At 40.8% G+C, this 72,089-nt stretch overlaps 2 protein-coding genes across 7 annotated transcripts; one reads left to right on the forward strand and one right to left on the reverse strand.

Annotated features, from left to right (window-relative positions):
* Nucleotides 1-2,754: 2,754 nt before the first annotated feature.
* Nucleotides 2,755-15,114, reverse strand: hs3st3b1a (heparan sulfate (glucosamine) 3-O-sulfotransferase 3B1a). Of its 2 annotated transcripts, XM_085454370.1 has the most exons (3): nt 14,318-15,114; nt 4,213-4,574; nt 2,755-3,635 (listed from the first exon to the last, which is right to left on the reverse strand). In XM_085454370.1, the coding sequence occupies exons 1-3, from the start codon at nt 14,809-14,811 to the stop codon at nt 3,589-3,591; spliced, it is 903 nt and encodes a 300-aa protein (XP_085310496.1). In that variant the 5' UTR covers nt 14,812-15,114; the 3' UTR covers nt 2,755-3,588. The 2 variants fall into 2 exon arrangements, with proteins under 2 accessions (XP_085310496.1, XP_085310495.1); XM_085454369.1 differs by having other exon boundaries at nt 2,755-4,574.
* A 15,419-nt stretch (nt 15,115-30,533) lies between these two features.
* On the forward strand, nt 30,534-56,478 carry arhgap44a (Rho GTPase activating protein 44a). Of its 5 annotated transcripts, XM_085454373.1 has the most exons (23): nt 30,534-30,844; nt 40,746-40,785; nt 41,461-41,580; nt 41,660-41,736; nt 41,891-42,002; nt 42,136-42,212; nt 42,320-42,434; nt 42,617-42,685; nt 43,292-43,373; nt 43,632-43,759; nt 43,901-44,012; nt 44,451-44,532; nt 44,706-44,786; nt 45,273-45,386; nt 45,481-45,572; nt 46,407-46,590; nt 47,435-47,452; nt 47,561-47,749; nt 48,889-49,401; nt 50,980-51,125; nt 51,235-51,636; nt 52,286-52,337; nt 53,361-53,425. In XM_085454373.1, the coding sequence occupies exons 1-22, from the start codon at nt 30,792-30,794 to the stop codon at nt 52,291-52,293; spliced, it is 2,814 nt and encodes a 937-aa protein (XP_085310499.1). In that variant the 5' UTR covers nt 30,534-30,791; the 3' UTR covers nt 52,294-52,337; nt 53,361-53,425. The 5 variants fall into 5 exon arrangements, with proteins under 5 accessions (XP_085310499.1, XP_085310497.1, XP_085310500.1 ...); XM_085454371.1 differs by lacking the exon at nt 52,286-52,337 and having other exon boundaries at nt 53,361-56,478; XM_085454374.1 differs by lacking the exon at nt 52,286-52,337 and having other exon boundaries at nt 51,235-51,309; nt 53,361-56,478.
* Nucleotides 56,479-72,089: the final 15,611 nt, after the last annotated feature.

The following is a 72,089-nucleotide window of genomic DNA, read 5'->3' on the forward strand; positions in this document are numbered from 1 at the left end:
CACATCTGTTTCAGCTACTGATGAAGCTAAATATAAGTCAAAGATCGAGAACACTGTCAACATGAACAGCACTGAAAAAGTGTTAGTGAGCTGATTACAGCCACAGCTGTAAGGTTAAAGGACAGGGTTTTAAGTTGTTTGATGTAACTGTTTACTGTTTGAAAATAAATTTCTTAAGAAAAATATCATTTTTACTAACACTAACTATGCTGTTCACTTTCACAGATGTTAAACAAATGAGTTTAAGCTAAAGCAGCTAATAATGGGCTTTTTTTATGTTGCAGTAAACTAATTTGGATGTGAATAGCTCTGCTGCATTTGAACAAATAAGTAATCTGCATTATTATTTTCAGAATAACATGCTGAGAGATGTTTAGCTTTGCCGGATGTTATGAAAAACTGTGTTCACAAGTCTAGATCCTGCCACCGAGGAGATCGCGAGCAGTAGCAACACATCAGAATCTGACAGCAGTGAATGCAGTAATTAGACTTGACCCGACAACTCCGAGGTGTGAGTGTGAGGCACAAATCAGTACTTTAGAGGAGCATCTGCTTCATCGTCAAATATAAACGATCCGTTGAATTTATGTAAATCAAGTTGGTCCAACTCAAAGCTAAAAAAGCCCTTTTGGAAAAGGGATTAGAGCTGGATTAGCTATGTCAGCACATACATGCCAACTCCAAGTCCACTGTCTGAGATTAATGCTTGCCCTTCCTATCGGATTAGGATTAGGGTTTGGACAACGTATAATAAATGATTAAGGGCAAGAGAGGAAGGCAACTGTTTTATTAAGCTCTAAAACAAAGTTCAGATTGTTGCTCTAGAAATTGTTGTGATTTGGGAGCTTGTTTTTTTGTCTTTCACTTTCTCCCAGTTATAAATCATGTCTTAAGATAAAAAAACAACTACAAACAAAATTATGTGATCATATGCTAAACTTTGTGAAAATAATATTCAGAACAAAAATTAAAACATAAAGGGGCAGAGTAAGTTTTTTATAATGACCTTATATCCTGTTTGTAAATGCTGCTTGATGGTGCAAGGATATTTCATCAGATAGTGAAGATGTCAGCAATCCAAATAGTAACTATTCAGTACAACGTGAAACTAAAATGATTACTGCAACATTTACTGATTTATGAATACTTTTCAGTTTCCACTCACCCTGTTTGAACCTTTTGTTAGCAAAAAAAAGAAAAAAAGAGCAAAATAGAGAGAACACGTCCTGTTAAAATAGAAGATATGATATTAGACTTTAATACTTGGCTAACAGTTATTACTGTCACTTCTCTTTAAACCACCCGGGACTTTTCTGTGCTCAGCTTGCATGTTTTATCATGATCCCTGTATGGATTGTCTCCAGGTGCTCCAGCTCTGTAGATTGAGGCATCCACCAAGTACCTGAATTATTTTTAGTTCAAAGTCAGCCTGGTTTCTCTGTACATGCCTTTTTCTCTCAGTTCCTTCTGTCAGATGTTGTTTCTAAGGCCACTTAAATGCACAATTTAGAATCTCGCAGGTGCAGAACTGAAAGACTCAGCCAACAAGTCAGATGTTGACTGAATTAATCATCTGCAATGATTTCTGCATGTGTATGTTAAACATGTTAATCGACTCCTGCATGATTAACATCTTGGCACAATACGAAGACGTCTCATTGACATCCTAATGAGGGTACAGTTCATCCTACCGCCTCCACCCAAATTACAAATGTCTGTTCATATGTCCTCTAAACCAAACCTTCTGGTGTTGTGTAACACTTTTATTTCCATTCGCTTTTGTTCAGCTTCTCTGATTCTATTCCCCAGTGGAAGCTGCCAAGTTGATATTTGAAGTCACTTAATTCTCATGGATGCCAGGTGTCTATTTTCCTTCATCCTAACCTTCAAACAACATCAGCCTTCCTTACAACAGCCTGTAGGGATGTATGCTAACAGCAATTCCCCAGCTGGGAGCCTAGCAATTACAGAACCCCTCATCTATTCCTTTAATTGCAAAGGGAGCTGCTTCCTGGGTGATCAGACTCCTAGCCTGCCACCAGGGAGACTGGCTTCATCACTGCTGGCAGCCTCAGGTAAATGAGGGTGTTTTGCTGGAGAGTTAAATAAAGGTTGTTTGTTAATAGAGGGAGGTGATTCATACCTCTCTTGAACCATAACCTTAGCTCAGCGATTAGTTGTTCTGCTTGATGGATGGGTCACATTGTTTGAGACTAGTTCAAGGACAACACACAATGCCTCAACAGGATATCTAAGTACGATAAAGCATATTAACAGAAGGCTCTAAATATTTTCTGGAATAAAAAGAAATGTGAAAAACAGACTGAATGCTATGCAATCGACAGCAGTATCATCTTTATGAACACTACAACGTGCATGAGGGGGATCGCTCATATATATAAATGGACTCCTGAAGGCTCATCCAGGAACAAAAAAAACAATCCGGTGCATTTCCTAATAAGTCACTTCTGGCCTGATGAGAAACCTGACACTTAATGTGTTTGTGGGGGTCATGGCAACGAAATCCTCTTAGTGGTGGCAGTGGGAAGCCAAGACAGCTAACGTGCTAATTAGCCTGTTAGCGCAACAATGTGTAGAATGGTGATTAGACACAAGATTACACTTTTGCCTGCATAAACCTGAAGCATTGATAACCCACGCTGCTACCCAACAAATAAAACACATTTATAGCACTATCCTATTTTTTTTTCTAACCATACCGAAAATCCAAGGATGCCAGAGACTGCATTGTTTGACTTTGATAAAACACACTTTCTTTATTTCTTTATTAAAGATGACAAGACTGCACCTTTTAATCAACATCTCATTTAAACCCAACTAATTTCAATGTTTTTAAAGCAAAGCATACAGTGAAATAGTGCCTCTACAACAACAACGTTGTAGCAAATCATTTTAGAATGACCCTGGATGATGTCGGAACTGCTGAATTGTAGAGGCTGAATAAAACTCAACCACAAATGAAACTTAGATGAGGAATTCTAAAAGGCTATATTGGTTTAGTTTCTTCTGAAAGTAAAGAAAATAAGTCCTCCTTTTCACTCCAGCAGCTGATGTACTGTGGGAAAGGGCATAATTAACACATCCACTATCAGATGCAGTAAGAAGCTGCACAGAGTGATCAATGAGAGCAATTTCAGTACAGATCAATAAATGTGAATGGCTCATATGACTTTTCATATAAATCATTTTCTATAGGCGTTATGAAATCTGGGAGGCAGCTCTTTGGAAAATGGATAAAAACATACAAAACAGATTTGACACGACTCTATTGGAACCCGATCAACATTCTTCTGTAGAGACAAAATAAATAGTGGTTAAGTCAGAATATTGCAGTGGAAATTTATATTCTCATATTAACTTGAATTTGGCTCAAAGGTTGACCATAAACTTGCTACCATTAATGGATCAATGTTTTATTGAGACGCTTGAGAGATCAAGACAATGCCATCACTCAGGTATAATTGACATGATGAGGAGCTATTACTTTATTGATCTACCTGGCAAGTTGCGCTGGATCAGCTGAGGCCTGTATCGACCTGACTAAGTGGGTCCACAGACCTCTGAGGGTCAGGCAAATGTTAAGGGGATATTACCAGTTTTGTTGTCAGCTGGGTCTGAATTGGGTAAAAAGAAAGAAAAAGAAAGAAAAAGAAAACATAGTGACCCTGATTGTAATACCTGTAAAACTGTGTGCTTTTAGGTCAAAAAAAAGAGAGATTTTGTAGCTCGCGACAAATAAAAACATGAATAAACCTAGTTAGGCAGCTTAGTGAGTTAATATCATAACAATAAATTATCATAAAATAGACTTCTGATCTTTTTACACACCACCAAATACTGTACATAGACTGTAAAACAATAACTCCAGAGTGATATAATTATAACAAAAAGAAATTCCAGATAACCAGCGTGAGCCTGTCATCATTTTTTTTTCTTAGTCCCAACCAAAGTCATGACCAGTCATCTGGTAAAACTTGAAATTAAAGGGTTTATAAAAGTCTCTTAGCCTCTGAACCACCTCTGGGTCAATATTAGGATGGGTCCTGCCTTTGGTTTTACCCAAGCAATGTGGCCTACTGTTCCCCTCAGGTCTCTTAAGGCAGGGGAAGCCTTTTGCTGGGTTAAAGTGGAAATGCTTCTCTGTGACCACCCTCCTCAGCCCAAGAAAGTCCTGGACACGAGCCATCTCACCTGCAGGGTCGGTAATGAGACGCTCTCCGCTAACGAACAGCAGCTGCTCCATGGGAAAGTACTGGAGCCAGCGCTCAAGGTGCTTGGCGTACATGCCAATTTGTACAGCGCTCCATGTGGTGTCAATCAGACCTGCCGAGGTGTTCTTCAGGGTCAGGCTCTCAAAAGAAGGGATGTCTGGCTTCTTGGAGCGGGTCTGAGTGTAGTCTGAGATGGCTCGCGTGACAGGATCCCGGACAACTACAATTAGCTTTGTGTCTTTAGACATGGCGTAGATTCGAGCAGGGACCTCCTTAGTAACGTAGTAGCTGGGGGTCTTTTCCATGGTCAGCTGGCCTTCTGATGACTTAGGCATTAATTCCCTGTAAAGAACAAACACAAAGAATTACATTTGCACTGCAGATGACATATTTTGCAAAAACCTACTCTACCATTTCCGCTGTATACTCTGTTTTCCTTTGTAGAGTTAACAGCTTACAAAAGTGCCAATCAAGGACGATGAGATTAGCGATGACATAATATCACTTCATGGCAGCTTTATAAACACTGTCAAAGAGAAGCTAGTCAGTCATCACCAAGAAGACAGTAGTAGAAATCTTGAGCTGCATTAACAAAGCCTGTGACAGTGCATGACGTGACAAGGGCTGGCAGGTAAAGCAGAAGTCCTATCAATCTTCAGTAACTGTGTGGGGGAAAAAAATACACAGTTCCACATTCCGAGTACAAGCTGTAAAGGAAGACATCCACCCTCGTGTCCCTCTTGTACCTGCATTAAACATCTAATGACCTAAATCATCTCACAATCATCACACTGAAATATTCCTCAGACTCATTACGTTATACTTAAAGATGCTGGTTTAGCTATGAATAGGCAGCTTTATGCACTTTAATGTCATGCACCTTTCTCCTAATATCAGTATTTTTGTGAGAAATGTGACAATTTGATGAAGCTTTGCATTCCTTTGGAAATATGCTTGGAACCTGTCTGTTCCCATTACTGCATATTCTTCTTAACCCTGGATGGCTCGGGTTGATCATAATATAGCCTGTTAACTGCAGCCCTCACTGGATAATGGCTCAAGTGAGCCAAGGGGGATTAGGACTAAGCCAAACACGCAGCAGCATTAGAGGCTGGTTGGCTGCCTGTTGGCGAACTGGGTGGTTGGCTTGTCTCTAGAGAGAGGGGGAGAGAGATATGTGGCTATTATGATGAGAATCACTGGTGAGCATTTTAAATCCATGAAAAAACAAACAGTTACACAAAGTTTGGATACAACACCACATATTCCTATACAGCTGAGTGCAAGTAGGGAATGCAATTTTCATGCTGGGATCGAGTCATGGAGTTGCTGATTCGACTCTTTTCCTCATCTGGTCCTCATCCATCATCAAAAACATGTAAATAAAAACAGAATGCAATGATTTAGAAATTATAGCATTCCAGTTTTACTTTACACAGCATCTCATTTTTTTTTCTTTTTTTAGAAATTGCATTGCATGTTGAACTAACGTTTTGGTGCCCCGCAGCTCTTAATCAGAGTCTGAGATCTCACGCTGATGTGACAAATGACTTGAATCAAGAGCAGTGTGCACATATCTCTTCTTCTGACAAAGAAATGTTAAGCCATGGTATATTGCCTTGCGTTAACAAGCATCCCTTTCAATCAAACCTCATGTGGGTTTGCATTAGTCACAATGTAAATCTTCAGTTGCTACACTGCATGGTAATATTCTTAGGTTTTGATAGTGAACGGCTGATCTAAATCAAACAACAGGAAAGCAGGGAGTCATGTCATGTCATTAAAACAATTACCACAATTTCCAACCATCTGTTGGTTTAACAACAGCTTTCTTCGTGCAATTCTGCATCAGCAAACCAACAGAATATGGCAAGATTTTGCTCTTCACAGCACTGCGAGAAGAGAAGACTTTAGCTACAAACATCACCCAAACGCTACAGTGGGGCAAAAAAGTATTTAGTCAGCCACCGATTGTGCAAGTTCCCCCACTTAAAATGATGACAGAGGTCAGTAATTTGCACCAGAGGTACACTTCAACTGTGAGAGACAGAATGTGAAAAAAAATCCATGAATTCACATGGTAGGATTTGTAAAGAATTTATTCGTAAATTAGGGTGGAAAATAAGTATTTGGTCACCTCAAACAAGGAAAATCTCTGGCTCTCACAGACCTGTAACGTCTTCTGTAAGAAGCTTTTCTGTCCCCCACTCGTTACCTGTATGAATGGCACCTGTTTGAACTCATCATCTGTATAAAAGACACCTGTCCACAGCCTCAAACAGTCAGACTCCAAACTCCGCCATGGCCAAGACCAAAGAGCTTTCGAAGGACACCAGGAAAAGTATTGTAGACCTGCACCAGACTGGGAAGAGTGAATCTACAATAGGCAAGCAGCTTGGTGTGAAAAAATCAACTGTGGGAGCAATCATCAGAAAATGGAAGACATACAAGACCACTGATAATCTCCCTCGATCTGGGGCTCCACGCAAGATCTCATCCCGTGGGGTCAAAATGATCATGAGAACGGTGAGCAAAGATCCCAGAACCACACGGGGGGACCTGGTGAATGACCTGCAGAGAGCTGGGACCAAAGTAACAAAGGTCACCATCAGTAACACACTACAACGGCAGGGAATCAAATCCCGCAGTGCCAGACGTGTTCCGCTGCTGAAGCCAGTGCATGTCCAGGCCCGTCTGAAGTTTGCCAGAGAGCACATGGATGATACAGCAGAGGATTGGGAGAATGTCATGTGGTCAGATGAAACCAAAGTAGAACTTTTTGGTATAAACTCAACTCGTCGTGTTTGGAGGAAGAAGAATACTGAGTTGCATCCCAAGAACACCATACCTACTGTGAAGCATGGGGGTGGAAACATCATGCTATGGGGCTGTTTTTCTGCCAAGGGGACAGGACGACTGATCCGTGTTAAGGACAGAATGAATGGGGCCATGTATCGTGAGATTTTGAGCCAAAACCTCCTTCCATCAGTGAGAACTTTGAAGATGAAACGAGGCTGGGTCTTCCAACATGACAATGATCCAAAACACACCGCCCGGGCAACAAAGGAGTGGCTCCGTAAGAAGCATTTGAAAGTCCTGGAGTGGCCTAGCCAGTCTCCAGACCTCAACCCCATAGAAAATCTGTGGCGGGAGTTGAAAGTCCGTGTTGCTCGGCGACAGCCCCAAAACATCACTGCTCTCGAGAAGATCTGCATGGAGGAATGGGCCAAAATACCAGCTACTGTGTGTGCAAACCTGGTAAAGACCTATAGTAAATGTTTGACCTCTGTTATTGCCAACAAAGGTTATGTTACAAAGTATTGAGTTGTATTTTTATTATTGACCAAATACTTATTTTCCACCCTGATTTACGAATAAATTCTTTACAAATCCTACCATGTGGATTCATGGATTTTTTTTTCACATTCTGTCTCTCACAGTTGAAGTGTACCTCTGGTGCAAATTACTGACCTCTGTCATCATTTTAGGTGGGGGAACTTGCACAATCGGTGGCTGACTAAATACTTTTTTGCCCCACTGTATTAGTGCAATTTATACAGAAGAGGGGTTCTCTTCCTTATACAGTTTCTTCGCCTAATGTCACCTGCTCTTTCTTTTGTCTATAGAAGCTGTGGGTCTTACATATTTATAGTGTTTTTCCTCTCCCTGAGAACCTTAGCTACAGTTGAAGGTGATGGAAAACAACAGAGGAGAGAGATACAAAAAAACTATACTGGAGCCCACTGCAATTATCTTCTCCATCTCTTGAATAAACACAAGTGCAGTGCCGTAGGCCCTTTGTCGAGGCCCGAATAGGCACAAAACCTCACTACCTATCAAACTTTCCACTTAGTCAATGAGAAAAACAACCTGCGTGATGAGGGCATGCATTATTCATCTTAGCACCGATAGAGAACAGGAGAACATCTCCAACTGAACGAGGTCTGAGAGCGAGTTGCCTTAGGGGGGGGCAGATGTAGCAAGCTTTTGCAATTTGTTCTGCTTAATAAACAATGTTGCCTGGAACCAATAGGTTTCAGTGCATCTATCAGTCAGCTATGCAAATGCATTGTCGTTTAGCATTGAGGCACACTGAGCCATAAGGTGCTGACTTTGACCCCTTCATGAATTTTTCATGGTTTTATTTGGCTATACAAAGCTAATAGCCAAATATATAACCATGGTGGCACGGTGTTTAGTTAGAATCCTGGGTTTGATTCCACCAACTGGCTAAGTTTGCACCTGTGGCTGTGTGGGTTTTCTCCAGGTATTCTAGCTTCCTCCCACAGTCCAAAGACAGGAAGTTAGTGGGATTAACTGGTTATTCTAAATTGAATGTGTCTCTACTCTGAGTTGGCTTTTCCAAAGTGTGCCTTGCTTCCTGGCCTATGCAACAGGCATAGTTTCCAGCTTACCTATGACCCTGGTTGTATGTGTGAAACAAAATGGATTGTGTTTTCTGAGTCATGAAGCAAAAAATAAAAAACGCTTATAATTGTCATGTTACAAACTAAATTGCATTTCAGACAAACCTCACTCAGAGCAATAGCAATGGGGAGATAAGGAGAGAGGAAGAGAGTAAATACAAGGATTAGATGGAATCAGGTGCATTGTCGGAGGATGGAGACTGCATGCCCCCACCCCTCTGTTCTGACGCCAAAGTTGTCGGCAGGCATTTTTAGATGCAGCGTCTGCATTTTCTTGCCTCAATAGCACAACCTACAGACAGACATTAATCTGGGAGTGGTGGGTTGTGTAATGGGCCTCTGTTTTGTCTGCCGGGCAGTCAGGTGTGTCCATTTAACTGGCTGCCGGGGAGACAGGGCTTGTTTCTGGTGCCTTGTTTACATTCATTGCTATCAGGAAGCAGGTTCAAAGGTAGGAATTTACAACATCACTGCATGTAGCTTGGTGCTCAGCTGCTGGGTGATGTCCTCAGTAATGAGTTCAGTAAGGAGCAAGTAAGGTGCAAAAAAACTCCAGGAGGAGGCTTTTTTTTGTATTCTGCATTATTCTGCTTGACTGACTCTAATTGGCATCTATATTTCAGCTTTCTTAGATCCTAGTGACAAGGGACAGTGCTTGAAAAAAAACCCTCAACGTTATCTAATGGCATGATGAGTTCTAATCTTACCCTGCAGTTCCAAGAGCAGTTGAGCTTCTGTGGGAAACATCCCTCTCCTCGAAGACAGGATGAGAGGTGTGGTATGCAGCCACTCGGAATAATCAGACTAGTGTACTAACACGCAAGGATTTCTCTAGCCATTGTGCGCCTTCCTTTTAAGTATCAAAAACATCGTCATTACACTTTAAATTTCCTTCTTATGGAGCCACAAATAACAGCTTTTGCATGTCCTTCATTATTACTGTCAGTATATGCAGAACTCAAGGCCACCTGGTTGCCTGGTGGAACCAGGCCTGTTTTAAAGAGAGGAGGAGGAGAAACAGGAGGAACAGCCATTCTGGTTTCTCTCACACAACTGCCAGCCTTCCTTTAACATCTAAGAATTCAGGCAATCCATTCTTTACAGAGCTTTTAATCTAAGTCTTGGTGCTCAAAAATGCAATCCAATAACATTCAGCTAATCGCTTAGCGTGCACTGTTTTTTTGTAATTATGACAACAGCTATAAAAACCTTTGTTGCTATCAGTGCATAGTAAGCCTGTATGAGTTACTCGCTACTTTCTTTACACACAGTAGATGAAAAGAGACAACAGTGTGAGCCATCAAATTTAAGGGGGGTTCACAGGAATGTGTTTGTGTCTGAATCTATGGATCAAAGTTCAGGGGTGAACAGTCCTGCAACAGCAGCCAAGCTGAAGTGAACTAGTAGTCACTCAAATGCAAAAAGCACTGACAAACACTTGCATAGTTGTGGATGTAAAAACTGTGACACAGATATAACAGGGCCAGGAAAAACGAACTAATATGATCAAGCTTTAGTGTGCTGACTGAATAAGCACAAAGTTGTCGAGAGCTTAATAGCATTAATATATCGGAGCCTCGTCAGCTTAGCTTTGTATTGTTTTGAGCAGTAATGGAATAGAAATAGTGTACATTAAAAAGCTTAAATTGTGTTTTAGAGTTATTATAAAATAGAAAAGAAATCCAACATCTATGTTTCTGGCATATGTGATGTTTGGAACAATTAGACTATTCCTCACAGATGCAAGGTGGTTTGAGAGGATCAGAAAACGAAAACAAGACTTCAAAGAAGAAAAACAAAGATGGCTGAGGCAGACTGGTTGTTTCTAAAGTTGCCCTGACTTTCTGTCAGGGAGTCTCTGCAGCAGAGTGAAAGACAGCTTCAGGAAACAACACATTTTCCCTGAAGAAACTACAAAAGAGAGAGATGAGGAAGTCAACAACTCATGGGGATATAATGGAGTGAACTTGTTTTGTTTCAGTGTTTCCAAAGTGCTGTAATAAGTGCTGTGGTTTGACAAATTGCCTCAAGCAAAAGCCCAGGGGGTTGTTGCAGCAAATTAAGCCTCCAATCTCTGGAATAGGGAGAGGATGCGCACATTACTAGTATCGACGATTTATAGGATTTATTCTAGGAATTGCTAGCAAACAAAAAGGTCTTTGTAGGAAATGAAGTTCTTAAAGTGCAAGGTTTCATGGTTTGCTGGGAAAAAAACCCCCCAAAACTTCTTTTCTTGTGAGTGTGCTGACACATTAGTTTAAGCCGGGTGATACCTTCATCGAGAGCTGTCTCACTTACACCAGTTCTCATGTGTCCTTGCAGCTAAAAGTGTTGAGTGCGCAAAAAGATACCAGTGGATTTAAATAAACCCGCTCCTGGGAAATGCAACTTTTCGCACAGAAAATCTGAAAGTCAACTTTCGGGCTAAAAAAGCTTAAGCGTAGTGTTTGAGTCTTTTCTTGGGCGGGTTCCAGTGAATGCTCTTCCTGATGAACTCCTGCTGGGCTTCGTCAAAGGGCACTTTCACCCTTTTGAGCACATTTGCATACAAAGTGAAGGCAGAGAAAACATGTTTCACACTAATTGTCTGCTCTTTTATTGTCAGGGTTAATGCAATCCTCAGGGGTTCTCCAACATCCCTTTTCATGGAGCTCCATCACGCAAAAGTAAGAAAGGACTCACTTTAAATTTACTGCCCTCTATCTGCCGCTGGGCTGCAGTAAGCTCCCCCGGGGCTCCAAGGAGGATTAGGCCCTGTTCTCCGACACCCTCCATGAGTTAGTAAGAAAGCTCTTCATTGTTCTATATTTGGAACCTCAAGAGGAAAAACATGATTACAGCAATTAAGTCACATCTACTGCACAGAGCCCAAAAGACCTTGATCAGAGCGTTGAACAGAAGATAACCTGTCCAAAAAGATATAGAGGAGGAAGTTAGAATTGTGCTAAAAAAGCCATTCCCACGGCTTTTGGAAGTTGCCTCCTGCGCTTTGTTCGAGTAAGCATGTGGTATTGTATGTCTGCTTCGCTTTTTTTGCCTTAGAGTGAAAACATGCTATATTGTGGTTGGCCTCCTGCTGGGCGAGGGCCCCTCCTCTATGTGGGACTCCAGAGGGATGGACACAACAGACCTCCAACAGAATGGAACACACCAATCACAGCAGATAAATGGTGCGGGCACAACTCAATGCCACCCCAGGAGCTGATAAGCCCACCCAGCAGAACGCACCTCTCCCCAAGCCACTGCTCACCATTAGTCGGGGGGCAATGAAGTGAAAGATATGGGCCAACAAGTCAGTGGATGCCTCTTTCTGGCTTGGTTAGTGTGGACACAGGATTGTCTGATGACTTTTTTTTTCAGCAAAAGCTCAAATGTATTACAGAGTATACTTTTAAAGATCATCCAGCAACAATGCACTCTTCCTTAAAGGCAGCCGGAGGTTTTCTGAGCACCACTAAATGATCATTAAGGGCTGACTAGATGTCACAGGGCTGTGCTGCAAGGGGGTCAATTTGTGGCACAGCGATCTCACTGTGACAACTCAAGCCGAGTTGTTTTAATTAGCTGGATCACCTCTCTGAAAAAAGAAGAAGTCTTCATTACGCATTAAACATTCTCAAGATCAAACTGCTTCTCACAGCCACTAACTGTGTGTTTAGTGTGCATGTGTCACTGTGAACAAGAAGTAAGTATGCCTCACTTATCTGTAAAAGGTTTTTTTCTTGGACTTTTACTTAATGAACATTAAATTCTATCCATCTTTAATGATGGTATTTCCTTTTCTTTAAGCCATCATTCATTCCAGACATGTGTTACTTGTAGATTAAAACAGCATGAAGACTAATAAGTGTTCAAGCGCAGGACGGTTTCATGTTATTTTTGAGTCTACAGTGATGGACAAAAGAATTTCTCCGTAGACTGATCATCCAAAAATGCCCTAAACCTGTCCGGAAATTCTCAAAGGAGCTTAGGCAAGAAGTCCTTTGAACAATGCTTCGCTTCCCCTATTGTAGCTCTATGAAGCCAGCTTTGAAACAGTGTCTACATCCTTTGACATTGCCTGTTAATCCCTGGGCTCAGTCAAATGGACACCTGAAGCAGCAGTATCTCCTATTATCTCTTGTTAACAATGTGGCTGCTCTGATGTAAAGCACTCAGTTCCAATCTACAGTATTTTCTTTTTCCACTAAGAGTAGTGCATTGTTATTGTGCAGCTGAGGTGATAGTAAAGAGCTTGCATACAAGGACGACAGTTGCCATGACAGAGAATACAGTAAAAATGTTGCCTTATTCAGTGTTTAAGCAACCAAAGATCTGTGATGAGAGCCTCTGATCGACTGAGCTTCTGAAACAAATTACTCCAAATGAATCAACAGAAAGTTGAATCTCACTTCAGGAAGTTAGATGACAGTTTTATGTAACTTGCTGACTCCTAGCTATAAACCAAAGGCTATTACTCTGAACCGCATCCAGAATTCAGGTCAAGTCTAAATGGAAGCTCTGCATTATCATTTTCTCCCTGGTGCCTGCTCTCCTTTTTGGAAAGCCAGCGAAAGTCAAGATCCAAGGATAGATGTAGAAAAATTCCGGGAACTGTCAGTCAGGGTCAAGCAAACACGCACAAAATAACTGTCCTTTGTGTAAATCGACACAACTTGGAAAAGCGGCCAAACAAAACTGCGCAAATGATAACAATTTCCCTTTATTAAAATGTGAATTCGTACTGTGTCACTTATTCAAGTGCTTAGAGTGCATTAAAGGTTTGACTTCACTGACAGTTGTTAAAACTGTAAAAGTTTGTCATTTATATGCTAAAAGCCTGAACCTGCTCTTCATGCTGGTAGATATAGAGATTATACAGTGCTGCAGATATCTCTATGACAGGAGGAAACAAATAACATCTCACCAGCAGTATTTATTTTGTGGATAAACCCCATGGTTGAGCTTCAGTTAGAGGCAATGAACCTGCATGGTGTTTCCTCCTTTCCACAATGGATATTTTACATTATATATTCCTCCTTCATGATTGGTAATCAGCATGACAAACTGTGAATCTGTTTAACTAGAGCCCATAATACATGACACACTCTACACTACATAATCTCAGTATGAGTGTTTGTATTTATTTATTTATTTAATTCATTATTGTTAATATTCATAAAATAGAAATCGAGTGTTACATGGTTTTCGCTGTGACAAATACACCGCGTAAAATTATTTTTCTTTTTTTTAATGCAATCTCTTGGTTTCTTCTTCTTATCAACTTTCACACATAGCTCGATCATCAGAGCTGATGTTATGAGGCTACCTGTCAAAATGATTTACAGGCGTAACTTTTGGTTAAGTGAGGCTAGACTTTCAGGACATGAAAGGCTTTAGTAGAAATGTAAATATAACTGTGTCTTTAATAAGCCAGGGGAGAAGGTGGTTGTTGGGTTTTATGAAGATTGAAAATATGACGATCAATCACAGCAATGTAAACCTCAATTATTGCGATACATTTGCAGACAACTGGAGATTTATGTCCACATAAGTAGCCCACGTTTCAATGAGCAAACAGCTTTTTGGAAAATGAGGCATGGCGTGTTTTTGTAGCGCTCGTGTGCGTGACTCGTGGGTTTTTAATACTGCACTGTGAGGATGAGTGAGCTAGTCTACCTGTACCACTCCAGTCCTTTATCGTAGTTGCGGTCGAAGAAGTGCGGCTCCGCTCCCACCGCTCGGATGTCCGGATGCAGGCGCAGAAACTCCAGCAGCGCCCGGGTGCCTCCTTTCTTCACTCCGATGATGATTGCCTGGGGCAACTTTTTACTTTCCGACTCATTGAGGGAACCTGACATGGCATTATCATCCAACGCTTTCGCCTCGCCTCTAATTTCATCCCACTCGTCTCCTCTGCTGTCCAACTCGTTCTCGTTATTTAGTAAGTCCCTGGACGCTCCTAAAGAGGACCCCTGGTTGTCAACTTCTGCGTGGTTTTCGCGTCTGTTCACCGATCCGTACGTCAGGTTTGGAACAGTGGAGCAGTAGCCAACACAGCAATATATCATATACACCCAAAGGGACAGCATTATGCAAAATACAAAGAGTTTGTTTTTCACGTGGGATGATGGCACAACATGTAGACTGTGTATAATCGGACTATATTCCATAGGACCGCCGTGACAAAGTTGTATTCCAGTTACTTTGCATTTTGACAAAGCTGCCTCACTCCTCTGCCATAGTTCTGCTCCTGGACAACCGCTGCGCAATTTCCCAAAACATAAATTAGCGTTTAACCAACATGGGAAGTAAAACTGAACTGCATATGCTCATCTAGTTCCACTTTAATACCTGTAAAAATACTTTAATTTAAAATAAAAACAAAAAAAACTGAGCGGCAAAAAGCAATTCGAACAGATCACCAGTTGAGCGATATGCGCGTCAGGAACCAGCTTGCCTCCCATCACTGCCTCTGAGCGTCTGAGCGATCACTCTGAGGCACCAAGTTATTTTCAGGCGAGAGCGTCAAGCAGAGAAATTATCACTTCCGATAAGCTTTTCAAAGTAAGCGTTGTCAAGTGGTAAAAGAAATCTACATACGGTCTACACTCGCATATTCACATTTTATCCATGATTTGTCTTTATTTAATACATTTTTCCTTATATAGATTTTTTGCATACGCTACTTTAATACAACTGCAATCTATAGACAGTGGATCAGATTATAACTTTAAATCTATGGCAGGATATTATCCATAGACAAATAATAATAATGATGATGATAATAAGTAGAAGAAGAAGAAGAAAAACCTATGTACTCACATTACAGCACACACTGATCATAATTTAGGCTGAAATTTACATTCATGTGATAATATGTGCCACCCTTTGGTACTTACTGTGATTTGTTCATTTTTATTACTAGAACAACATCGATTCAGGTTGTGCTTAAAAAATATTACACACAATAATATTATTTTTTTTAAAACACACATTTCAAATTTTGGAAGATTTTTGACATTTTCTTTTTCTTTTCCTGTTTTTTCCCCTCCGTGCACATTAGAAGTCGGCCAGAAACCTCTTTTCTCTACCATATCACTTGACTTTTATTTTGAAAGTTCAGGGATTTTTCTTTCAGCCTTGGTCTACTTTGATGCAGGTGAAGCGCTGAATGTAGACTAAGCAAAAAAACAAACAAACAAAAAAAAAAAACTCACCAAAACACACACGAACTTCAGCCTGGAGCGGAACTTTAATAAAATCAAAATATGCCTTTTTAAAAATAAATAAATACATAAATAAAAATAATTAGTTATGAAAGAATGAAGTTGAAGTATTTATGATTATAATAACAGAGGAGGTCTCTCTTTGGTGTAAGGCACAATTTAATTTACAGGTGGCTTACTATAGCACAGGGAACCACCAAGGAAAGCAGTAGGTAATTTTTATTTTAACTAAATAGAAATAGATCAAAAATGTGTTTATTTATTTATTTAAAAACAAAGGAATACTAATTACGCTATTATCTCATTTGCACATTTGACCCGTGTGATTTTTAAATACCTACTGATCAAATGGAAGCACGTTACTACATACGTGTTTCTGTCAAGGGAGATCAAGCCATCACAGATTTTATAACTTTATAACTTACTGACACAAACATACATCCAACTAACACATGTGTCAAAGATCAGCTGTTTGTTGACAGCCTCCCACATTTCTGTGCTATAACCGGTTCACGTGAGTCACCTTTAATTGCCTCATAATGATTCCGAACGGCCTTGCTAACGCCACAAAAATGTGAACGTGTAGTTCCACACAAACAAACGGTATCACGAACCATAAAAGTTAATCATTTACCCCTTAAGGCTGTGGGGGTGGGGCCACGGCAATCACGACAACGATGAAGATGCGTGATTGTGAATTTGGAAGCACAAAAGTTTGTTTCAGTGTGTTTGTGTTAGCACCTCCTTCTGGTGCAGGGTCAAAGGCCTCCAGTCCCACTGCACCCCTGAGCTAGCAGAGGATTAGCAAGATTACCCCAGAGCTGCCATGTCAGTCAGAGTTTTGCCAGAGACCACCCTGCCCCCTTCATCTAAGCCCCTTATCTCATCTCTCAGACACTGCTATATATGATATGCGTGTGGTGTGCGGCTAAGTGTGTGTGTGTTTTCTAATCCTAATAGTTGCACTTCCACAGGACACAGGCACAAGATAACCTGTTTGGGAAACTGTGTGCACCAAGGGGTTTGGTTGGAGCTATGCACTTGTGGTTTGCCCTTTCCACTTTGTGTACAGATCATGTTTATCTTTGCTCTGTGTACTTGTACCTCTGAGTGGAAGTTGAACTGTTGAGTTCAAGTATCGAAGCATCAGCAGTAAAGTTAAAGTCCAAAAAGCTTGTTCATTTGACGTGCAAATGAGTAATGCCGTTTTCATGTGGATGTGTCACTGAGACATTTTCCACATTCAGAGCTCACAAAATGGGAAAACTATCTAAGTAAGTATCACAATGAACAAACTACTACACTGCTGTTTTGAAAGAGATACAATGTGTTTATCTAACTTGGCTGAAGCCAAGGTTCTACTGACAAATTCAGTCTGTTTTTGCCAAGTGTAAACACACTGGAACACTCATATGGAGGAGCGTCAGATAAACAGAATAAAAAGGGGAAATATTAGTTTTCTTATGTAATGTTCCCTGTCACAAATTGGCTCAAGGAGAGTGAGAAGCAGGAGTTCACAGATGAAATGTACTTATAAAAAAGTGGAATTTATTAAAACTTTACCAAAACTTCAAAACATCAAATGTCAGTGGATGTGTGTCGTATGTGCTGTTGGAGGTACAAACACACAAGAAGGCCGATGCCAGGTGGATGGCAGAGAGAGGCCAGGGGCACGTTCAAACCTGAACACGATGCACAGTGTTTTGTTTTGTTCCATTTTTTGGGGATGAATGAAATGCTTCCTTGAAAGGATGTGTGGAGTCACCGGTGGGCTTGGAAGCATGTGCGCTCTCATTTGGTGGGTGTGCAAGAAGAGTTGTCCTATCACACAGCAATGCCTACATAAATCACACCACTCTGGTTAAACAAAATAATAATAATGTTTTGAATGCAAACCAGGTGAATCAAAGGGTTGACTTTAATAGGCTGGGAGACCCAGGTGTGCTACTTTAGCTCATGAACCTTTTATATTAGCCTCCAATCTATAAGCTAGGATCATAGGGGCACTGCAGTCCATACCAGATCGAGTATTGTTATTTATGCAGGTGACAAAAGTTTGAATTAGTCCAAAAATTAACAGAAATTTCAGAAGTCATAGAATTTCGCCTTGTGTAATGCAGCCGCTTAAAGTTCACACACAGTAGAAGAATCAGACTTGAGCCACATTTCAAGCCACTGGGAAAAATACTTAGCAACTAATAATGAAAACGCCCACAGATTTAGTATATATCCTGTTTAGTATTTTATTTGATATTAATGTGATCTTAAGAGAGGATCTCTTATGTCCTCTTTTACAAACTCTAGCCACTTTGTTTTATGATGTTTATGTATAAATGAATGTAGGCTGTACGTGTATTTATAAGTGTGAAGGACCCGTGGGAGAAAAGCCAAGACTGAAGCTTGTGCCAAAGAGCCAAAGAAAAAAGGAAAGAAAGATCAGCATTAATATATAATGTATCAAGGCACTAGCTGCTCAAGAACACTCATATGTTTTAATATGATCAATACTACAGCATCTGTATAGATGTGTAGTCAGCTCGCTGGTAATTTGACTGAAAGAGCTATAAAGATAAACTATTATCACATTGATCATTTATTTGCTTGTGATTGAGAAACACTGTAGAGCAGTTATCAAAGAGGGCATAAGCCCTATTGTTAGCTTTTTCTAAGGCCTCCTTTTTGTCTCCGTGCTGGGGGATTGACAAACTTCAAAGTGGTGCACAGTTTTGGGAGGATGAAACCTAGAGTTAGAACAAAAGACACCTGAGGGAGGATACACACAGATGCACACAAATACACACACGCACACGAGCACAGAAGGTGCCCAAGCACGTTTTTTTGTTGTTGTTTTTTTCAGATTTCTATAAAAGTGTGTGTTAATTTGTTCCATCTGTCATCCTTTACAATAAACAATATCCAGCAGACACACACACACGCACTCTGCACTCTGTGTCACTTCACAAGGGCCGATGAAAAGCAAAGTGGACACACTAAAGGGAGCGCTTGACTTGCTCTACACATCCTGGACTGTGTTAACAGACTTCTATTCTGCAGCCTAAACAGATGACATAAACAGCACCCAGCTCATACATGAAAACCAGACAGTCAAATAAAGACCTGTGTCTCAGCACACACTCCTACTCCAATCATGGGATTCAGTGTGTGTGTTAACCACTAAAATGTGTACTCTTGTTATAAACAAATACAACCTTATCTTCCTTTTGTGTATTTGGGTTGCCAGTCTGCAATTATAATGCAATTAAGAAATGCAGAAAGTTCAAATATAGAACCGTTTAACATCGTGACTGTTCGCATTAGTGAAGAGTGCTGTTACTTTACTGCCAGGTAAAAAAAGAACCCTAAAGCTGAGTCTTATTAAACATCTGCCTGCACAATAGAACTTCAATGGCACTGCTTTATCCTGTGCTCGCTTATCACCTTGTCCTGTCAACGTCTTTTCAGAAACCTCTTTTCACCATCCTCGCAGTTGTGTGAAGAAAGAGGGAAGCAGGTGGAAATGTAAACCATCTGTGCTCTTGCGTGCGTGTTCACTTGTGCATCCTGTGTGCCGTCTATGGTCATATCTAATGTGTACATATAGACAAATACAAACATAAACATAAACACATGGCATAGCACAAGAGTCTCAGCAACCTGCAGATGTCAGAGATCTGAGCCAATTAGAGGGTAAAGTCGACTGATGGATGATCTCATCCGGCACTCTGTCCTAGAAAATGCAAATAACAGCGGGGATGACCGAGATCCTACACACGCAAAGCCTTCAATCTAATGACAGGGTTATTAGGTAAGCTGAGAGGCCGATCAAGACACTTCTCTGACTCCATTAGTCTTCCTTCAAGGTCTTTGACTCTAGCTAAGGCCATTTAAAATGTCTATAAATTCTCTGGAGCCGTGCTAAAGACCATCTTATCTTCTCTTAAGGAAAAGCCACCGTAGCCTGAGCGGATTTCCTCACTTGATCCTGTAGAAAAAGTCTTATCCCATACTGATGTCCTCCTGGACATGGAAACAAAACCTTGTGACAGGTTGGAAAGCTCAGGCAGGCTTAGATGTTCTGGCCTTGCCAAGTCCTGCACAAGCTAAAATTCCCATTATAATTTTAGCTTTTTTAATATTGGTCAGTGTGGCTATAATAACAGCAAAAAGATGCAGATGCATTTATGCTTTTTGCAATTTTTGGAGAGTATATACAGAGTTAGCGGTGTATCTGGATGCAGTCGCTGTCTAATTTCTCCTCTTAGACAAATAAAAAACTAAAACATACATGGTGTATTTGTTCTGACCTCCCTTTCACTCTATAAGGATGCTTCTTGTATTTTGCTGCACATAGACCACAGCCTTTTGTTTCACTGCTTTCTCCCAGTGGCACAAAAGGTAGATTATTCAGTGTAAGAAACAAGTAATCAACAATGAACTCACAAAGAAAAGGGTACTGAGAATATTTGAGTTCCTCTGGCAGCTGTTTCGCATGTATCAAAAAAGGCTGTGAATTCCTGGCATCATCTGTGTTGTTTGATTTTTTTTTTCTTTAATTTTTATTTTTCGGCAATATCCAGACGGTTACAAGTTCATTATCAAGTTTGCAGTATCTGTTATGATACAGTTTTAGCACCTCACTTTCAGATTTATTTTAAATAATATCAGATACATTAGCCTTCGCCTACCAGCTCGACATATCTTTGCTTCATGTTCATAAAAGTTAGAAATCTAAGCTGAGCTCGGGTTTTAACAGCCACTGAGAAAATGACTGTCATAGCCTGGAAAAGCCCACACAAACTATCCATCAGATAGTGTGTTCCAAAGTCTCTTAATGGTATATAAAGTGTGTTATTGACAGGCCTTTTAAGTGGAACTAAAGAGGTAAATTTCAAAATAGGGCTCACAGCACCTGAGTAAGTGAAAGGCTTGCTGTAGGTTATGATCTCTTACTGTCAGTTTTCTACTTGAGCCACATTAGCTGTGATCACCCAGTCTTGGTTGGCATTTTCTTTTTAGTTCTTTTTTTAAAACCTTTATTTTCTTGTTTTAATTTTTGTTTTTATTAACACATTTTAAACAAAACCCCAGACAGTTCCAGACAGTAAGGTTCTCATTTGATTATTTTAAACAAGGTGTAGGGACAGCACAGCGGTACAGTGTTTGTCACGTTTACCTTTATGTACGTAAGCATAATATGCTCAATCATTTAATGTCCAAAGTGACTGGAACTGAGGTTAACATTTGCAGCTTCATAGTGTCAAGGCTTAGGACAGCAGCGAAAACAACTTTTCAGCTGTTATGTTATAGTCTGCTCAGTTGCCTGTATTATTTTTCCATCTTCGTGAGCAAAACAGGTTTGATTAAAAACAAAAACACAAATTTTTTGACAGTAATTGATGTTCCAGTGAGGACTGAATCAGGTGACCCTGAGCCATCTCTTAGGTATGCTGGGGGACTTCCCATGAAGCACTTCTTCCCCACTCCCATCTTTTAACTCCCCATGAGTTTATGCAACACTCCAGTATGTCATTACATTTTTGTCATTTTTGCCTCTCTTTCACAGTTTGCGATTTATCCTCTTTTCCTATGTTCTCTCTTTTGTTTGTGTGTGTTGTCTCCGACCTCGCAACCGTAACAGCAGATGGCTGCCCCTCCCTCTTCCTGTTTAAAGGGAGTTCTTCATTTGCACTGTTGCCAGGTGATTGCTAAAGGAGAAAAGTCTGAACTTGGGGGATTTTTTTTAATCTGCTATTGTAGGCTTTTACCATATGACCCCCATATAAATACAGGTGAATTGAATTGAAATGTTATATATCAAATGTTTAGATATTTAGAAAAATATATCCATGTCTTCATTTCGTAGTTAATGTCATGGTACAATATTTTGGGTAAGAAGTGTGAGCTTTAATGTCGAACATTAGAAGAATATTTCTAAACTAGACTTCTAAACAAAAGCTCTTATTTGCAGGAGACTGATACGGCGTATGATAAACTGAATGTTTACTAGTTAACAAGCTGGCTTATCGGCTGACTACCTTTGATATCTGAGTTTAAATAAAATGTAATTTATCTTGTTTAGGAATGCTTTCATTCAGAAATCTTATCATATTTTCACCTGCTGCTTCAGAGTGACTGTACTTGCATAACTTTAAAGAAAACAAAAAGTGACACATGGCAAGGAGAGACTGTGGAATGTACATGGCTCTGAAGTAAATCCCTGAGACATTCATGCTGAGTATATTTGACCCTGATGACTGCTTTATCATAATGTACACAGATAAAAAAAACTTCAAAAGATAACACGACCTTGCTATTTGACCACTTCCATAAACAGATCCTACCAGCCAGAGAGCACAACTGACTGTTAGCGTTCAAAAGGTTGCAGTGAACGCTCATTGGCAATCGTGGCAACTAGATACCCTCAAGTCTAAGGTTTGCAGTGTCCCTTAGGGAGTATATCCTGGATGGAAATGTAGCCCATTATCTGAGCAGAGAACAGGTGCTTTCAACAAAGAAGCCTGCATCATTACAGTCCTGTGGGAAATTAGGGAAAATATCAAGGTCTAGGAATTTACGATGTGGCCTTTTGAAAGCAAAGCAGATCAGATGCCAGGGTTGTGAGTCAAAGTGGTGAAGCCAGTTATAAATAAAGGAGGAAAAACAAGGGAGGCTTTCTGTAAATTAAACTGGAAGTTCAGAGAGTTTTCTTAACCTGCACATCTCAGGTTTATGCATGCATACATTATGAGTTATACTCAAAAACTTATGTTGATTCTGCCATTTATGCTCTGTGAAGAATTGTGTTTATTACTGTACTGAATAAACTTTATATGATAATGGAAAATGTGCAATTTTATTCTTTTTTAACTCAACATCCAAATTTTATTGATAAATAATATGTTATACTTGAGTTTTCATTAATCTCTCTAAATCATATGCACTTTTTAAAATTTTACTTCAAAGCACAGATTCCATAAAACTGAACATACTGTCACGCAGCTTCATAAGTCGTTTATTTTATTCCTGTGACTTCATTTTTTTATCTTTATTCTCAGCCAGTGTTTATTTTCCAATAAGGAAACATGGCATGTCAGCAGCGCTCTGAGGTCACAAGAAATTCAGGCTGGGGCCAAGACAAATTTCTCACTGAAGCTCCGTCTGGGTGGAGGTTCTCTAAAGACGCATTATGCTCAGCACCACATGTCCTTCTCTGTGCTTTTGTTTCAACATTCCAGTCATACTTCATCTTTAGATCTTCTTTTATCTCCCTCATCATTTTCCGATTAGGACTTCATATGGATCTCACTTCACATTTGTGGAGCATCTCTAAGAACTACTGTATCCAAAATTTCCTCTTGCAGCCTCATGCCACCCGTGGTGCTGACTAAGTTCTGGTTTCCAACTGCAAGCTCATCAGAGCCTTCATCGAGGGCCTTGGCTCCTGTCAGACTGGACAGGTTCGCTTTGATCTGGGCTAAGATGACAAAGCTGTGTGGCTCCAGGGCTAAGCATTTGCAGTACTAAGCTATACATTTTGGGGGTATTCAAAAACATCTTCCCCTCATAAAATTGATCGGATTTCAAATAATAGCTGTGCAAGAAAATTATACAAGTATGTCGGATTTAACCACTGAAGCAATGTGCATAAGTAAAATAATATCCCACAATCAATGAAAATCAATCACTGTCAAAAATGTTGCTTAAAATATTTTTTTTTAAAATACCCTCTTGGATCCGTCTAGTTTCATAAAGTAAAGTTTAGCGTGCGTGCAATCACTCCATTGAAAACGTAACTCAGACATTCCCAGGGAAAGAATTAAATGCTACTTTTCTCTGAAATGCTGTGATTAGAGATGTACAAAGTAAATATCGAATCTTCCAGTTGAACTTTTTATCCAGTCACGGATGTCTCTGTGGAGAGCCAGCTGAAATGAAGTAAAGCTTGTCTGTGGGCAAGCAGTCAACCCCCTGAGGAAGAGACAAGACAAACATGATAAGAGGCTGTCGGTAAAATTACAGACTTGAGGCAGCCCTTAATGGAGTTCAGCTCAGGGTTGAGAGAAATAAGGTCGGTCTGTCACCTAAGCTCTTCACCAAGGATGATGCTTTCTACATTCCTGAAATCTCAGCAGGACAAAGAGGTTGGTTTTTACATTAGGTTCAGTCTTTTGAAAACAAACCCGGGGAAAAAAGACAAACACGCAACCTTGATTCTGTTCAGCCATATGTCTGCAAAAACATTAATTTTAATAATATACTGATCCCGTCTTAACAGAGCATGAAGGAGTAGTGTGAGGCCAATACAAATACGGCATTAACAATCATGAACTCTCTCAGCGAGGCTAACCGCGCTCATTAGCATTAAATAAACACACCAGTGCCCTACAAATCTGTGCAGTGTATGTATATTTCATTGGGATTTGACAGCCCGTTGAAAATTCAACCTCTTCCAGATTTACTGTACATACTACAGTACGAAGTGTGGACAAACACCAAAAACATCTTTATTATAATATCTTTGTTAGATCGAGGTTTTTGAGCTGTTTTGTCAAACATATACTCCAAACGTCCAACACTTCAGCTCAGCTTCAGGCTCTGCAAAAGAACACGAAATTTGTTTGCTCGCTGTACATTTTACTTTTCCCATGCTTTATGAGCAATCAGCTGTAATATCCCGACTGTAAATCTCTCTATCACTAGTGGCTGCCAGCACAGGGAGGAGTTGGCTTGTCCCTCAGGTTGCTCGCCTTGCATCATAAATCCTGAACCATCTGAGCTCAATCTGTCTTTCAGATCCATAAAATGCCAAGGCTGCCTAAAGGCCTTGGTTTCCGTGTGTGGGTCTCATATCAAAAGTCTTCTGTGTCTGTGTGGGTGAGCGTATGTGAGTGATCTGCTGGGATAAATCTTTGCGTAAACGATGAACCAGCCCCACCTGCAACAATATCCAAGTGTGGCGTTACAGCTGCAGTCTCTCTCATAATAATGAGTAGGAAAATGCTCAAATTCTCTAAAACAGATCACTCTGTTAATGTTAAAATTTTGATTTATGACCTGTTCATATCTAAGCTGATAACAAGCTGCACACATAAACTTCACATGCCCCTCTGAAACTTTTCCTAACCTGCATTTTAAACATCTACTGCACATTTGAACCTGGACTGCTCCTTCACACACAAGTAATAAGAAAATATAATGAGGGAGGGTAACAGTGGCCTCATGTTTCAGTTTACAGGCCTATAATGTGACATCTGCTCCTAAAACACCAGCATCACACAGGTACAGTTGTACAGCAGTACCACCTCACCCATGATTTCCAGTTCAGCTTTATCCATTTCTAGAGGTATACAATCCTGTTTACAACCCTTCATTTCTTTATATTTTGCATAGTTTGCGAAAGCAATATTTGAAACCTTTATTCTTCAACACAGCCTGAGCTGTCTTAGGCAGCTTTCTTGTAATTTCTTTAAGTCGTCTTTAGGATTTGAAGTCCAGGCTTCTTGAAAGACATTCAAAGCTCTTCTCTGGATGTTTGCTGCTTTTTGGTTTGCTCTCTGGAGGAACCAATCCATGACTAACAATGCTCCATTTTGTGTTTTTCTGTCCTGCACCCAGTCACCCTTTCACTGAGACCATTTTTGATAAGGCTTCATTGAACAGTAGACTGATCAAATGAAAGGCCAGATTCATCTCTCAGGTCCTGTGTCAGGCTTTTGCTGGGTTTTTTCTCTCACTTTCCAATGCTGTTCATCTGCTGTGGATAGATTTTTAGGCCTGACACTTCTTCTTTCATCCTCCACTTGTTCAGTATCCTCAATTTTTTAGAGGACACACTGCACAGCATGTGTCCTTAGCTGTTTGCGAATCACCTTGTTGGTACAAAAATACTATTTTCCGCTTGTCAAATTGTTTTATCTTTAGCACTTTTCAAAGATTCAGCTAAAGAATTGGAACAAATTGTGTGTGTGTGTGTGTGTGTGTGTGTGTGTGTGTGTGTGTGTGTGTGTGTGTGTGTGTGTGTGTGTGTGTGTGTGTGTTTTAACAGGCTGCAGATAACAAAGTGCCAAAAGGTGCAGTTTAAAATTGGTTCTTTGTGAATTTGTCTGTTTTGAGTAGACGCAACACTGGTTCATCCCTTCAGCTGAATTATGCTAAAATGACTGATGGGAGCCTAAATGCATTTTTTCATATTTAATAGTGTGTTTGTGTTAATTTCATTTTCTGTATTTCACAAGAACACCATAATGAGTTAAACTGATTTCCTAATTCATTATTCTGAGCAGTATTTAGTGTTCATGTACAACTTAGTTATTTTTCAACAAGGTGGGATAATTATTATAATAAAATGTCATTTATTTGAGAGAGCCTCACAGTTTCCTTTTACCCGTCTGTCTCTCATCACCTCGCATCATTAATCGTTTTGTAAGCATTCAGGGTGAAACATAGCACTGCCACGATGTTCGTAAATAGCTTGGTGTCAAAGTAAAGAGCCTCTGTGAAGTTTAACAAATAGTCTGGTGAGGCTGTTTGTTCGGAAGTGCGGATTTATTTGAGGAGGAGCCGTCAAGAACGTCAAGCTAAGGCTTAATTCATTAGGATTTACAAGTGGCTTGCAGAACTATTACTCAAGACCAGTTTTTAAAAATTGACCAGAACGTTGGACTCTTTGGAAACATAGAAAAATGTTAAAATGAGGGATGACTCAAGACTTTTGCACAGTATTGTATTTAAAAAGTTCCACATATTAACCTCTAAACAGAAAAGACAGACCAACATTTAGTGCATATTCAGGCTCTCTTTCAAGCAAAACCCAGCTTGCATTTCGTGTGCTTGCATGTGTATACATGCAGACTCCAATCACAAATACATTCACAATACACCGCAGCTGCAACTCACCACACCCGAGCACAGTTATTGAGTTGGTATTAAAAAAAGGTTGACCAAGTGTACCATGCCAAAAACTTCCTGTAAAACACATCACTGAGCTTGCCACAGGCAAAGACCTGTCACTCTGGTGAACCACTACCTGTTTAAATGATAAAAGATGGTTTAAGTCCTTTTATATAATATTAGGTTGTTATAACTGGCAATTGGTTATGAAACTTACGTAATGATCAGTTTAGTAAAACAAAACGATAAGAGGGTAATGACTCAACAATTTTACAACTGCCAGGTGGCTTTAAATATTTTCTTTAAGAACAAACTTTCTGTTGTAGCCAAGATTTATTTTTATGTTAACTCACTCCGACAGCGTCCTTTACATCTTTAATTATTGTCGGTCTTCTATGTTTAACTTCTCATTTCTCATTATTTTTGTATCAAAGTGGAAATGCAATTCTCTGGAGAGGTTTTCTGCACAGATGAAAACCTCGAGTGCAACAGTTTTCATTAGCGCGCATGTGACTGTTTATTTCCAACCGAGATGATGAAAATTTGTATGCTTTTAGCTCATTTGCTGCTCTCGGGTTTAATTTTCCTCGATACGGCGCGGGTTCCATGCTAGAAGATCTAGGTGATGTGCTGTGAAAGATAACACCTTCGTAGCTGATATGATAGCGCCATCTTCTTAGTCCGCACCTTACTGTATAAATAGAACCCTGTGTTTTTCTGCTAAAGTGTTATCTTCTGCTTTGTCCAGAGCAAAATAAACGAAAAAGTATTTTTATGTTTTCTCATATGTTGCATGTCCAACACACCATCAGTGTTTAACGCTCTGCTTGTTTCTCTCGACTCGAGGCCCACTGGCTAGCAGACCTGCATTTAGTGTGTCTGAAAGGTGTTTGTGATAACCATCATTTTCTGTCATTTGCATGTTAAAACAACCCCTGTAGTTTAGACCCGTAATGCCTTTTCGCCCTCAGATGTCACAGTGTTTTCATTAGGCCTGGCGCTTGGCTTGCTGAGACTCATTATGGCCCAAGGTAACCCTTTAAAGACACACCACAAAGTCAGGCCTCAGCTCTCGGGCTTACCTGAAATGCTGACGTTAATGCCTGTGCAGAACTTTTTGTTTCCACACCCGAGAGGCAAGAACTAAAGTATATTAACTCCAAAGAATGGCCTTTAAAAGTAATTTGACACAGATCTGTATATTGGTTATCAACAGGGTCATAATGATTACCAAATAGGTAAATTCTTCTTGTTTAAAAGGGGGGCCACTGTGTCTATCTGTTGCCTTGCCCACACTTCCTTGATGAATATATTAGTTCTCTTTAATGAAAGACCAAAGGCTTGTAGCACCCCACTCCTCACGCCTGGACTAATTGATGTGGGTAATATGATGCTAACTGTCTGAAGATAAAAACACAAGCGTGACGATCCCACCAATCGTGCCTTTGTTGACTGGGCAGCTTTTAACCTGATCTCGTAACATGCCATTAAAGCTTTCCTAAGGCCCTACCTTTGTTTGTTTTGAACAAAGCAAACACATGCCACCAGTTCATTTCCAGCAAGACCTAACACCTCCACTGGCTGCATGCGAAGGTCCTGTTGCTTTGCAGTAGTGACTATGATACCACGCCTTAGTGAACGAACCACAAGGCACCCGTCTTACCGGGTCACTGTTGAAGTGCAGAGGACACATCAGTAGCAGCAGTGGGTCATCAGGTGGACAGGTCATGACCTGAGAGACGGCTTCATTAGACAAACTGGGAGCCAATTACTCCCCAACTGCCAAGCTAAAGGAGCATTAGAGTGAGAGGAAGAACACTCAGTCATCTCGTTCAGTGGCACGAACAGCAGGAGACCAGATGAAGGGTTCATTTTTTTCTTCCCGTTGTGCCATAATGTGAAATATGCTGCAAAAATACTGTAAACCCAGGAGATCTTTAATAGTTTTCTTTAACATTGAAATGCACCACACAGTTCCCATGTGGTTTAAGTTTATGTTCACCCTTCCTGTTTCTCTGAAAAAGGGCATACTGTTCATTGTGCAGGGATTACCGGTGAAAGCGTTTCTGAAACAGGCTAAGCGGATGTGAGAAATCATCCACGCTGATTTAGAAGTGTCCAGAGACTCTAGAGCAGTACGTTTTGGGGGTTGGGGGCTCTAGAGTTAAGAAGACCCCTGGAGATACTTTTAGGAATCCTCCCTTCTTTAAGGGGGCAGGGTAGGTGTCTGAACTGGAACTGGCCAGTTCATCTGAGTGCGGACTAATGAAAACAAATGATCTGACAAGGTCAAAAGGTTGAGATCAAGGCTGAAGGTTCCCCCGCCCTTCTCAATTTCCAACATGTGAGATTAATGAGGGCAGAAAACAGCTATTTCTCTGTATCATTTACTCCCCGAGGCCTCTGAACCTTATGGCAGCAGCGTGTACCCCACCTGTTGGCCCATTAAGGCATATGACACTAAGCCAGAGGGCGTCACTCCTAGTCAGAGGTTTTAACTGCTTTGTGCTGTGAACTGACAAGCAGGGATATATTTTGTTATGATAGCTCTATCCATAGGCTTCCTATAGCTTAATTTATAAGTATTCGCTTAGCATTAAGAAGAAAAGAAAAACGCAAAATGATGTGTCGTAGGTTGTAGTCACAATTGTTAGCAGTGTTTCCCTTGAATAAAGGTTTGCACAGTGCTTTCAGGCAATAAATAAAAAAGCAGCAATGACACTGTGACTAATAAATATGCATTTTACATTTGCAAGTTTTGGATTTATGTGATAAACTCAGCAGACGAGCATGCACAAAAGATAAGTACAGCTAGTCCAAACATTTGAGCTCACACATCATTTTTGTTTGAATGTGGGAACATACCAGACGTTATGATGCTAACACTGTTATTTCACACTGCAGCTGTGAAAATTTTAAGTGGTTTATAAAGCAAGACTGCTCCCTTCTGGACAGTTACCCTAAAAGCAGCAAAGAGCCCATAACACAGATGCAACAAAGCCTATGCCCTTACTTTTAACTTTCACAAAGGAGACAAATAGAAAGACCCCTTCATAGTTGATATTTTCAGTTCTGCACTCCAACCAGTTATAGGACAGAAAATATATTTCAGAAATATGTGTGTTATTCTTAGTGTCATTAAAAATTACATTATGAGCACAAGAACTTCAGTCAAAGTTTCGTATTTTTCACGTAATAATTAACTTTTCCCCCTTAATATTATAACTTAATACTACATGTGCCATGTAGTTACATTGCACTGGCAAACAAATGACACTAGATGGGGATGTTGTGCAAATGCAACAAAAGGATGAATTGGCAATGTATTGGCACATAATGGACATTAGATGGGGTTGTGGCCAAGGCTGACTTACAGTAATTGAGCTATTAGTGGAGGTTTGAGTGCACGTTTCCTTATTGAAACTCCTGTAGCAGCTTAATTTGCCATAAGGGTAAAAATAAAAATACAAATGAATAGTAAAATTTTCTCAATCAATCAACCAATCAATCAGTAATTAACTGGGCTTCCCTTCACGCTTTCAGTGGACCAGTATAGGCAACCACTGATATCTACAGAAACACACACACACACACACATAAGAAATAAATACAAAAATGCAAAAATGAATACACATTTGATCCGTTTAAGCCTAATAGCTCACAGGAACCGGCAAGAATAGAGTCTTTATTCAAGAGTCAGCCATAGATACACTACATTTCCCACACTGCATTGCTGCGCAGCCGCTACTTGTCACTGCTGTCGCTCCCTGCCTGTGTGTACGCGCGGTGGACTGGTCCAGCATCCCTGCGCAGGCAATGGAGCAAATATAGATGTGCAAAAAATATACATATATCTATCAATTGAAAATATGTAATCGTGGAATACTTCTTCGGCGCTGGCAGCTTGCGATGAGGGAAAGGGGGGGAATGGGAGATTGGAATTTGTGCTGCACCTCTGTGGAGGATGGAGATATGTATTGTGAGAAGTAATGCGGAATATTTCCCCTCGTAGGTGCTAACAGAGAAAATACAAGATGAAGAAGCAATTCAATCGGATGCGACAGCTCGCCAACCAAACGGTGGGAAGGTAAGGAAACCGTTTCCGTGCGCTATTGTCGCGACTGGCCAAGTCAAAGAGAGGAGAACCCCCCTGCATGGCCCCAGAAGGATGCGAATCGGATGAATGCAAACAGACTTTCATTCTTTAATTTGCCCCTTTTTTCCCCTTTTTGCGCTTTTTGCTTATTTACTGAAGTATATTGTATACCTCATGTTCAAAACGCCCTAAGTGTTCTATGCGTAATACCAACTGGAATAGGCTACCGCATAGGCAGCGTGTAGGCGCATTGCCACAGTAGCTCCAACCTGCCCACGGAAATATGTTAAATATAGAAAATCACAGCGACATGGACCATCAAATAGTGACGACCCAATTTTTATGACAGAGTATCATCGGTGGAGTTTGACAAATATGGCATTGCCAAGTTATGTCGTGATTAAAATAGACTCCTGTCACCGAACCTGTCGATAGGTAAACGTGATGCAGACGGATGCAGTGTGGGCTGCGACGTGAGGGGAAAATGAGAAAAAGGCGCAATGTTTTTATTACGCAGTGATATCAGCTGTGAGGAGGGAAGCACCTCTTAGGCGTGAGTTATCCACTCCGTGAATTCCTGAAGGTCGTGATCACGCCTCCCTGATGCGCTTCTGGAATGATATGTGTCAGTTTAAATGGACGGTTTTCCATTCCACTGAACGTGCTAAAACTAAATTAGGGGTTTCTGAAGACAGATTTCCACCTCTGTCCTCACCGTCCAATCTTTTCATGTTCTTGCTCTGCTTCTGAATGGTTCTGAAATCCGGTGACATTTTACACCGATCCAGTGGGCTTATCAGTCTTCCCCCACCCTCTGTGTTCAGGGAAAGCAGCTTGTCAAGCAGCGCTGGGCCAGAAGGTGTTCTCTGCCCAGCAGGGGGGTGGGAGGGGAGGTGGGGGATTAGGACCAGGAGGTGTGTCTGTCATTATTATTATTATTATTATTATGCGGAGGGGCACACATTGCAGGCTGTGTTGGTGCTATCATTTTTGTTTTCCCCATAGGTCATACTGCTTTTTCTAGCCTCAGTCTTTTTTATCATCATTTCTTCTAGTGACTCATTAGAGTGTTTGTGTGTGTGGGTGTGATTCTGGATATGTGTGTGGGCAAGCAGGTTGGAGGACTTCAGATGGCCACAGAAGATATGGCACTTTTCCTTTTATGCATGTGTACGTGCGCATATACAGCTTATTTAATGCAGATGGTCCAAGTGGTGCTAGTGTAAGTAGAAAATTAGCTCATTTCTGGGGCTGTCTAAGTTGGTCTGTTTGTACCACAGTGATAATGAGGAACATAACTCTCCCCGGACAGCCCTGCTGGGCTCTTAATAATAACAGTGGTCCATAACAAGAACTGCCACTCTCAAACCATAGTCAGAGATTTGATCTTTGGATCAAGAAGTAATGGATCTGACCCTGTGGTGACCTTGAACAGTGTCAAACACTGGCTATGCCAATGGAGATAGATCACTATCTATCTGGAAAAACCAAATCTAGCAACTAATGACCCGATCATGCTGGTTTGACGATCATGTTTTGTTTGTTTTGAGGTTTCTTTCGCTAGAAAAGAGCAGGTGTCTCCATTCAGTAACTATGTCTGTATTTCTCCACCACTTATAATTTGAAGGATTTTAAGAGGTGTATAGAGGTGCTGAAGCATGGTTCATTTGGAGAGCTAAATTTAAACAGCTCTTATTTAGATTAAACCGCGTAACATAAATGTTTCTTGATATTACCACCAATAAAGTAAACACGTATGCTGTATGCATACACTATGTGTGGATCCAGGTGTTCTGCACCTACATGCCTTAGAGTGTTAGTGTCGGACAGTGGGAAAAATGTGTACATATCACAAATGTGCAGATTTATTGGACTTTTACAAGCATTTATACAAGAAACAGTCTTATCATGCCAATGTCATTTTGCTGCTCTTCCTTGCACACTGCTCTTGCAGAAGATATACTATTATATAGTGCATTAAGTAAAATGGACTTGATTTAGCTTTACCCCTGAGCTGTCTTTTAATTCCGCTGGTTTTGTCCTGTGAGTAATGCAGGGCTCCTATAGGAAAGAATAAAGTGCCAAAACAGTGAAAACAGGCTTCATATTAACTGTTCTGCTGACTCAAGCTTTAACCATCCTCAGACTGGAGCAGGGTTTCTCTGTGGGTATGGCCTTTGGTCCCCCTGAAACTCAGTGCTCTCTTTAGATTTGATAATACCAGTGACAGGTCCTGTTACTAAGAATATGTAGAGTTACATTTTATCATTTAGAAACAAGATTTAATAATAAAATTATGCTTTAGTTTATTTATTGTAGGTTTCTTTATTAAGAATAGACTCATAACTCATATCTTTTTAATAACTGTTTTTTACTATATCTGCTCGTCTTTTTGTCTTGTATTGGCATTTGTAATGGCAAGTCTATAATGAAGGTCTTCTTTTAGCTGGGGGTTGGTGTTCAGGTGTGCTGTGTCAGCATCCCTCTGGCTCTCCAAGGCGGCTGCTGCTGCTGCTTCTGCTTCTGCTGCAGCTTGCCTGGGTGAGACCCATGTCATGTGATCACCAGCTTGACCAATTACCTCTGTGGAGCAAAAGGGTGTGCAGCCATGCATACTTTAGTGCTAACAGAAATGTGTTTTGGTACAGCAGGAGAGACCTGTATTATAAATATTATTTTTGGACATTAACCTTTAATTGAGATTTTAGTCTCCGTGAAAACTCTCCTGTACTTTAGTGTTTGCATTTGTCTAAAAAAAGACATTCTAATTTTTTGGTGTCCTTACAGGAAGCAAGCAAAAGATTATATTGGTTCATCCAGCTCCCACCCTTCATTTCGCTTGACCTATTTCTCTATTCCCAACTCACTGTCCTATGTAGGTCTAGGACAGACTGTTAAAAAGATTCTATGATTCAAGACTGTAAGAATATGATTTCCTGCACAGTAACATTTACATATAGATACAAAAAAAAAACCCAGGACTATCTCATTCCCTAACACACCCACATTCCATCTTTGCACTCTGCTTCTGCCACCTTTGTGGTGTTCGCAAATACCTCTATGATAGATGCATTCTTCTTACTTGTGCCTTCTAGCTCACCAATCCACAATGCAATTATCTGAAAATGGCAGTCATTTGTGGGCTGCTTTCTCTTTCATGCATTGTCTCTTACTCGGTTTCTATCTCTTTTCTGACGCAGTAGGCGAATGAATTATTGTTAAGCACGCAGGTGGCCGATTTACAGATTGTGGATGTGGAAAATGTCCACATTTTTTGAAGGTTTCAGTCCCGTTATATCTGGTGTAACACTAACACAGAATTTCATAAAAAATAACATCATATCAACGGTCAAACATGGTGGTGGTCAAACAGTGTGATGCTCTGGGGCTGCTTTGCTGCTTTAGGAAATGGTCGACTTGATGTAATTGATGGAACCATGAATTCTGCTGTCGACCAGAATATCCTGAAGTTAAATGTCTGGTCATTAGTTCATACCCTGAAGCTCAAGCACACTCGGCTTATGTAGCAGGACAATCTAAAACACACCAGGAAGTCCACATTTGAAAGGTTTTTGAGTGACCTAATCGAAGTTTAGTACTAATATTAGGTTGAGATATAAGCTTAAACAAGCTGTCCACGCTTAAAATCCCTCCAATGTGGCTGAGTTAAAACAATTCTGCAAAGAAGAGTGGGCCATCATTCCTCCACAGTGATGTGAAAGACTCATTGCCAGTTATTAGAAACGCGTGATTGCAGTTCTTGCTGCCAAGAGTGGTGCAACAGGTTATTATGATTAGGGCTCATATTATTGTTTTACACAGGATCAGGTAGGTATGGATAAGTTGTTGTTGTTTTTTCCTTAATAAATGAAATCATCATATAAAACAATGCATTTTGTATTTACTTGAGTTATGTTGGGTTTTTCTACTATTGAAATTTGTTTGATTATCTAAAACATCTAAGTGTGACAAATATGCACAAAATAAATAAGCAATGAAGCAAATACTTTCTCACTGCACTGTATAAAGTAGAGAGAGGAAGGGGCAGAAACAGCATTGAGCACTAATATGTAGCTGACCATATTAACACTGAAAACAAATTACTGTTAGAATAAGAAGTAGGTGTCTGTGCTTGTTTTTAAATTCAGTGCAAGATTAACACATTCACACCTCTTGGTGAGAATGTGTGCCAGGCTCTAAAAGGGCATATGGTCGCTGACAGGTAACTTGTTGCATGAAAATGCAGCGTCCCCCACCTCTCAGCTCTCTGTTCCTCCTCTTAGCCTTGATTCTCTGGGTTGGAACCATAGAAATCTTGGAGCAAGTTGCATTCACAATCTGATTCACTGCTGTTATTGTCTTTTTTGTAATCATTTCTAGCTGAACATGGAACGACATTATGGTGTTATGAATTATTATGAAGCCATCAACAGTCAGAAGTGAATCATTAAGTGTGCGCTAGATCATGCGAGAGCCGTTGCTAAATAAGTGTAACCCTCCCATATCCCCATCAGTGCCTTTCAGAGACAGCATACTACAGGGTATGGTAGAGATAAAGAGCCTTTGTCAAGGGGCCATTTTGGCCATCAAAAGAGAGATGATGTAATATCAGAGAGAAGCGCTGTTTCTCCCTCTCCATGTCACTCGTGTTGATTCATTCAAAAGACTAACCTCTTAAAGAGCCCCTGTACTAAAGATCAACTAAAAAACTCGGTACTGATTTTTTATTTTTTATTTTTTATTTTTTAAAGAACAAACAACAAAACTTGCAACATTTTGAAGGAGATTGATTAATCCCATCAGATCCAGATTCTCCTGTGGAGTTTTATTTTCGTTTTGTCCCTATTGACCTGGCTCCTGTACAAGTGATCATGTACACAGCAGGGTGGCAAATAGAAGAACTCACATGATAATAATGGTGTCACAGAAATTCTGCAATATATCACAAGACAATCTTCTCTGATACATAATGAGATCTGTGTAACTGAAGTAATTTGCCCTAAATTGGTAAAAAAAAAAAAAAAAGAAAAGAAAAGAAAAAAAAAGAAATAGGGATTGTGTATTTATTCACTGCGCTTTAATGTCAGTGTGAGCGTGTGTGTGTGTGTGTGTAATGTCATTATTGTTCATTCCAGTAATGTGTCAGTTGAGCTAATTAGAGATCTGATTCGCTTTCCACCACCATCCACCATTTTCCTCTTGTGAATATCTTCTTCTTCATTTAAGTTTCCATTCGCATTACCCTCATTTATCTGAGAGGCCTCCCCCCACAAAAACCCGTAAAATAGCAAGTCAAAATGTCAGGGAAGCTGTTTAACTGTTTAACAGCGACTCAATAACTGGATTGCAAGAGAAAGCAGTAGAATAGCATTGCTGCATCAATATTTTGACGTGACATGTCAAAGTATTAGGGTTGACCCAGGCTGTTGCTCATGATATCATCTCCAACAGGGATGCAGAGAATGAATCACTAAAGGCTAAATTTATGATGATACCACTGTACATAAAGTTCTCTGGTATATAATTCTTAGTACTAAACTGCTATAAATGAACTGGACAAGCTTGGCATTGTTAAAAAGAAAAACGAGACGGGTGACTCCCTTTAAGCATGCTCACTTCCGTCCATTCAAGAATGTCAATAGGCTCAGAACAGGAAGCACTGATCTACTAATAACAACTTCCTGTTTTATTTACCTCTTTTTCCCCTTTGCTTTTTCCCCTTTGCTGTTTAATCATTCTCCAGCTCCTTTTTTTTTGTGCACAGCAAATATAGTCGTTCCTTTGCTTTGGTTGCCTAGAAACGCTCATTTAGTATTAGCTGTTTCATCACATTCGTTTGACTCTGCCAGCTCACATGTTACATTTCCCAAAATGGTGAAGAAATTTATAGCTTTAACAAAAAAGGTGGCAAAAAAAAGGTTTCATTTCTAAGTAAAGGATTGTTTTGACCTTTGCTGCTTTGTCGTAGTTTATTGTTTGCTTGCATTTGAAGTCATTTAGCTGCTGTGTGTGTGTGTGTGTGTGTGTGTGTGTGTGTGTGTGTGTGTGTGTGTGTGTGTGTGTGTGTGTGTGTGTCTTTGTGTGTCTTTCGGAAGATGACAAGTGTAAAAACACAGTTAAGCCACATTGTTGCGCGCCTTTTTGTCGAAATTATTCAGCGCACCATGAATAAAGTTATTAGAGATAACTCAGTGCTTGTGTTTCCAGTGAAACATTACTGAACACTGCAGGCTCTCACTCTCTCTTTCATTCACTCCTTCTCTGGACGCATGTGTGTGTGTATATGTGCATGCCTGTGTGCATGTATGTGCTCACAGTTGCATGCCTGACAGAACTGTGACCTAGTTTAGTGGACAACTACAGTAAGTGGGTTTTTCTGTTTTAGTAACCCCGTATCCCATCGCCTGCCCCGCCTCATCGTTTGGGTAGAAACCAACTGGGCCTTTAGATGCACGATGCAGGTCTAGAGAAAACAAAAAGCAATCAGTGGAGAAATATTCACGGAGCATCTCAAGCATAAACACCATTGTGGGTTTTTGTGTGTGTCATTGCTTGTGTGTATGTATATAACTGACTGTGGATCTCATGCCAGCGCTCCAGGGTGTGCAATGCCCCGCTGAGGCCCAGGGCCACCATTCTGCTCCACTACCCTCCCCTAGCAGTACAAGACCTAGCATCCAGTGTAGCTCTTCCAGGCCTCAGAGTAGGGGCCTTTGTTAGCCATGCTAGCAGTGTGAGCAAACCAGATAATGACCTTTTTTTTCCTTTTTGTCCTGCTGAATCTCAGACAAACTGAAAGTCAGCAACAGCCAGCAATTGGCTCGCTACCAATGCAATATGTTCTAGACAGCGGCTGCTTCTTTATTCGCATTTTGATTATGTCAGCATGGATTATTTATGCTTTCATAAACCATGCTCAGTGCTGGGGGGCTAACGATGCAGCTGTCCAACATTGACACAGCTTGAGATAAAAATATATAGATGCAAGCTAACATTTTAACTGCAACTTAACAGAAATACAACGAATTATAATCTCTGAAACCTTACAAATATGTCCTAAACAGACCTTACCTAGACTTTTTTTCATCTCAGCTCTTTGCTAATGTTCCTCCCAGATGTAGAAAAAGTTTGTCATTCTGGCAGCTGATCATCTTGCGCAAATATTGTGTCAACTCATTTATCTTCCTCCGCTCTCTGGGATCGTTCATGTTTGCATTGCTCCGATTTGAAGTCCTTTTCACCAGTGTTACATTTTGCATGCAAGACTGTAATAAATGTCTGCAATTTGAACATTACTTCATTAACCTGCATATTTTTAGATGACTGTGCACGTGTTTGTATTGAGTCATCACCAGTTCCAGGTAAAGGAATGCCTGCATAGTGGCAGATGGTTGGCATAAACCTGGCAACGTCTCCCTTTCCCTCCATGAGCATACCACCTGCGAGGTTGCCAACTCTCCCACGTCTTTATTTTCCTCCCAGGTCTCACTTTGCACGATATTTGCTGAGAAGAACATCTCTCCTCACCTCTAAGCTGTCCCTGAAGCTAGACTTACATCAGGTTCGGTAGGGCCAAGAAACTTCAGTACCCCCCAGTTTTCATGCCTCGACAATGCTGCTTTTTCTCTGCATCTTCGCAGCAAGATTATGTGCGATGCTGCTTTCCTAAGAGGAAATGCCACTCTCTGAAAACAAACAAACTCATAGAACAAGACAGCGCTGCCTTTGAAGATAGGCTCCAATCTGTTTGATGTCTAGGTCATAATAGCCACACCGCTTGCGGTCCTTGAGGATGCTAGATGTCTATGATTTAAATTGTTATTGCCTCCTTTTAAACAACAAATCCAGTCAGCTGATCAGCCTGCAATAGACAGTGGCAGTGACAATGCAGAGCAACTACCTACTTTCAGTACATAATACAGTCTTGCATGGGAGGTTGTTTCATAAACCATGGCATTTCAGAGTTTTTTTGTCTGGTGGAGTGTTCAGCAGAACGGTGCCAAACTTTAGTGTGCTGCTTGGGTTATTTTTGTCCTCCCTTTGTCATGTAATCTGCAATCTGCGATCGCAGTTATCCTTATAAATCACGCCAGAAATCTCTTGCTTTGCTATCTTTCTGTCGCTCTCTCTTAGACATGCACACACACATTTCCTGTATTTTGCCTCCTAGCTCATTGAGTAGAGCAGTTTTCCGAGAGGCTGGCTGTGATTAGATCCACTGGTACATGATTTGACCCAGTTCCCATGGCTCCATGCTCACTTTTTTTTTTCTCTGAGGCTAGAGATGCTAATGTCTCAATAGTTCAGCTTTCTGTTATTGGTAATGTGTAAACAACTGTGTGTCAACATTAGACACTTTTTAGTCATTTCATACTTTGCCTCTTTTTAGCAACAGTTTTAGAGAGCTGTTATGTTGCCTGTTTGATAACATACATGAAAACAGCATTTTGGTAATATGCTTCTGAATTATTTCCCCTGGCTCGTGACAATTATTGCACAAACCAAGGTCCTTTATATAATTTGCTTTGCCAAGATAAATTCAGATTCATTATTTGCGGTTGGCATGGGCATAGTCTGGGCACAATCACAGGAAGAGGCTGTGTGTACAGGAAGGGAAGTCCCAAGTAACTGTGTTCTGCTGGGGATCTGAAAATGCCTCATTTTAGGAGGTCAGATGGTCTGCCCGATCCCTGTTTCTTGGCAGAAAGCATATGTTAACCTCCACATTAGGTATTCCTTATATATTGTTTATATATTGCATGCATTAAAGTTTGGTTGGTGTCAGATTCTGTAATAGTTTACCACAAAAAAGAAAATGTACAATAAAATTGTTCTTAGGAGACAAGTGGCTATTCTGTCTTTTCTTATAGGATCATAAACGGCATGTTAAGCTATATGGAAAATGTCCTTGCTGACTAAAGTCATAAAATGAAAGCTGATTGAACTGAGCTGACACCATGTATTTGTAAAATCCAGTGGTTTGCTCTTTTCTGAACTAATGGCTCTTTCACTTCTCCGGATGAGTAGCTTTATCTGCTTCATCTGCTCTGCAGCCCTTTCCTTCAGTCTTTGGCTCAATCCCCATCTGCTGGATTTTTAGTAGGATGTGATGCAGTGGGAATTAACACATTTGAATCGGCGGCTTTAATGTGCTGTTGTTATGCATTGTTGAAGATGATAACTTAAAGAGACACTTGCATTCTTACACAAACTCACCCACTTACACCAAAGAGGCAGGTGTGCATGCGGCCTATAAATTTTGGAGCATTGCCACATTGGTAAATGAGCCTTCTATACCCACAGCATTTTGAGAAAGACACGCAAGAATTGTAAAATGTGTTAAATTATTCAAAACTAAACTGGCATGTCATCAAGAACTTAAAAAGGTAGCATGTCTGATGTTATTTCTCCTGTGTGAATCAGAAACTGTGTGATTGTGGCAGCTGTTCTGTGTGTATATGGAAGCACCAAGATGCCGCCTACCCAATGAAGAGCATACCAAAGCTTCGTAATTCTTTGTGCGCATTGTGCAATAATTCCTTTCATTTGTTTTCATCAGAAAACAAAAAATAACATAAAATAATACAAGGAAGAGAGAAGCCGAATACTTTAAACCATGGGTTAGTTTCCCAGTGAGAAAGTTTGCTTCTCTTTCTTGAATGCAGTGTTTAATATATGAAATTTAATAAGCTCTGCATAGGAAAGATGATGAATGAACATTTTCCAAGAATTTCTGCTATCTTGCAGTAATGTTTTATTGGTCTAGAATTGATTCCCATATCTTTCCCTACATACTGATAAAATTGCCACATGCAATCATGTTTCTGTGGATTTAAGAATACGAAAGAAAACGTATTAATATATATGTTTGTTTGTTTTTTTATCTTTACAGAGCAGAAAAAACAGAGGTGTTGAGCGAAGACCTTCTACAGGTGAGCTGTAGATGTGTATGGGAGCTGTGATGTCAGATGTGTATATATGTGCACCTGTGAACAGCAGTGAATTATTAGTAGTCTGTAATAAATTGATAATGATTATTAAACATCAAAAATAATGTCCGTCAAAATCACCACATGGTACATTGGGAACAATGTACTTTAATTGCTATATATTCTGTACTTTTTTTAAAGTGCACTTGAGTCACAGTTCTGCCAGCTTTCCAAAGTGTTTTTTATTTGTATTTTTTCTTTGGACATTGGCTGCTTTTTCAATTATTTTCAGTCAAATCCTCAAACATGACCATTTTCAGAGGATTTCTTTTTTTGCTTCTTTGTTTTCCTCCCATCATGCCCAATCGGTCAGGGCTGAGGGCTGCCCTTTTATTATTTTGACACAGAACAGAACCAGCCAAAATTCAAAGAAGAGCTCTAAATGTCCTTCAAGAAGCCCAGAGAACTATTCCTGAAGACTAATTGAAGAAATGGCAAGAAAGCTTGCCTTTTTTCAATCCTTTTTTAAAATATCACAGGTTTACTGTCAGTATGTACCGTGAAGAGAGAGCAGGTGCTGATTCATGATGCTGCGTTAGAGCTGACAGTTATGTTGCATCTGTGAGGATACATGTGTGCATGTAAGCACATTCACCTGCTCTGCGTGTGCTTTCCCAGGTGGAGAAACGCCTAGATCTGGTCAAGCAGGTGTCACACAGTACTCACAAAAAACTGAATGCCTGCCTGCAGGGTCAGCAGGGGACTGATATGGAGAAGAGATCTGTAAAGTCACCTTCTGTGAGTACGGGCGTCAGTCCTGCTGGCAACTGTTGAAGTTTACAGAAGTGCGTGTAACATTTTTTCTATGTACCGTCAGAAAAAATTACCGCTTACCATCCTGGCACAATGCATGGAAGAAGGGGCTGCAGTGTTGGGGGAAGACTCTCTCCTGGGGTTAGTGACTACTAATACGCCTGTGCTTAACTCACACACACACAGAGTCATCTTTAATTACAGATTTGGCAGCTGAATTCTTCTCTGTCCTTATTATCCTTGTGTTTAATTGTATTTGATTGCTTATGACTTTGTGCTTGGCTTTTACCAACAGAAAAATGCTGAAGCTCTGTGGGGAGACAGAGGAGAAGCTCGCCCAGGAACTCATTCAGTTTGAGTACCAGATAGAGAGAGATGTGGTGGAGCCTCTTTATGTCCTTGCGGAGGTGAGCAGATAGTGTTATTTTAATGTACCAGTTAAAAGTTGCATTTTGGTGTTTTTATTTCCATTGCTATTAGCAGAAACAAAGTATAATGAGTTGACTGTTTTCATATTAACTCCTTGGATTTTTTTTTCAGGTGGACATTCCTAATATCCAGAAACAGAGGAAGCACTTAGCTAAACTTGTCCTGGACATGGACTCAGCACGAACAAGGTGAACAGTGTTCAAACAGTGAGGCTAAAACCTGCTGTGGTTAGTGTATTGCTAACATAAAAACTTGGAATGTCTAAAGCAGGGGCGACTGCTTCATTTACCCACAGATATCAACAGTCATCCAAGTCATCCAGTCACCCCAGCACTCTGCAGCCCGGTGCCAAGTCTGAGTCCCTAAGAGAGGAGATGGAGGAGACAGCCAATCGGATGGAAATTTGCAGAGTGAGTCAACGATCAGAGCTACGTGTATATCATGCCTTCATCCAGCTACTTTTGCCCTCCTCTTTGATTTATAACACTTGCACATGAATCAGACACAAATGGGCCACAGTCATGGAATGATATTAAAGTTCTATCTATGATGTTAGTGAGATTATTTCCTTAAGACGATTTTTCTTTTTCAGGATCAGTTGTCAGCAGATATGTACAATTTCATGGCCAAAGAAATAGACTATGCAAACTACTTCCAGACGGTAAGTCAAATATGTCATCAAATTGGCAAATTGTTTTGTTTTTTGTCTTTTGGTGTAAGAGTTCATTTACACCAACAACATTAAATATGGGAGCTACACAACTGCTTCATATCATGTAGGTCCCACTCATGTTGTCACTTCTAACCTGTTGGGGTATGGACAGGACATGTGGCATTAAAACTTGATATTTTGGCTCCTTTGTGATCAGGCCTTCTCTGGCATATCCAGATTAGGATTCTAAGAGGCTCGGTTAGGTCAACGCCTTGGTGTCTTTGTTGTGTCGATTAAAACCATGTCCGAGCGGGTTTGTTATTTGGCGGTGAGCATTGCCCTACTGGTTGAAGCCACTGCCTTCAGGGCATGTCATTGCCTGAATTGGTGGGTGTGGTTGGTGCGCAGCGATGAGTACTACGTGTCAGTGAATGAATGAATAAGACGATGAGTGTTGCTGTCTTAACCTGCCGGACATTTTAACGTTGCGGCTGATAAGAATCAGATTTTTTTTGCGTTTAAGCAAGAGCTGTAGTAAACACTGAAGATGACTTTAAAATCATAATTGTTTGGTGCATTATCTTATATTTTATTTCCCCCTGCTCTCCTCTGTAGCTGATAGAAACGCAGGCAGAATATCACAGGAAGTCATTAGAGATTCTTCATAGTGTCCTACCCCAGATTAAAGCTCACCAAGGTGAGTCATGCATTGTGTCAAGAGCTATGTGTGTGTGTTTGTGTTGAGATCTGCTCCATTTCTGTACCCGAAGGAATACCAAGATGATCAGTAAAGAATACACTAATAGGCCTGGCATATTACATAACAACATAATTAAGGAACAGTTATGCACCTTGATATTTAATTAATGGTTAATTTACAATTGCTAGACAAAAGACATGATGCATAGGGTTGTTTTTATCCACGTGTGATTCTGGGCACTGTTTGGTATTGCAGAGGCGTGGGTGGAGAAGCCGTCGTATGGCAAGTCCCTGGAGGAACACCTGACTATAAGTGGGAGAGAGATTGCCTTCCCCATCGAAGCCTGTGTCACCATGTTGCTAGAGTGCGGCATGCAAGAGGAGGTAGAAGAAACGCACATATACATGAATCACTTGTCCATAATTAACATTTAATGGAAATATTCAAAATCTGCGTTGTGTTCCTGCTCAGATGTGTTAGATATGATAATTACACATCACGTGTTTCCTGTGTGGGGGCTGTAGGGCCTCTTTAGAGTGGCTCCATCAGCCTCCAAGCTGAAGAAGCTGAAAGCGTCCCTGGACTGTGGAGTTCTTGATGTGCAGGAGTACTCCTCCGATCCACACGCCATCGCAGGTGATCTACGCCCACATAAATGCATTGTTCAAAGCACATTTCCATAACAACAATCCCAACTCTCTGTAATTGTTAGAGGCTAAATTGTAAACAGCCAATTATTTTCACTCCATGATCAAAAGTTCATTTGTAAAAAGCTGAAGTGTTTGTAGTCTTTTTTTGGACATAATGCACTTTGCAAATGTGGTTCTTTGGAAAATGTCTTCCTCTGCGTTATCTTCCCAAGAGCTTTCTCTTCAGATATTGCTGTTCATTTCACAGATTAGCATGAAATCTGTGTTGAGCTGTCTGACTTTGGCAGATGCACTAGCTATGAGGGCCTGCTAGAGGGGAGTAGAGATATGGAGCATGGGCTCGCCAGTAGAGAGAAAACAACCCTCCACTTCTTTCAAAGAGCTGACCAGTTTTTACGCTGTCCTTGTTTTTTTAATCCCACAGGGGCCCTGAAATCATACCTTCGTGAGCTCCCAGATCCACTGATGACCACTGAACTTTATGATGAATGGATTCAAGCCTCCAAGTGAGTTGCTGTACTCTTAAGAGTATTTTCTCAAATTGTGCCATTGGCAGTGATTAAAAATAGAAACCAGTTCAGCGTGTTAGTACAGGGCCCCTAACTGTCAAAAAGAAAAATGATGAAATTTATAAAGAAGTAGAGCAACAGTAAACCGTAATAACTTTATATTTCCTCAGCATTCAAGACATTGACAAGAGACTACAGGCGTTGATGGCAACATGTGAAAAACTCCCCACAGACAACTTAAACAATTTCAGGTCAGTTTCTTTCCCTGATTTTCTGCCCATTGATTTGCAGGATTGCACATGTTTCAGTGTAGCCTTACTATCATAAACAAAACATTAGGAGATCAAAAACCGGGAAAGTATGTAGAAACAAAACTGGACCACATCCAAGTGAAAATCCGGGTGAAATCCTTTCAATCCTACAAATATCTACTCAACTTGTGCCACCTACAGGAAATAATATTAACAGCAGGATCAGCAACTTTAGAAGTACAAGAATCACTGACAAGAAAATTACTGTAATGTCTTTGCAGTACTCGTAGTTGTACCTCCTGCAGGCAATAACTCATGCTGTTTTACAGTCTTATTTACTGCCTGCAGGTGGCACGTCTAATATTGCTGCTATTATTTTTTTTTTACTTTATAATCAGTAAATGGTACAAGCAGACATGTCACATCTAACCAAAAACAGTGGGTTATACTTTTAAAATGCACAGTTAATTTTATCCAATCCTACAGATATTTGATCAAATTCTTAGCCAAGCTGAGTGAGTATCAGGATGCTAACAAGATGACTCCTGGTAACATGGCTATTGTCCTTGGACCAAACTTGCTCTGGACACACAATGAACCGTATGTATTCTTAAAGCAACTAATAATTTTATTCTTTGGATTTAAACCAACGATTGAGTGACTCTGCTATAGCTCACTTGTCTGCTCTATCCAGGAACATGACAGAGATGATGACGACCGTGTCCCTACAGATTGTTGGCATCATCGAGCCAATCATTCAGCATGCTGACTGGTTCTTCCCTGGAGGTGGGGATTACACACTATGTATGTAAAATTGTAACTGCGCTGGGCATCTTATCTGTTTTCTTGTTTAAATTATATCATTGTAAGTAACAATTAGGGGATTTGAGATGATAAAAACATTGCCCAGAACAAAAAAGTGTTTAGCTTTATTCAAATGGACATAGTTTTGCATGTCATAATCATGCAAACATCTCAAAAATCATATGGTTGCATGGCTATTCTCCCCAGCCTGATAATACAAGACAATAATGATACAAACAAACACCATACAGCAATACAGCAAACTGACTAACCCAATAAAAAACATACATAAACATACTTAACAATGGACAAGACACTATGGACCCTTAACAAAGGTAATGCCTGTTTTTTGTCACGCTTCAGAAATAAAAGAACCACTGATGTTTCATATTTCTGTATGTTGAAGGGACTGCAAGAAACTCACTCTGGTGATATTTAAATGTATACATCTTTTTTTTTTTTTTCATTTTTGTGGATTTGAACAGCAGCACCTGGTTGGTGTATCAACTACTATTATACATTGATTCACAGCACAGTGCAATGCTGATGTTGCAGCATGTGACTTAAATTGAAGATTAACTGTTATTGATTGGATGTTCTCTGTAGACTTTCATATGCTAAAAAAGCATTAAAATGTCATTTTAGTACTGTATTTGTTGCATAGCTTAATCTTAATTTTATTATAGTTATTTCAGTTCTTCATACTAACTGTGGGTTTTTTTGGAGTAATTGTGTGCACTCAAAACGCACACAATTCTAAACATTACTGTAAGTATAATAGACTACATGCTGATGGTGTGTCTGCTTCTGCCTCAGAGATTGAGTTCAACTTGACAGGCAGCTATGGAAGCCCGATCCACACCAACCACAACTCCAACTACAGCTCTATGCCCTCACCAGACATGGACCAATCCGATCGCAAGCAGCAGCACGATCAGAGCCGACGCCCACTGAGTGTCGCCACTGACAACATGATGCTGGAGTTTTACAAGAAAGATGGGTATGATGCCAAGTGCTCACTTCTGCTACCCACCTCTCACTCTCCTTCAGTCTCTCTCTTTCCACCCACGCCTCTTCTCAGGCAACAGATACTGAATTCTTATATTTGAGGAGAGCAGCGTTTGCACATTAAGATCCTCCGATCTAAAGTTTTCATTCGGATGAGTCAGAAGCCTTCATAAGCAGCACAGAAATCAGTTTCTTGTTAAATATCTTATCTCACCGTAATATATACAGGTGTATCTTTAATTATCAGGATTCATCAAGAGAAGCCTGAAAACTGCCCTCATTTAAATACGTAGGGCTGAATAAGTTTGAATGGCATGGTCTCTATGGCAACAGGTTTCTGATGGAGAGCTGCTAGGTTTTTTTCTTCAAGAGGAAATATTTCTCCAATCCCATCCTCCCACACCCAACTCCTCGTTCACAGTCTGGATTGCACGTCACCTGGCATGACTCATTCACTGAGACGGTGGAATATCACTGGAGAAATTAGAACCAACACCTTGAACAAAACACCCCAATCAAGTGAACACAAAGGATGTAACACTAAAGGCATCAATCTAAATTTGTTTAAGCAACTATTCAATGTGGGGGAGAAGCCTGAGCTTTTCTTAGACTATAAAGGTTTAATTGGAAGAAATAACCCTCTAAATGGCATTCAGCAGATTAGCACATACTGGTTATATGACCTGACTTTCTCTCTGAATCCCTTTACTGTTCCCTCTACTCATCTCCCTGCCATAATCATTGCTTCATATCAAATATTAAACATTTTGTGACCCTTGTCTGCATTACTTATGACCTCATGTCACTTTTGCCTCTCTTCTCCCTTACTAACGCAGCATTAGGAAGATACAAAGGTATTGTATCATTCCTTCTTCCCACGACTTCTTTCCTTACTATCCCCACTTGCCTCACATGAGTTTTGCTGATGTCACACATGAGTCTGTACATGTTTTTGTCTCCAGTATGGGCGTCAGGGTTATGGATACCTCCTGGGTGTCTCGTAAGGGTTCATCCACCCTGGTGCGTAAGGCTTCCTCCACTCCTCCAGGCATGCAAGGCCCCGGCTCCCCTGCAGACACACTCATCCCCGAGCAGCCCGGAGAGCTTGCCATCTCTCCGTCTGCCACACCTCCACTTGGAGAAAGGGTTTGGTAAGTCACCGTGGAGACCCTGGCCCTCGCTTCTCCATGCATCCACCCGTGTTCGTTTTTATTGTCATCACCATCATTACCATCATCTTGCACTGGTTCTTGGCCGTGTTAACCATGCTTCCATTCATATGCAATGCTTCCATCTTTTTTTTGGAGTATCTCCCTCAACATGTTCATGTCGCATTCTGTTCTGAATTTGTTTTCAGACATCACACATTCTTAGAGTTGTCCTTGTGTCCATTTGTCAGGTCACTGTGGGTAAAATTTGCCAAAAAAAAAGCCCATTTCTTTTCAAATCTGAAGGATTTTAGTCCTAATACTGTATAAACAAGTTTTGTTTATCTACGTGACGCAAAGCTTCAACCTGCTAGTTGTTGCGTGCATGCTAATCTATCCAATATCCCATTGTTGTGGCTTGGCTTTCTCAGCTTTGGTCGTGAATTAGTTATTTTTCTGTTGACACGCAGACTGATTTCACAATTTCTTTGGTATCATTATCACAGTTAAACACATGAGTAATCACCTCATGGTCACTGGCTCTGCCTATGTGGCAGACAAGAAATATTATGGCTTCTGGCTTGGCTGTCTTTCTCCCCCCCACCCCCATTTCCTGTGGCTCTTTCAGCCTTTGAAAGGGTTTTGTGTCTGTTTCACACTGCCCTGGGCTGACTGCAGGACCTGCGATACAAACAAGTCATATAGGATTAAGGCGGGTAGGGCTTCCATATCCAGCAGTGAGGAGAGTTTCAGTCATCAACTCAACTTGGTATTACTGAAAGCTGCAGACCAGCACTTTGGTTCCAGAGAAGGATCCTCACAGCTCTATGCAGTGTGCAGACACAAGGTGATCACAGAGGGAGTCCTACACACTGTATCATTTTTTCTTTCACAATGAAACTTAATTTTCTTTGCTATTTCTTTGTGCTTGTCTTTGTATTTGCAATAAGCTGACTGTGTACCCACTGCCCACCGCAAGATGCAGCACTTTTTTTTTGCCAACTGGTTTCGGCTTCGAACTGACTAACACACTAACACACCTTAATCATCCAAACAGCTTATCCTATATCGCTCCAGTGCGTTTCCCTGTTCAGTCAATAGAGCTGTTTCTTTTGTGCTGTCTATTCTCTTAATATCTACAGCTCAGACAACGTGTCGCTCAATCGGCCGGACACCTCTCATGCCCACCCGCCCCCAGGGGAGGACCGTCCACCCCCCCCTTACCCCACTTCTATGTGCCACACTGCCCCCCACCACTTCTATCCCAAACCCCCGCCCTGCGCTCGCCCTGTGGCACCAGGTCCAGAGTCCCAGCCGCCTGGCTCACCCCCACCCCCAATGCGCTGGTCTGGCTTCACTCCCCCTGTTCCTCCCCCTTCCTCCTCTTCTTCCTCCTCCTCCTCGTCACTTGACATCAATTCGAACCCCAAACCTAGCTGTCTTCACTTCCCCAAACACAGCCCGCCTGGTGACATGTCGCATGCCCCCCCACAAGACACTAATGCTTTGCCCCTCTACGTCAAAACCCCCTTGGTACTAACCCGTCATGACCAGAGCCTTGGCAACCCCCCTAGCCTCCCTTCATCCGTGCCCCCGCCCCCGCCGTGGGCTGCCTGCCCCTGTGCCAGAGAGAGAGGACCCCCCAGGCTGACTAGGTAAATACAACACACGCCTGGCCACTATGGATGCATCACAGAGTGGCAGCTGTATTTCTCCTTTAGCTCGCTGGCTCATATTTTTTCTTTTTTTCTTTTTTTATTACCTCTCCCATCAAATTGCATAGCTGAGATTCTGTAACACACAGGTTGTCTCAGGATGCCTGTCAGCTGGGTTGCCTAGCAACCAAGGATGTTACTGGCTTATATAGCGCTCAGTTTGTTGCTGTTATTGAGTAGATGATAAATACACAAGGAATGGCTTCGAACTAGAATAGAAATGTATTTATTGTCAAGTCTGCTGCAGTTTTTCTACTAACCAGCACACAGTACATGAAAAACCTCTTCGTTTTTTTTGAAGAATTTTAAGGATTTATGAGATTAGCAAAATGGGAACCCTAACAGTGCAGTACCTCCAGCTGGACCCAAAGTGCTGAGTTTTACAGTTTTGCCTCTGATAGTTTCTTGAGTCAGAAGTCTTTGGTGCTACTACCAAACAGGACGGTGTGAATCATTACACCAAATCTCTGTCTGTGGTCAGAACTTGTTTTTTTAACACTTTTCCTGTGATTTGGAAAGCTGATGACCTGTGGTTCGGAAGTCTGCTGAAGATGTACAACTAAAACGAATACCATTTAATTAGATGGCAACTTTAAATGGCACTTCTATAAGTGTGTTATTTTTTGTTTGTTTGTCTGTTTTTTTCTTACTTGTGGTGGTGGTGATGGTGGAGGGGGTGGGGGGGTATTCAAATGGGTCATGTAAAACAAAGTTTCTAAACCGTTTTTAAGCAATTATTTGTTATTGTTGTTCATGCAGTTTATTTAGAGTCACTCGACTTCGGTTCATTTATGTACTCAGTTAATACTTTGTCAGTCATATCTAGTTGCATGAAGTGTCTCTCATCTATTTTGAGTGTATTGTCACTGTCCAAAGACACATTCAATCCGTATTCACACCCTGTTGTTTACTAAATCTGGCAAACGTTCTGCAAGCCCAGGTGGAATTTTTCTGTTTGTTAATCACTCGTGAAAATGAATGTCACATCCCAGTAATTGAGTTTCTTAGCACATATATAGTCAATATACTGGTATTGCTCAATTATTTTTTGAAGTGTTTGTCTTATTCTTTTCTATAGTGTAGTGGTTTACACATTTGCCAAGCAACAGAGCCATGATTCCTTTTAAGAGGGAGACAGAAATCCTCCAGGGATGCATCAGGAAGGGCATCTGCTGTAAAAATCTGCCCAATCAAATATGTAGAGCTACCTGCTGTGGCAACCCCTTGTGAATAAGGAAACACCCAGAAGTAGCTTTTGTTGCAGGGGGATTGAAAGCATCTGCATCCATACAGAATATTGTGCACCAACTTTTTGTAAATCTATTAAAAAAATAACAAACAGGTGTTGAGATTTTGAACTGCTTTCCTTGAGATTAGAAAAATGTTATTAACAGTGGAAGCAGCCATGTATATGATGGTGATGATGGTGTAGTGACTGTAAATGTAGACTGCGATGAGTCCAAAACACTGTTTATATGTTTATATGTTCACATAATAATATATATCCATCCTTTTCAGTTCATTGAAGAGTAAAGAGCTTTCCCCTGTAATTGGACACAAAGCCATCCAGGTCGCAGGTCCAACAGTACCCCCCAGCAGTAGCCCTCAAAGCAGCAGCCAGTCTCCCCACTCCACAGAGCACAGTCCACACACCCTGCGCAAAGGTCAGGGCCTCAGTAATATGTGCTTTCATTGACATTGACATTGAAGTTTTAAACATGTCTTATTCGTATTTCCACAGGTAACTTTAATATGACTATGGTGTGTTAACAGGTTCCAAGAAGTTGGCTCCCGTGCCTCCTAAGGTCCCATACGGCCAGTCTGGAGGGATGTCTGACCAGTCCACAGGTCAGCCGTCACCAGTCAGCCTGTCCCCTACACCTCCTAGCACCCCTTCCCCTTATGGACTGGCATGTCCTCCAGGTCAAGTACCACCGTCCTCCCCTGGGCAGACCCCACTGGGTACACCCCACTCTCTTTCGTCCCCGCCTTCCCTGACGGGGACACTCACCAAGTCGCGGCCTGCCCCTAAGCCCAGGCAGAGACCCAGCCTGCCCCCTCCTCAGCCACCCATAGCCCCTCCGGGGCTAACTGGCCCACCTGTGGCCCCAGTCCCTCAGCCCATGGAGCAGGGCCTCCTGGATGGACTGTCTCCTGGGGAGAGCATGTCTACAGGTAAACATCAACCCTTGGCAACAACACCCCCACCGCCACCCCCACAGGTGGGGCTGCAGCGGCCCTCTCTCAGACTCGCTGTGGCTCTGTCCAATGGAGACGGTGGACGAGTGTAGGACTCTGTAGAACCTGTCACTGTAGACAAACCTGTCCCCTTTACTGACTGCTCCCAAACAAATGTCCGAATGAATACAAGTTGCCTTTTAGACACAGATGCCTGAGAATGATAAGAAAATGTAAATATTAGCATTTCTTGTGCTACTGTAGTAAGGAAATCTCTTGAACAATGTATTCATTGCTTGTGTTATGTGATGATGTTTCTGGGTAATGTGTGGAAACATCAGAGAAGCATAGCTCGTCCTGCTTGTATGAAAGTTGCCATTAGATTCATCATGTGCTCTCTGTTTATCTGTGTTACCCAGACCCCCACTTGGCAGAGGTAGGTCAGAGGCTTACACAGTTCACACCAGTCTAGCATCTCTTACTGGGTAGCAGGAGTGGAAACCTAGCCAGACAAACCCAACGATAAAGCTACAATATGATGTTCTCAAACTGAGGTGCTCTGTCAATATATATACACCAGTGATTTTGTCACTTTGTTATATTTATCATTCTCTTGTTCCCCCTGCTACTATTGTGTACTTTGCAGCTGTGTGAGGCCAGGGATTCAGTGTGGGCTAAGTGTGAGGGGGACTTTTAGGGTAAGCCAGACCGCCCCCGCCCCATATACTCCATCTCACTGCCTGGCCTCGTACCGTGGATGCCTCTGGGGTCTCCTGCAGCCTGCCTCAAACATACCTACCCTGTAATGCCCAATCATAATCCCCGTCCTTTTTTAGCAGGTTGGCTGTACTTTCCTTGCACTGTCTTCAACCAATAATGCACGGCTTAAGGACTTCCCAGAGTGCATCACACTGCGCTCACATTGCAGATGCCATTGCTTACAACGGTTTCATCTTAAAGCCCCTTTCCTTTTGTTCCCCATTCCCAGCCCTATGCTGGCAGACATCTCCAACGCCCCTGCCACTCGTATCAGGGGGGTCACAGGTAACCCCCACTCCTCCTTTGGCAGGTTCATCGCTTTTTATAACCTCTGCTTCCTCTTACTACACTGCCACACTCCATCTCATTCCGACACAGGAGTAGCCATCCGTCTCTGTTTGGATCTGCCGCTTCCATTAAATGGAGCAGCACGTAAGAGTATCTATATTCACAGCAAATACTAATTTCAGTCCTCTAGAGATCTCCATTCTTACTTTAAGCCCACTTGGTGTCTTGGTGCCATTTTCTTTCCAGAGAGTTCCACACACATCCTGTTGCCTCCTTGATGTTTATCTGTCCACTGTTGTAAACATGTAATTTGTCACTGTGCAGTCATTTTGACTTGTTATTGTATTTTATCTGACAGAATATCTGTTCTTCCTGTCTCAAAAGACACAAAAGGCAGCGACTCGCTACGCTAGCCTCTACCAAGTTTATTGACATAATCAGCACCACACTGTAAAATGTGAAGCACACGTAATCTACTGATTCCTTCGATCATATGCCACTTACCATGAGTTCAGACTCAAAACAATTAATATTATTTCTGCTCTCTTTCATTTTTACACTCCATTTTCATTGTCATATTGCCCTCTCCTCCTCCTCTTCCTTTTCCCGGTGCTCATTATCACCATCCACACTATTCTGCTCACCATACTCACCTTTCCCATCCTCACCATTAGATATCTTCAATTATGAAATCCCTTCCATCAATGTCAATCTGGACAGCCTCATCGATGAGTTCAGCGGTGCCCCCTGCAGGAGGTCCATGGCAGTGACAGATCCAGAGGGGGATGGTGTGCCTGAGGAGGAGCCCCAGAGCACCACTCTATGACCTATCACCCATAGGCATCATTTCCAGAACCCCTATGGCTGTACATACTCTTTAACTGTCTCCGCCAAGGCCCGATGGAAAAACACTGGCCGCACCATTGCCAACCAGAAAATGAACCCTCCCTCACATCTGCTACAGGCTGCAAACAAACTGAACTTTTCCAACTGCTTGCTAGTAAATTAGTGTGACTACAACTACCAAAAGAAAAAAGAAAAAAAAAACACACCAAAATGCCATAGTGGAGGAACAGTTGCCTTTAGGAGGAAAGACTGGAATTTAGATGAGTATTGCATTAAAAAGATTTTTTTTTCTAATTTCTTTTTATAGCTTTGCTTTGTCGTTTAATGCAGTGGTCTGTATTTCTGTGTTTTCAAGTTTCTTTTTGCCTTATTAGAACATGCAATCAAATTGCAATATGATATTTGCAAGTTGTACAATATTTGGTTAGGGAAACTCAGAGCCTGACATGGTTTGGAGCAAAGCCCATCCTCAGGGTGAAACGGAAACACGGAGCGAGAGCGTAGTCTGATTTTATTGCTCACAGGGTATTCAAGCTTTGTGCACATTAGGAATATGCGGAGCCCCAGAGACAGGCTTTGCATGCCAGAGTAACATTTAACGTTGTTTTTCTTAGTGCCACTCCCCATTTTAAATTCCCCTCTTCTGTCGCAAGTACAGCTACAGTGCTCTGTCTGAAATTTACCTTTAGGTGAACTCACTTTAACTCACTTTATACCAGCACAGTAAGAGAAGAATGTTATTATGATTCAAGTTTTTGTACTTCTTGCATCCATTATTTATTTAGAAAGCACCACGACGTGTTTGCATGACAAGCCAATATCGATCGACCTGCTTCTTACCAAGGGCCTGAGAATGGCAGTGCTTTATTTTGTGCGAGTGTTACTGTTGTTGTTCACACCGAAAAGTAACTTTAGTTCCCACCCCAGTGCTGTAACAGTGAGTGATAACGGATGGATGACTACACTGCCTTTAGGTTCGTATGTCTTTCTCTTTTAACTTTGTTTCAAGTGCTTCAGGTTCAGTGACCTTTGACCCCTTGTGTAAATACAAAGACTGTACATAAACTGATGTATATAAGCTGAGAGGAAAACTATATGTAAAATGCATATCTTGAATATATAATAATGATATATGTGCTGATATTTATTGTGTAGAAAATGTAATGATTAAAAATTTGATGTTATTTTTGTCCCGACACACAATGAACAGGTTTACTGTAGAGTCATAATTTTTTCACTTTAACACCAGGTAACTATGATGCTGCAGCAGAAATGCAGAATGTTTTTTTCTGCTTAAAGAAAAAAAAATCAAATGTGGTCTTTCTAATTCTTCCTCTTAAGCTTTGACTTCAGGCATGCTAAAGGCCGAAGGAGTTGCACACAGATGCCATCTTCTCTTCTTTTTTGTTCGACTCAATGATTTGTTTGCACGGGCCATCTAATGAATTCATAATGAGGACACATTTATCCCCTAAACTGCTGTTGTTAGTAGTAAAATTGGCGCACGTTTAAATTTGAAATAATTGCCCTTTGCTGTTATTTTCAGACAATTAATGATACAAATTTATCATGTAACAGATGCTGCAGTGGTAGTATAATTTCCTTCAAATATTCCGAGTACAATAACGTTGTCAGTTAAAGTGCAATTACAGTGTTTACTCATCCACGAGAGTCCAAAAAGTGGTCAAAGTCACCTTTCCCGAACCTGCAGAAATAAGCCATTAATTTCATTTGAAAGCCTTTTTGATTATAATTATTATTATTTTATGTGTGAATTAATCTCTGCCAAAATTAATTATAGATTATTCTCACTCCAGAAGTAATCAACTGTATGCCTCAGTGTGTGTTCTCAATGGACTTTGTTTATGAAGATTTTAGTGATGTTGATTATATTGATAGTTGTGGTAATTGTATGACAATTGCAAGTGCCCTCACACCGGTTGTTATTTTGGAACTATAGACATAATTAATGTGTGCTAGAGGATTTAATTTTCTGTGCTGGATCCATACATTTATACAAGGAGGCAGGTTTGTTTCTGAATGTGACTGACTCAGATCTCATATAGCAGGCTACCTGATTTTGTAATACCTAACAGGACAAGTAAGAGTTAGCATTGGACAGAAGGTTGATTAGGGCCTTATGGCATGTATTGTTACCAGTACCGAGCAGCATAAATGTAACGTTTTTGTGAATCATTACTGGAACTTGGAGCCACTTAAAAGCATGCATATATAGGTGTAATTATTATGTCGCCAAACAAGGGAAAAAATCTGTACCCTTCCCCATAACACAAATCATAATTGTTTAAAAGAATTACGACAGTAAAGTAACAGCAGATTTCAAGTGCATATCCATCGGTTGCAACAAAGTTGCATAGGTTTATCATTTAACTTAAGTTGGCCTATATTTCCTAACTCACCTCATCATCAAGTATGTTGAAAAAGTAAAGCCCAGTTTGTTTGCATTATTTTGTGTGTGTGCATGTGTGTGCGTGCGTGCATGGGTGAGAGGGTGGCGTGAAAGAAAAGCAAAAAAAAAAAAAGTAAAATGTGAAAATGTGTTTCATGCATGCGCTTAGATAGTGTTTTGATAATCCATGTTTTCTGTCGATCACAATTTTCTTTATGGATTGTAAGAAGGACCATGAATAAACTCTAAGCCTGTAGATGGACTCTAGAGAATGTGGATCGTTAAGACAAATGGTCCTTTGTGGGTTTCAGAGCAATACGGTGGAGGAGTAGACGTTGTCTGTGGATGTACTGCCTCCTTCTGCTTTCACTACTAATGTACAAAAAAAACCTGCTGCTTGTCAAGCCCACCCGTCCCACCCCTTCCTCTGCTTAGCATATCAAGTGGAACACAGTATGTACTGTGAAGCCTACCTGCAATCCTTATCAGAATGTCAGAAAGAAATATATATATTAAACTCTACATTTTTAATAATCTCACCTGGTTAACGTGGGTTTTATTTGATATACGTCTTGTTATTTATAAAGTGAATATTTATAAAAGTTCCTTACCTAGTTACAATTTTAAGGTTCCTATTCAAGTTGTAATTGCAATTTGAGACACGTCCATGTTAGTTTTTCTACTTTTCAAGAGCATATTTCTCTACTACATTATTCTATTAGACCCCATGCAAAATTTTACATATGACAGAAACCATCTTTATTTCAGTAACAGCACATAAGAAAAAGCTGATGGTTAGCTTTTGCATTCTTTTAGCGTGCTAGCTATGCTAACATGTCGACTGCCACTCTCCAAGCTTCAATGTTATGGTCACTGATGTGCTAGCTAAGTTAACTAGTGCTAAATTTCAAACAAAGTAAACAATGTGATGCTAGTGGAAGTTATATTTTGGTTAAGTTCACTTTGTAATATTTTTTGTTGTTGTTCACATGATTGGGGTGATACTGATGGCTAATATTAGGCACCTGTTTGCCCGATGTTGGAGAGAGGAATAATGGGTTCTTATGTGTTTTTGTTCACATCAATGTCCCTTTTTCTGGTAAATGGACTGGTACTTGCATAGCACTTCTCTACTCAAACTGATCAGTCAAAGTGTTTTTTACTACAAGTTACATTTACCCAATTACACACATATACAAGCAATGTTCCCTCTAAGCTGCGCACGAGTGCAATTGCGCACAGAAAATCTGCGTTGCGCACACAAAAAAAAAAAATCTAACCTGAATTTAAAGTAAAATTAATACTTTAACAATTCTGTTTTGCAGTGTTAGTCAGTAAGTGACTAGCTGCTCCTGTATGGGATTAGAACAATGCCACCTTATCCCATAGTCCAGCTAATAATGAGATTCACATTCGTATATATGCAGCTAATCAACGTCGTTGACAGGCTATGACAGCGTCCTTGTGTGCAGACACCGGGGTTTTAGCTAGCAAAGCGGCGTGGCTGATGTGGAGTGAAGCCACGTTAATCACAACGTGTACAACCATTGGAGATGTGAGCAGGACAGACGGAACAATTGACGGGAAAAGTGTGGACTTTATACCAGATTTTATATTGCGTTGATAGGCCACGTAAAACCGGAGTTATGATAAAAATATATGCAACGTTTGGTTTTCTTCCTGAATACTATCGTTGTTTATATTTACTGTGGGAAGAAACGGTAAAAACGGTGTTTTATAAGGAAAACCTCGAAAGCGCTCTCCGCCTTTGAGCAAAAACAAAACCAAAAAAACCCCAACCTTTCCTATTGGTCGAAAAATATACCATGTCGACCAATCAAAAAACGATATGGCAACATGGCATTTAGTTGTTTAGGAAGGGGGAAGTTTTAGGAGCGACGGCAGTGTCTTGAGATTGAGTGAGACATTTTCGACGTTTAACGCAAATCACGTGCAGTTAGTGTGTAGTGTAGTCAATAGTTTTGTTGTGTGTGTCAGAACAATGAGGCCACTACTGAATGTTACAGGTGTTACAGGAGTGATACATCTCCTGTTGTCAGGCCTGCAGGTATCAGGCTGTTGTTCTTCTTTATCTCATAGTGGACAGAAATTATTTTTTGGAGTGGCACAAATAATTTGTGTGGCATCAAATTTGATGCAGAACACCTGATTGTTCTATAAATAGTTTGAAATGTTTAAAAAAAACGCCTTGGCTGCATTTTTAGGTAAACAGCTGCAAAAAACTTTGTTGTTTACATAACTCAGTTACTTTTTTAAAGAAGTAACTATATAATTAATTGCCAAACATTGGTCATTATATTCTGTATTTTGCAGACAGAGAGTTACAGGACTCTCTCCCAGACCACAGACTCATACCTATAACACAAGTCACAGCTTTTTTTTTTCTTTTTCTTTTTAAAAAAAAAAAAAAAAAAGAAAGTTGTGTTTTCAAATTTGGAGTTCAAGTTTTTACTTCCAATAGTGTTAACATACTACACAGGTCATGAACAAGATTTTTTTAATTTTCATTGTAAATGGGCTAAAGCAGTTAATTAAGAGTAGTCTAACATAAATGTAAATGCTGTAATTTGATTATTTTAATAAACCATGTAACTTGGATGGATTCGATGCTGGCGTGACCACAGTGCACATGTCTACTGTTGCTCACAGTGGTCCAAGTTTGTGTGTTCAGTCAGACACATGAAAAATTAGAGGGAACATTGTATACAAGCACTTTTTTCTATACCTCACATTCACGTGCACATTCATGGATGCATCAGGGGGATCTCAGGCTTCAGTATCCCAAGGATACTTCAACGATGTATAACGACCTCCTGACCGATAGACAACCCACTCTGCCCTGTTTTGTTTTTAACTCAAATTCATGCTCACATTTGAGTGAAGCCAGATTGAAGCCCTTGGGGAGGTCATCTCTCTCCTTTTCAGTGCACACCAAATCCAGCATGTCCAAATTAACACTGTCAGATTTGATTTCAACACTATTAAAGTGTCTATATGGGTCCACACCAGAGAGTGTTAATTTAACTCTTTTTGGAGAGTTGGTATGTTAACTCTGATTTTGTGTTAAACACCAAATCTATCTGGAGTTGATAATTTAACACTTGCTAATGCTAACTAGGTGTTAAGAGTTTATATATTAACTCTCAAGGAGTATTTTAGTTTAACTACATAAGAGTTATCTTCTAATTAATTCTAAAAAGTGGAAATTTTACTGTTCTGAACTTCTAGAAATTCCTTTGGAAATAAACATATATTAAAAAGATGCAATGGTTTTTGAAAAACATTTATTCTGAACTGTGCACCACAATTTCAAAACATTTTCTGAAAGATGTAACAATGTACATGTTCTCACTTTCATTAGAATTTTGTTTATCAAAAGGTCTGACATGGCAAATGCAAATAACAGCATTCTCATCACTTATTTCTTCAATACAATATGCATGTCCTTCATTCATCACTTTGTGGAACTTCAACGCACTTCTGCTGTCCCCCATATTCCACCTTCATATTCACAGCATATTCTGTGTGGAGATTGATTAAAAATTTATTAAAAATTAGTTGACACTAATTAATTGCACAAATAATCTGGTAATCAATTGCAGCACAGTAAAAAAAAGGAATCATTTTTGAGCCATTACTTGTGTAAAGTATTTTCCCAAAAGACAAGGACACAGGCAACAGGTAATACTGAACTAAATTTAAAACTTCAACCTTTTTCATTTTTACCTAAACCATGTGCACAAAACTCTGGAGGGATCTAAATGCTAACGTAGAACCCAGTCAAGACATCTGCTACTGCTGTTTGCTCGTTTTTTTATGGGAGATCGTTTTCAGGCTTCAAGTAGCACCATTATACCAACATTTCACATTCTAGACATTGTTTTAGGTGTATTTAAGTTAACCAAAAATTTGACTGAAAATTCACATGTAAGCTTTTTTTCAAGGCTGTAGTATTTGGCTAGCTAAAACAGATTATTATGCTATCAGCGAGCAACATGGCTAATGCCTTTCACACAGCTTTGTCTCAACTCCAAAGAGCCACAGAAGTAAAAGCTAATAATAATAATTGAAACAATCTTTGAAAAAATGACTTACCAAGCATGGCAGACAACTCAAATATGTAGAGCAAAATGTTCTGAAACTGCTTCACTTCAGCTTCGATTGGAGCCTATGGTGCTGGGGGCGGAGTCTGTGAATTTACTCTATTAGTGTCATAAATATCAGCACAAGCAGGATTCCCTGCACTGTTAATGTTAGCTATGTTATATTGCTGCCTCTGTTAGGTGGTGTCGAGCTGAACGGACTTTTAACGTGTGTTTGAACGAGCTGATGGTTCACTCGTTAAGCTGAAAGAAAGATGCTTTAATCACAGGAGTCACACATGTGTCCACTGTACCATCTGGGAACTCTTCTTGTTTAGCACTCGTAATAACACAAACACTAAATCCTCCTTCTCTGGTGCTGATTTGTAGCAGTGTATACACCTGAGACTGTCACCTGTCTGTCTGTCCTGCACTCTCTCTCGTTTTCTTTCTCTCTGATTGTGTAATAAAAGTATGAACATGTATTTATAAGTAGGGGTGGGCGATAGAAACGATATAAATTTGGCCAACGATAGAGATTTTGACTTATATTATATCGCTCTATCGCGATAGCGCATGTTGATGATGTCATCAAGCTGTGCCTGTTTTGGTCGAAAGCATCGCAGCGGCTCCAACCATTATCATCATGTATGATTAGAAAGAGAGAAATGTTGTAATGACATGAACAAAGTGCAGTATTCCAAGATGGCATCAGAGTTTTAGCACCTTTTATACTCGTGTTTTTATAATTATGTTAAGTGTAAAAGGTCAAAGATGATGACATAGATGCATCTGTTTATGTTATTATCACAATAATCACAACATAAATGAATATTGTGACATTTTTTCTGTGCTGTATTAAGGTTACCAGAGTCAGCTGGGGATTCATGAACATCATCAGTGATGTTTCTCCACAGCGGGCTCATCAGTACCTGGTGACAGAAGGCCAATCCAGCTCTGACTTGAGGCTGTTCAAGAATCAGCTCCACTTGATCTGGTTCCACCTCTACCACAGGCAGAGAAACACAGGGTGAGATCTCCTCCTGCCAGTCATCACGCTATAACTGTGTCCAGGTGTTAAATTCATCCATGTGATTCAGCAACACTGTAAAATAATATTCATTTCTTTGGTAAGAAGTGTGTGTTTCTGTTCTTAAATATATCATCACCAGCCTGGACTCTTTGTTGGCGAGACAAAATCAGGAACGGAAATCATTGGTTTTCACAACTGGGTCCAGTTCCACCTGCAAAGGATATAAGGCCAGGGAGCATGATTTGGTAAGTATAACATTTCACCAGACAGAAGAGTTTGATTTCAGTATTCTCAGCCGGTCGGCCTCACGTGTAAAATGGTAAATGGCCTGTATTTATATAGCGCTTTACTAGTCCCTAAGGACCCCAAAGCGCTTTACATATCCAGTCATCCACCCATTCACACACTGGTGATGGCAGCTACATTGTAGCCACAGCCACCCTGGGGCGCACTGACAGAGGCGAGGCTGCCGGACACTGGCGCCACCGGGCCCTCTGACCAGTAGGCAACGGGTGAAGTGTCTTGCCCAAGGACACAACGACCGAGACTGTCCAAGCCGGGGCTCGAACTGGCAACCTTCCGATTACAAGGTGAACTCCCAACGCTTGAGCCACGATCGCCCTCACGTGTGCCTGATCACAAGTTGGTCCACTTCATACATGCGCAGTAGCGCAGGCGCAGTTGTTTATACAGGATTAACCTGAGTGACCTGTTCCTGGACTGTTTTTTTAACAACTGTAATAGATTACAGGGAGTCTCTGGCTGTGTTGCTGAATCTGCCGATGCAAGATCAGACATGGATGGATGAGGTGCTGCAACTGAGACCCGCTGTTTGTCTTTTCTGGTCGGCGAGTGGAGAATCACACAAGCTGGTCTGCAAAGAGAGCTTTAGGATGCTTCCTCCCACTGTCCACTGTATCGTTCATCCACAGGGTTTGCAGGGCTGGCTCAACCCATGGCTGCCACACCACTAAGACGTTTTCAGAAATATGCAAGAATGCAACAGTCATGTTTTACAGTCCTGTGGTCTCAGCCTCAGATACTTAATAAATCACACAAAGCTCATGTAGAAACAAACAAACAAACAAAATATGTTCTCCTTAATTTCTGTCAACCACACGTTTCCAGCTATCATGGTTGCTAGGCAACCTGGGCAGCGCAACGGAGGCTAGACCGTCCCATTTCACAAGCCTCGCACTTCCGGCCTTAGCGGTCTTTGAGTACGTGGCCCTTGAGGACCATTGAGGCTGCGTACTTTAAGGCTGCAGACCCTGAATTGGGATACAGCCATAAAAACCATGAAAAAATATTACCGTAATATGAAGCGATAGACTTTTTCATATTGTCATCCATATGTGTCGTTATATCGAACAGCCCTATTTTGAACTCTCCTCGTCCTTTGAATGCACAGTCGCCTTTGTTATATAGCAAGGTATTTAAAATGAATAAATAAATATCCCGTTCATTTCAATACGCATGATCTGAGCATGCGCGGAATGACACGGAGCTATTCTTTGATCCTTTGATCTTCTCAAAGGGGAGACTGTGACGTGACGGTCGACCGCACGTCACAGTCTCCCGTGACGGTCGACGTCACCATCTCTGCCACATGAGTCCTTAAATAGAGGTGCTTTAACACAGTTTACCTTGGTGCGTCTTCAGTAACAGCGAGTTGTTTTTGCAAAGCAGGAGCCTTTGACAAAGGTAATACCTTTACATTTAAATAATTCAGGGAACTTTTTTTTTCTTTTGACACTTGTCCCTGCAGCAGTTCCAAAGTGAGTCAATGGAGAGAATAGCTCAGCGTTTAGAGTTTTTCATAGAGCAAAATAGAATGATTGATACTAGGATGGACAACATTGAATGGGAGTTGAGTGTACTAAAGGAAGAGACTGAGAATGTGAGGCGTGAAAGGAGGCGTGAGAAAGTACCACAGAGTGCTGTTGCCAACTTCGCAAGTAACGTAGGTCTAGGTCTAGGTCTAGGTCTTGCCATAACGGGCGCTATTTTTGGTGCAGTTTACCTGTCCACCTTGATTGGTTAATTATAACATAATAACTATACTGTGCTCTCATTTATGTTCAGTTTTATTTTGCCCTCACCTCCCAACCAGTCATGACAGAAGACTGCCCCACACTGAGCCTGGTTCTGTCACAGGTTTCTTCCTGTTAAAAGGGAGTTTTTCCTGTCCACCGTTGCTCATAGGGAATCACTTGATTGTTGGGGTTGAATTTTTGGATTGAATTTAATTGCCTTAAACTGAAAATCAAAAATTCAAGTGAGGGGTTGACCAGGGCTCGTTAGGTGGGTTGTTTTTTTTATTTGTAATTTGATAAGTGTGTGTTTCTGTTCTTAAATATATCATCACCAGCCTGGACTCTTTGTTGGCGAGACAAAATCAGGAACGGAAATCATTGGTTTTCACAACTGGGTCCAGTTCCACCTGCAAAGGATATAAGGCCAGGGAGCATGATTTGGTAAGTATAACATTTCACCAGACAGAAGAGTTTGATTTCCTTTGAATCCTTCAGTATTCTCAGCCGGTCGGCCTCATGTGTGCCTGATCACAAGTCGGTCCACTTCATACATGCACAGTAGCGCAGGCGCAGTTGTTTATACAGGATTAACCTGAGTGACCTGTTCCTGGACTGTTTTTTTAACAACTGTAATAGATTACAGGGAGTCTCTGGCTGTGTTGCTGAATCTGCCGATGCAAGATCAGACATGGATGGATGAGGTGCTGCAACTGAGACCCGCCGTTTGTCTTTTCTGGTCGGCGAGTGGAGAATCACACAAGCTGGTCTGCAAAGAGAGCTTTAGGATGCTTCCTCCCACTGTCCACTGTATCGTCCATCCACAGGGTTTGCAGGGCTGGCTCAACCCATGGCTGCCACACCACTAAGATGTTTTCAGAAATATGCAAGCAGGAGATGGTGGATGCTATATTACTACTAGTACAATACTTTTAACTCTGTAGCAGACAACAGTTTGATAAAAGGCTATGAAAAAAAAAGAAACCAAAAGATTAGATTTTCTATAAGTTTCAAAGAGATTTAATTTATATATTTTATATAATAAAGTAAATGTACGAATGACCGGCAATAATTCAGTCACTGAAATTACGATTCTCTGGATACGATTGTCTCTGATGAGCCTGAGGTACAAAGCATGCTGGCGATGACGATAAAGTTTTCAAACACTGTTTGAATAATCAAAGAGACATTTATAAAGCACAGTCTACAACAGACATACTTACTGTGTGAAAGGGAGCAGAGAAACACGCTGTATTGTTGCAATTCTCTTTTGCATAAGCCACACCAGAAACGCTCTGTGCAGATAGCAAAGTCACTGCAAAACTTGTAAGCCCTAGTTCGGCTCCCTAAAAAGATGCTCGAGTTTTTCTTGCGTCCAACAAAATTCTAATATGTTTTATTTTTAATGTTACTAGGGGCTGTGTTGAACAAAGTGATTTAGCACAATTTCAATTCAAAAAAAGTATTAGTCTCTTAAATGACTGGCATCTGACATAGCTAGACCGTCACCGGGGACTCTGTGAGTGGTAAGAGGTTTAAAAACAAACCATCTATACTGTCAACAAACAACTCTTCATCTGCATTTTTTCAGAATAAATTGTTTTCAATCTTGTGCACCTAAGTACACCAATTTAGCAATGAAACTCGAAAAGTGGGATAAATACACACAAATATACACACACAAAAATTATTCTGACTCCTTCTTGACCCGTGGTGTGCGTAAAACAAGGCCGTTTCTCTTAATCTCACTGTAATTTTCTTTTGGGGTTTCTGTTCTTCTGTCTATTGAGCATTTCTGCTAATGAGAAAACCCACCTCCTTGTTGTAAAAGCATTTCTGCTAATGAGAAAACCTGCTTCCCTGTTGTAAAAGTAGCACCTAAGTACACCAATTTAGCGATGAAACTCGAAAAGTGGGATAAAGAATGTGGATGTTTAGGTTTTATGACTGTGGAAGGGGGGCTGAAGGTATAAGAATGTGGGAAACGCTGAGACACGTCGAGATCAGGCGGACACCCTCCCGCGCTCATCTCCCCTACCAATGGTTTATGCTCAAAAGTGTTGCATGGAATAATGAGAATTGTATGGAATAAAATGAGAATTTAACAGTATCCATGTAAAATTGTTCAAAGTGACCATTATGTTCATAGATGTTAAAAATACCTGAAAATAAAATGAGTTCAGTGACAGTAAGTGTTTGTTGTAATCAATTTATTAATAACAAAAAAAACTTTCAAACTAATGCAACACATATAACAATGTCACAAAATATTCAAATAAATACATTTCTTAATGCATAACTGATATTGGAACTGATTTTTCAAGAAGTGAAAACAGTCTGTCCATCCTCTCCCTGATCGAATCGATCGATTTGGGACCTTGTGAATCTGAATCGAATCGATTCTAGAAATCCGTGACAATAAGCAAGTAAATAAAATTTTATTTATATAGCACCTTTCAAGATAAAAATCACAAAGTGCTTCACAGAAGCTAAAACCTAAAAATAAAAATCAACCAAAAGCAAGTTTAAAAAGATGAGTTTTTAGCTGTTTTTTTAAAAGCGACCACGGAGTCCACAGATCTCAGGCTCAAAGGGAGAGAGTTCCACAATCTGGGGGCCACAGTTACAAAAGCTTTGTTGCCTTTTGTTTTCAGCCTCGTGTGTTGGACAACCAGCAAGCCCTGGTCACATGACCTCAGGGACATGCTGGGAATGTATGGATGTAAAAGTTCACTTATATATGTTGGTGCTTGTACATGCAGAGCCCTGAAAGTCAAGGTCAAAACCTTAAAGTGGATTCTGAATTTACCGGGGAGCCAGTGCGGCTGAATCAGCAGGGGTGTGACATGGGAGTACTTGGAGGACTGAGAGAATGGGGAGAGAATGAGATGAGAAGAGGCAGCTGTGCAGCGTAACGACAGAATAACTCCAGCTTTGTGTCTTTTTTTCATTCTAGCTGAAGTACGGGACAAACTGTGTTCCTTTTCACCTTAATACGACCGTGGCTCAGGGGGTTGGGAAGCGCATCTGTAACCAGAAGGTCGCCGGTTCGATCTCCGTACTCTGTCCTGGTCATTGTGTCCTTGGGCAAGACACTGCCCTACCGTGATATGGCAGCCTCACTTCTGTCAGTCTGCCTCCCTCACAGAGAGAATTATGACCTTGTTTTCTGCTTAGCCATCACCTAAGGATTTACATCCCTGATAAGCAGAAGGAACCTCACTATCTGTTTAACATCTCCCATTACAATGGCCTGACTGTGTTAACTTTCCACATGCATGTAAAGTACTGACAGGAGTGCTCTTACTATAGTAAAGTGAGAAAGAGATATTACTATAACTAATGTGACATGATTAATAGGGGTGCAACAATACTCGTATCGATATTGAACCGTTTGATACAGTGCTTTCGGTTCGGTACGCATATGTATCGAACAATACAAAATTTTTAATTAATTTTTTTCTTCTGACGATGCTGTCTGTGTTGAGCACTCAGTGGATCTGCGCTCGACAGTGAAGCCTAGGCGGAGTAGTCAAACGCAGATTCACTGAGTGCAGGGCAAGCTAGCGAGACAGAAGTTAAGCTCCTTGCAACATGGCAAATTGAACCTCCCCCACCCTCATTCAGATCTGGCGTTTGGAACTATTTTGGTTTTCATGTGAAGTATGACCCTGAAGGTAAGCGCATCATGGACAAAAGTAAAACAGTATGTCGAATGTGCCACGCAATGCTCAATTACATTGATGGGAACTAGTGCGTTAGCGCAGTTAGCTTGTTAACGTGTTGGCCGTCCAGTCCCATGCACGGGCGATCCGCGGTAGCTCGTTAACGTCATTTCAACGAGATTAACGCTGACAGCACTAGTAGGAACACAATGAATATGACTGCACATTTACGCCGACATCATCCTAGTGAAAAGAGAAGTGGAAGCAGACAAAAACAACAAGCACGCATGCTACAAACTTTACCCGAGTCATTTAGGCAGCCGTTAGCACATGATTCTCCTTATGGGGACCTGATATGTTTAATATGCTGCTGAGAATATACCCCAGAAGAAGCGTATAGTATAGCTTTTATTTTGGAAAGAGCCATTTCTCTGTAATAAACAGTCTTTTCCAAAGATGAGTGATTTCTCGATCAGATAGATTTAGTTTTTTTATTACTTTGTTGTTTCAGCAACATTAAATTTAAAAACTGTACTTTTGAGTTAATATATATATTTATAATTTTAATAAATGACAAATTAAAAAGGCATGAACATTTTTTTTGTATCGAAAAAATATCGAACCGTGACACCAAAGTATCGAACTGAACCGTGAATTTTGTGTATCGTTGCACCCCTAATGATTAAATATGTGATTAATCCATGAGAAAAGAAATCTGCCACCACACTTGAAAAGCGCTATATAAATCCAATCTATTATTATTATTATTATTATTATTATTATTATTAATACAAAACGCGTAATGTTTTCTCTAAATGAGGGATGATTCCGTCTTTTTACAGGCAACTCTACCAACTAACCTTATGAATAAAATACAGTTCACTATGGTATCACTAACATCAAAGCACCTACCCAACTCTATAGAAACTCCGTCATGCTAGCTAGCACGCAGTACGAGTTATTGTAACTGACTGTAAAAAGTCAGCACAACGAAAATAAACTCCACCTAAACTTGGTTTATATCTGACCCAGATAGACTGCAGGTCATAACTTCTTACCTGAAGTTCAGTTCACCTGACACTCGGACTGGCGGCTGCCTTGGGTCTCTCCTCCTCCTGCCTCCCCTTTCACTCATCCACCTGCTGGCCTCCATCACTTACTGAATCTGAGGAAGCTCCGCCATAGCCACCACCAAACAACTGAGTTATTTTTACTAGGGCTGGGCAATATGACCCAAAATTCATATCTCGATATTATTTAGCTGGGTGGCAATATAAGATATATATCTCGATATTTTTTAAAGCCATAAGTTAAGAACAAAAAGAGAGTTCTTAGTCACACTGTCCCAGATGTCACACAGGCATTTTTATTTACATACAGCATAGATTTACATGAAGAAATTACTCAAAAATAAATTATCAGCATTTATTAAATAATCATGCTCCATAAATAAAAGAAAACAATGTTGTTTTTGTGCATAACAAAAAGCTCATAATTGTGCAGTCAAAATGTAAACTAACAGACGCTGAGCATAATAACAAAGACAGATTTCACAGCTGCTCTGTTCCCAACTTCTACTGCGTGACTGACAGCCTTGAGTTTGAAATCCGCTTCGTAACCATGTCTCTTAACAGGTGCCATTTATGGTCCTTATACACACACAATACGGTAATATTACATCGAAGCACAGTACGTATCACTCCGCGAGGCTCCAGACTACGGTAGCCGTAATGCTCCGACAATTCATCAAGCGCTGCAGCTCCGTAGCTTACCAAAGTCGTAAAACCTTTTTTGACAGATTGCTGAGCGCCGTGTACCACCTAAAATCGGTTTGCGGTCAGTAAGCACAACCAGAATTCATACATAAGGCGCGCTGTCAACTTTTGAGAAAATGAAAGGATTTTAGGCCGTGCAGCCCCTGTGGGCTGCATGTCGTTAGCGTGGTTAGCGCGGTTAGCTCGCTAACACGTTGACGCCGTCCAGCCCCACAACTCGCTAACGGAGATTTGCCGTGTCCATCTGGTCGCTGCCTGCAGGTGAAGCTATGGGGGAGGGGGAGTTGTATTCAGTCAAGGAGAGGCGAGGCCGAGTAACGTTGCTTAGAGACAAAAGTGGACGAAAGAGAGGCAAACTTGTGGCTTCACAAGTATAATTATAACGTAACATAGACTATGTCGATATAAAGGATATTGTCACATCTTATATCTCGTATGAAAATATATCGATATTTTTTAAAAACTCGATATATCGCCCAGCCCTAATTTTTACACACCGACCAGCATCTGGCCAATCCACCACCTTTCATTGTTTATACCGTTACAAAGGAAAACCGAGCAAATGCCCGATGGCCAGTCCAGCTATGGTCGTGCCATCAGTTAACCCTTTGCGTGCCAACTGTGGCACGCGTGCCTAGGGTTGCCGACCCCTGCTTTACATAAGTAAACAAAGAATTACAATTATCCAGACGAGATGAAACAAATGCATGAATGACAATTTCTAATTCGAAGCGCGATACAATGGGACTCAGCGTAGCAATGTTTCTCAAGTGATAAAAACAGGAGCGAACCAGAGATTTTACATGGGCATCCAAAGTCAGAGCTGAGTCAATAGCAACACCAAGGTTCCTGATAGACAGTTTGGCAAATGTAGCAAGTGGACCCAAGTTTTCCATAACACTAGGTACAAAATTTTTAGGAGCACAAACAAGGACTTCATATCACGGCCGAGGCCGCCTCAAAAGAGAAAGGACTCAAATGCTGGACGCCGAACAGCACATAAGTAGTTTTAGAGACAACGTTTATTTTCTCAGTTAGTGTTCATAAACAGGAAACTGGAATGTGTGTTTAACAAGTGCAAAATGCCACAACTAAACCAAAAGGGTTTTAAGCAGCCTGGGCTAAGTAAGCAATCTGGTGTTGGTCAGTGGAAACAGCAGTTCCTGTAAATAGAGTACAGACGCTCAGGTATGGTTCAGGAGGAATATGGGCAAGCTGTTCGTTCTGAATTTTCCTTAGCACTGCGTACTTGCCGCGGGTGGTCTGTAGTGGCGTGGAGGGGTGGGTGGTCCGGGTGAGTGGTCCGAAATTCCTGGCGTTGAGGCAGGGAGGCAGGCAGGTGAGTCGGGTGAACAGCCCGTGGGACTGTCAGGTGGTCCAGCGTCCGGATTGGAGCTCTTCGGCGGAGATTTGTGTCTGGCAACTAGTGATGTGCGGCTCGATCCTGAAATATCGATTCCTCCGATACCAGTCATTTATGTTTTAGAATCGATTCTCACATTAAAATATCGATATTTTAGTAATTTAGGGTAAATTTGTAGTTTACCATTAACATGAACACAGTGGAAAGTAACTATATCATTCAGATTGTCTACATTCGAAGGAACTACTTCCTCTTCCGCCTTTCATAGTCATGTGCGAAATACGGCTGCATAAATGTCTGCAGCCCCTTGGCGTGCGCACTCACAACAATGGCTGAGCGTAATTTGAGTCATGTGCGGACGTATTTTACCTCCACAAACAGCTGAGCTGGTTTGCGATACATGTGGCAAAAAAGTGAGGTGTTGTGGCAACACCACTAACCTTGTCAAACACCTCAGAGTAAATCATATCACAGAATATGACGAGCGTATGTTGAGGCGAACTGAAGAGGAGGAGAGGGACAGGTGCTGCTAGGGCGAGACAGACGTCTGTCATGGAGTCCTTTAGTGCTGCAGGCAGGCAAGGTGTTCAAATAGCGCACAACGTCAGTTTTTTTATTTCTATATGATGAACTCTGCATTATTAAGTGATAAGAACAAGTAATCTGTTGTCCTTTAATCATTATGACACTTAAATTTGAGATACAATAAATAAAATAAGTTTTTGTACAAAGTATCGGTATCGGATCAGTATCGTCGATACCACCCTGAATTTTACTTGGTATCGGATCGGAAAGGAAATCAGTGGTATTGCACATCACTACTGGCAACTTGGTGCGTGGCTGTGAGAGAAACACACAATGAGACAAGGTAGTTTACAAAGTGTGTGCAACATCACAGTGGTGGCCTGCACTAACTAGGGTTAGCTGAGAATCTGGCAAAGAGAGGTTGAGTGCGCTGGCCTTATGAGTCCCCGGCTTAATTACCCACAGGTGTGAGCAATCAGCAGAACACTGAGGCCCCTCCCAGGGGTGGAGATGCCAACTCGGAGGGAGACACCCTGGCATGACACTTCAGTCTTCTCCTCATTTAGTTGAAGAAAGTTTCCAGCCATCCAACCTCTAATGGAGTCTATGCACTTATGCAAAATCTGTAGCTTGGAAACATCATGGGGCTTAAAGGAGATATATAACTGAATATCATCTGCATAGCAGTGATACGAAATGTCCTTAAAAGTGCTCAATAAGTGTTGAAGAGGAAGTAAATACAGCAAGAACAATAAAGGCCCCAAAACTGAACCTTGTGGCACACCATAGGCAAGAAAAGTAGAAGAGGAACTGTACTTAGAGGTAGCCACAGAAAAGGATCGTTCATGCAAATAGGATTCAAACCAGTCCAAAGCAGCCCCTGATATACCCACCCAGTGTCTCAGCCTATCTAGCAGAATATGATGGTCCACAGTATCAAAGGCAGAGGTCAGGTCCAACATCAACAGAACGGAGCATTCTCCTCCATCACATCTCATCAAAATGTCGTTGGAGACTCTAAGAAGTGTAGTTTCAGTAGAGTGAGCTCTACGAAAGCCAGATTGGAATTTATCCAGAATGCTGTATTCATCTAGAACAGCTATAAGCTGCTTAGCCACAACCTTTTCTAAAATCTTAGCAATGAACGGTAATTTTGAAATCGGTCTGTAGCTACTGAGAAGAGAAGCATCAAGCTTAGGTTTTTTTTTAACAGTGGGTGAATAACAGCATTCTTACAATAAACAGGGACCTGACCAGAAACCAGTGAGGTATTGATGATTGTGAGCACACAGGGACCAATAGACTGAAAGACATTTTTAAACAAAGATCCAGGTAAAATATCCGCCAGTAGCAGCAAGCTCCAGCGCTTGGTGCTTTTTAGACACTGATCTGAAAGATAAATGTTTGTGTTAGAAGCAGCTTTGCAGGATTTGTTTTTAATTTGGTGAAACATAGTGCAAAACTCTTAATTCAGTATTTTTACAGGTTTTAACTGTGTGGTCTTTCTGGAAAATGTAGGCCAACTTGTGAAATGAGAGCATGCACCGTGCTCTTCAGAACTGTCAGCTTTGCTCGTTTCATGGGTCCTCTGTTGATAAAACTGATTGTTTTTTTTAATGGATCTCAATGTTTAGAGACAATGGCGAAGGT

This window comes from Copadichromis virginalis, linkage group LG4 (assembly GCF_057382275.1).
Source record: "Copadichromis virginalis isolate Kocher_CV1m ecotype Utaka linkage group LG4, C_Virginalis_male_GT1.1, whole genome shotgun sequence".
Lineage (NCBI taxonomy): Eukaryota > Metazoa > Chordata > Actinopteri > Cichliformes > Cichlidae > Copadichromis > Copadichromis virginalis.

Bases quoted from the DNA above. Each gene is read 5' to 3' on its own strand.
- arhgap44a (XM_085454371.1), top strand. From the start codon at position 30,792: ATGAAGAAGCAATTCAATCGGATGCGACAGCTCGCCAACCAAACGGTG. The intron at 40,786-41,460 runs GTGAGCTGTAGA...GTGCTTTCCCAG, and splicing joins TGAGCGAAGACCTTCTACAG to GTGGAGAAACGCCTAGATCT. The intron at 51,637-53,360 runs GTAAACATCAAC...CCTCACCATTAG, and splicing joins TGGGGAGAGCATGTCTACAG to ATATCTTCAATTATGAAATC.
- hs3st3b1a (XM_085454369.1), bottom strand. From the start codon at position 14,811: ATGGAATATAGTCCGATTATACACAGTCTACATGTTGTGCCATCATCC. The intron at 4,575-14,317 runs GTAGACTAGCTC...TGTTCTTTACAG, and splicing joins AAAGGACTGGAGTGGTACAG to GGAATTAATGCCTAAGTCAT.